Raw genomic sequence first — 72,089 nt, 5'->3', positions numbered from 1 at the left:
AAATCAAGTTGATCCTTCCATCATTTTATGACACCCACTTAATTAACTTGATAATACGTAACAAATTATAAACGATATCATATTAGATGGATGTTTACCTAGTAAGCAATTAGTTAAAATTAACACCATGGATACAAAAATTTGACGAAAAGCTTAATTTAATCCAATAAAAACACTGTAAGAAATCAAATTAAATAAATTTTAAAAATCAAACTGAAAAGAAAACATGAAAGAAAAAAGAAATATATATTTAACCTTGAGAACAAAGGTATAACAAAATCCGCAACAAAAAATAATTAATTCAATAGCATTTCACATAATTTAAAAGATTTAATTAATGATAATTTTGTTAAGAATTGATATAATTGTAGTGATATATTTCAAAAATGAAATAATATAGATATAATCATTTTATTTTATTAACTTTTTTGTATGACTAGGTGCATATTTGGATGCATAACACGAATTCTAAAATAAATCTAATAGTCCGCAAACTCAATTTTATAAAAGAAAGGATGTAGATATTTTTGTAAATTTTATTTTACTCCAAACATCCATTTGAAACTGAAAAACAAACATGCAGTCAATTCATTATCAAAACTCGTTAGTAACCTTTTGTTATTACAAAATACTTCGGTGATCTCTAGTACAAAATTTAGTCTCATGTGGTCGGGAAATATTTTGGGGTAAACAAAAAAAAAATTACATAATCTAAAACCAATCTAGAATTTTTCATCATTTATAGGGGTAGAAGGAAAATACACTATACACCTCATTTTTTCTTCAAATCGATCGAGATATATTTGCTATAATAATGGGATGAAATAAGATACATAACATGAGGAGATGAAAGGACTACGAATAAGTATATATCTTGCAAAGGGGCACTAGACATTGGAATTGAGATACATAATGATGCTTAATGGGGGATATTGGGATTGAATATGGAAAAAAGCAGTCTCTATTCACCGTCTCATCGTAGCAACACCTAAGATAAATATTAACTAATTAAAACTTTGCAGTACTAGGACCCCAGCAATTGAATTCGATGACTTTCCCCATATGCTCTTCTTTGGTTCTCTTGACCTTGTTGGAAACCGCAGCAGAGGATGCAGAGGACAATTTCCTAGCTTGACTATAAGATCTGATGTTGTTCTTTGCATGTTGTTGTAGTGACCTTAAAGCATAGTTCCATCTGCATACACCTAATTGGTCTTTCAAGGCCTCCACTGCCCCTATGCTTGATGCCACAATCCAAGCTTTGGTTGATGCACTCATGGTGTAAGAGAGAGACCAATTGGCTTGCTTTGATTTGGTTTGGTTTGGTTTGGGTTGAGGCTGTGGGATGAGGATCCTTAAATATGTGGTTACTTAGGATGTTAGAGTTGGGTGGTTTTAAAGTGGGGTTGGCGAAACCATGGGTGGTTTTGGGTGAAACCGTGAAAGTGAAAAGGAAAACAAAACTAGGTGCGGTTGAAACTTGAAATATTTGCCCCATGTGTTGGGGACTTGGTAAGTGAATCCTAGATATTCCCGATACCAAAATTTGTACTATGCTAGTATTGATTGAGCCTAGAAGGTTCGTGACCTACACCAGGTACCACACATTGGTTCAATTGGGTATTTACTTTATTGTCATTATATATTATATATACGAGAAATTATTTGATATTTTCGGTCTTTTCATGTGTGATATAATTGAGATTTTATTAATTTTTTTAAAATTAATTATTTTGGTTAAGTAATATATAAAAATTGTTTTTTTATTGAGTTCTTACTTGTCCGATCTCTCAATTGTTATCTTCTAAATACTATAAGTTCTGCTTGCGAATGAGATGTAGGGTACTGAAAAAGGGGTTTTTTTAATGTACACGCTCTCTCTCTCTACAAAAATTTCAACCCCATTTAAACGGTACTTTTTTATAATGTACACCATCTCTCAATTGTTATCTTCTTACTAGTTTGTGGCTTAATTTTTTAAAGTACACCACTTTTACGTGACACTGACACTGAGCAGTCGGGATTTGTCAACCCCATTTAAACGGTAATTTTTTTTTTAATTTAAATTTTATTTTTAATTTTAATTTATGTTTTAATTTATATTATTAAAAATATTTTAAATTTAAACTTCCGTACCTTTTTTATTTTAAATATTATATTATATAAAAAAATATTTTTAATTAATTTTAAAAATAATTTTTATTTGTTTAAGAAAATAATGTTATTAAATATAATTTTTTTCTTATATTATTTAATTTTAATAATATTTAATTTATACTTGATAATAGACTTTATTTGATAATATTTAATTTATATAAGATTTATTTTAGTTAATATTTTTATTTTTTTTAAATTTGATTTTTATAATATTATTTTTGCATTAATAAAAAATTTAAAACTTCTAATATTATTAGTTTACTAAATATAATTTATTTTTTTATATCATTAATTTTTTTTTTAAAATGATAATAATTTTTGTTTAATAATTTATTTATAAAAAAGTATTACATTACATTATAAATTAAATACTTAAACATATTTGTCTAAGGAAAAATTGAAAATAAAAACATGCTACGACAATTGTCAGTAAGGTTACACTTTTTTTTTCATACATTCTCTTGGCAATTATTCATTTAATGCTAGAAATTAAATATTTTTTCTTTAAATAATAGTAATTTAATATTTGAATATTCAAATTTACGAATAAACTTATCTTCAAAATTACTCGTTGTTAATATATTTTATAAATTTCTCATTCTTCAATTGGAATTGCATAAGTATACATACAAGTCATTTGACAGCTATGTTAATAACTATACTTGACACTAACTAACAATTGTACTAAATATATTAACAACAAAAATACAATGAATGAAATATATTAACATTAGTGTTTATCAACGTTTATTGGTTCCTTTTAAAAAAAATCAACGTTTATTGATTTAAATTAAAGAGTTTAATTTTTAAAAAGTAAGATTTAAGTTGAAGTCTTGTAAATAAAAAATACTGAGAGAATTTTATTTCTTTAGTGAGCATTTATTTCACAGATTATTTTTTATTCACCAAAATATGAGGTTGGAAAAAATAATTTTTATATTTATTATGAAGTGATAAAATATTTATTGTCAGCTATACAATACATTTTTAAATACTTAAAAATAACATTTTCATATTATTTTTCCGAGAAAAAAATATTTCTAGAATTAAAGAAATAATCCGTAAAATAAACATTTTCTTAAAGATTGTGTAAAAGAAAATGCATCCCACTTGACCCCTTCTGCGTGCATTTTTGACTTGCGTGGCGTGTGTAGGTTCTTTTCTTTATTAATAATATATGATAATGTGTGTGGTTATTATTATGAGTTCGATTTGCGGCACAAATACTGCAGTGGCTATCTTCACTTCATCCCACGGATTTGGAACATGGGCTGCCGCCGAAAGAAAACAAGGCTAATTGTTTCGGCAAAAACCAGCTTCGCAAATACTAGCCCTTATCGACTAAGTTTAGTTGGATTCTTTTTTAGATTTAATTTTAAATATTAATAATTACATTTTTTAAAAATTTAATAAATATACCATATTTAATATATTATTAAAATATATTTTCATCTTTATAAAATTATCAAAATTTATTTTTTAGTTATTTTTATTCTCACATAATTATAATGTATTATTTCTTGTCTCAAAATAAATTCGATCTTTTCGAGCTTATGTGTAATTATTTTTTATTTAAATTTTGCAATCTAATTTGTGGACTAAAAATAGCAACAAGTTGTAAAAAAAATAACTAAAAAAATATAAATAGCCAAATACCACTACGCCCTAGCATCTCCTCCCTAAACATACTACTATCATCATTAAATACTATATTTGTTAAATAAAATATGCAGTCAAAATTAAGGATAAAAATTAATAGATAAATTATTATATTATATTATAAAATATTCAAAATTTCTATTTTAAAATATGTTTAATCAAATAATCCTTTTGAACCTTAAAAATAGTAAAATATTTAGTAAAATTGACTGATAAAAAAATTAAATACCATTTTTATTAAATATAATACTTATTCAAGTTATTAACTAAAAAATTAAGAGACAAAATAGTCTATATTTATATATTTATTATTTTAGTGTTTTGAATTTTTTATTTTAAATTTTTTTTATAAGATAATTTTTTAAAAATTACTATAAATAAATAAAAAATTAAAGACCCTTTTATAAAAAAATAAAAATGATAAAGACTTAATTTTTTTAAATTGATTTACAAAATGAACATTTTAGATTTAAAATTTAAAAAATATTATAAATCTGTTTCAGAATAATTCTAGAAATTATTAAAAATATATTTTTAAATTTTAAATATTTTATCATACATAATATTTTTTTAAATAAAATTTTACGAAAAAAATTAAAAGTATTACAACTGGTAAGAAAAGATGATATTAACTATTAAAAAACGAATTTTCATTTTCCGTTGCAAACGCTGTAAACAGGCCTAGAATATGCTAAAGCTCAAAGGTAGTCCAGCAACACTGAGAGTACAAAAACAATCCCGAATGGGCTAATACCCATTTAATATAAGCCCACAAATTACTGGACTACCTTATGCTACCATCTGAATAGCATTTTAATCCTGCACCTCCCATTTTGAATCCTGCACCTTCAAAAGAAGCCGAATGGACAAAAATAGCTGAAGTCTTTTTGAAAATGTCCATCTCAATGGATCTTAATCCAATAGTCTATGGGGAGTTCAATACATTTTGATTTTGAAACCCCACCATACCACCACTTCTTTTTACACGGAACAAAATAATGTTTTTCAATTATCAATCATTTTGTGTATATAATGATTAATATACATTTAAATTTTTAATTAAAAATAATAAATTAGAAAATTTTGTTGATAAAATATTTATTCCCCTCAATTAAAAAAATAATTATCTTATTATTATTTAAAAATTATTTACTTTATTATTTGCAGAAAGTTAATATGATTTTAATTAAAATATAACATGTAAAAATATATTTGATGAATCAACACACACTAAACTAGATCAGAAGATTTAATTTGAGAACTATCACAAGAATATAAAAAATATAATTTAATTTGTGTACCTGAAAATGATATATTCTTTAAGATTGTGGTTGGTGAGGAAAGGTTGAATATATTGCGTTTGAATGTATACAGTGTATAATTTCAAAACTACTACAATTTAACAAATGAAATGGAAAGAGTTGCATGCGGCCAAGGCCAGTCGCAATAAACTGACCTGTTTCCCTGACTTAGGCCAAGTTTCTTCAAAATCTTTTTTTTTGTTGATTAATATAAACAATAATTTATTTTAAATGGAAAAATGGGGTTAAGACAAAAATAAGGCTTGTATATTTGGGGAAAGATGAGACGATATTATTAGGTTGTGAAATTGTGATACTCGAGATGGATACACAAAATTTAATTTGCTATCTTTTTGTTTTCTTTTCTGTATATATAGAGATGACAATAAGTCAATAATAAACCTTAAAAAAATGAAAATAATAAAATATAGGTAGGTGGCAACTGAGATAATATACGGCATTGAACTTGACTCCAATTTAAAAATGATAGTATATTATCCATGTGTTTATTTATTGACACGCCATAAGAAATTAGGTACCGATTGGTTTTTGATGATTGATTATTTAACTCGATCTAGATCCTAAAAGAATTATAAGAAGTACAGATCTACCGAAGATCTCAATGTTCAACAAATAAATTGAACAATATTTTATTATAATTAATTAGTATATCGTCTTAAATCATATTTTTTTTAAAACTTAAAGAGAGTATATTATTATTAACAATCTAATGAAATATAAGATAAAATAAACTTATAATAAGAAAGTAATTTTATTTAATAATTTCACTGGATAAATTTTTAATTTGAACAGTACAAGTATTATTTTATGTCAGAATCTATTTGATATGTTTATATGATAAATAAATAATTTTAAAAATTACTGTTTAAGTAAGTATAATATTTAATAATATATAATTTAATTAACTTTCAATATTGAAATTTAACGCGTTATATTTATTGAAAAATAATTTTCACCCAATAAAGAAAAATTAAACGTGTTACATTTATATATTTTTAAAAAAGGAAATATAAAATAGAAAATATATTATTAATAAAACAGTCAAAATTTATATTAACTAAATGTCTAAATACTATTCAAATATTTTTTTCATTAAAATTGTACTAACGAGATTCAAGATAATAAAATTATAAATTTTGTATTGTAAGAAATTAAAGTATATCAATTATTTAAGGAATGCTTTGATATATATTTTTTTAAAAGCTATTCATCATGCATGCATATAACTTTTATTATTTTGCTATTTAATTTAATAGTTTTTCAAAATATATAGGAAAAATTAAGATATCTAACTTGTATATTTAATGAAAATGAAAAAAAAAATATCAATACTTTTTTATATCACCGATACTCCTAGAGCTAGAAAACTTGCATATATACTAAAATTGGGAGATTCCGATGCTCATGACTTTCAAATTGACGTATGACCAGAAGATCTTCAATGTCTGCCATTATTTCACAAATTATAACGTCGGCCCAGCTGTTTATATTTCACTGTTCATTACCAACAAAATTGTTAATTAATTAAAAGAAATGTATTAATATTGTTGAATATCTAGTGCACGTATCTATGTGTATGCGTGGTTGAGACTTTCCACCTAAAACACACTATGACTCAGCAACACATGCCTACGTGTTCGATTTTCTGATTAACAAACTTTTTGTTTGCAAGGATCATGCATGCATGTTGCTTGCTCATCATTTAAGTTTCCATGCTTCTGCATGTTCAAGGTTTCAACTTAACATATGTTATGATACATATATATATCTTGTTTTTAAAGCATAAACTAGAGGTCTAGACTGTAGGTGGGTTACTGGCTACGTAGCATGAGAAAGTTCTGGAGTTCAAGTTACCAAGTGTCATTCGTGTAATATATTGAAAGATTCTGTGATGTAATGCTGTTTCCTGGATATGATTATTAATTGTTCAATACATAATCTGATGAAGAGGAGCAAGACACAGACATATGTATTAAATTAAGTAATGTTTATGCGTATCAATATTGTGTAGTTAAATTAACAGATGCTATATATATTGTCATATATGGTAGAGTATGCTTGGCCAGTAGTTAATCCAGTAAAATGGTAGTATATATATAATCATATATGGTAGAATTTGTATGTGTTGGTGAGTTAAGCTGATAGATAAATGGCGCAAGCTACTGATGGATGACAGCATCAAAGCCAAATGTACGTGCTTATAAAAAAAACCAAAATATACAACACTTGTAATTAAGCCTCTACTAGTATGGCCTAAGTTTCAATTAAAAAATTCGATTAATTAGAAAATCTGAAAAAGGACCTGATATTAAACCTGTTCAATAAAATTTTGTTAAGTAAGTTTCTTAAATTATTTTTTTTGATTCTCATAATATTTTTTTCCCACCGTATTACGTATTATGTCATTTATAAAAAAATTATATACAATTTTATTTCGATGGTAAGAAATTTTAAAAATTTCAAAAAATTCACATTTTTATATTTTTAATTATTAAATAACTAAACATAATAATATTGAAGAAAAATAGTTAAATAAATATTATTTTTTATAAGAAATAGTTTCTTATACAAAATACAAATCTTACTTTAAATTTTTTTTGTTACATAAATTTTGTTCCAATGAAAAAGAGACTGCAAGAAACATTTATTCATTTAGGAAAACCTCCAAGAAACTCCCATGGGAGATTAATGAACCTCAGATTCAAGCAAATTTAGTAAACTCACATAACAATATATGAAAGATGCATGCGACACAAATCTATAACTGATGGCAAAGGGTTATTAAAAATTTACATTCTAATATGATAAATTGAAGACGGCATACATACACTTTCAGGATCCAAATAAGATATTCTGCCAAAAACTTAACTAAATACATCCTAATTAATTAGGTTAAACAATTTAAAAAATGAGATCTTAATCATTTTAATTATTTTAAAAATGACTATAAAAGTATTAAACAAATTATTAACAAATTTAATATTAAAATTAAATTAATTATATATTTTTTAATATGTACAATGGGAAATCTTGTAACACATACAGTAAGAAAAAGTTTAGTTTTAATATATACTATTAATATAATTTATTTTTACATTACTAATCAATTAAAATATATAAATATGATTTTTTAAAATACTTATTATAAATATTAATAATTTTTAATTACATAATAATTTATGATTAGATGATATTTTTTTTTATATTTTTAATATGTTTTTAATTATATTTATCAAGAAAATTATTGATAAATGCATCCATCAAGCCATGACTACTAATATATCGTTTACTTGAATAGAGTTAAATTCAAATTTCTTATGAAAATTTTTAGATTCAAGCACCGTGAATGCAAAAAATATAGTTAGAAAGAAAAAAAAATGATAAATATTTTACACCAAGAATCCTATTAATAAGATAAAAAAGAATCAAGCAAATACTGCTGGGATTATTGTGGTAGCTATAATTATTGACATAGAATATTGATGCATGCATGAGCACTGATTTGCATCGTCGATGTTCAACATTTCCGAGTAATAACGGCTTCATGATTGGATGAAGTAAATGCATGCTGCTGTGGGCACCAATTTTTTCATAGTCAGCAGAAAAAGCGAATTTAATTTGGTCAATAAAATTGTAACTACTTTTTTCAAATCTTTCCCACGAGCCTAACTTCACAAATGGAGTTTAAAAACCGAAAAAGTCCCTTACAATATAATTAAACAATGGAAGCAAAAACAGATGCTAGCAGAGACTACTACAAAAGTATGTCATTCGTTTTGTTTTGTTTTCAATCGTAGGAGACAGTAACATTATGCTGAGAATTCAACGAAATGGACTCAATGGAGATTACTTTTCAAAAATCATATGGATCTTTCTTTGTCGAGGAAGCTAATTAGTGACTTTTGAACTTGGAAAAAGTTTTTTAATTCTGTATAAATACATACTGTATATATATAAATTGTAACACATAAGAATGAATGTGTGTGAAAGAGAAAAATAATGAATTAATCAACTCACACTAAATATAAGTAATAAAATTGTAATGAGATGACAAAAGTATACTACAAGAAATGTGTGCTTTAGAGTCGAAATGTTAGTGTTGATCAAGACATTGATGTTGGATGAATGTAAACGTTCATATTCTATTTCATTTTACTCCTTTAATATTTGACACTAAAATAGAAAGTAGCGGAAGTCTAGTGCTAGTGATGGCCATAACCTGTGTTAAATAATATTTTTTTAAATTTTTTTTCTATAAGGTCAAACTGCCACTAGTTCTTAATTTGAGTGAGTAACAACAAAAGTTAGTGATGAACATGATTTGGAATAACAATTCTATTCATATTATTATGAGTATCAGTAGAAATAAATGGATAGGATAAATATTAAATACCTACTAATTGGAAAATACTAGGTCTGGAGTCCGATTTTACGCTTCAAAATTAAGATAAAATCAAATGTATATATGATAAAATTTAAAATTAATTATAATTTCAATTTTGAATTTTCTAATAAATGGTTATTAATATTTCTAAGTATACATCAGAGTATAACCAATATCCCTTTACAAAGAGTACTCTTCCACAATAGAAATAAACACTTAATTTTATCTTTCAAAAAATATAAGACTTAATATTTTGGCCTTGAAAATATTTGAGGTTCAAATTTAAGAACAAGCGAATATTGTTCTGGAGTCTAGGGATAGCAGAAAACCCATACTCATTTATATAGGGTAACACCCGCTATGAATTCAAAATGAAAAATTAAATGGATATATACTTATTAGCGAGACGAGAATGGATAGTAAAGTATCTATACCAATTGGATATGTACACTTAGGTGATTTTTATAATGATTATATTAAAATTATTTTTAATTTGATTTTAATTAGTTGACAGTGTAATTTTTTTATATTGTCAATATAAATAATTAAACATTTTTTTAATATAATTATAAAAACGTTATCTTACTTTTCTTTATTTTTAAAAGTATAATAAAATAGTAACAAGGATTTTATTGTTTTATTGTTTCTTATATTTACTTACAAAATAAAATAACATGATATATTTATAAATTATTTAAAAAAATGATTTTTTAAACTATATAAATTTCTAATGTTTTTTCTTGTGTAATCAGGAGATATCCAAGACATTTATTATTATTTAATACTCAATTAATCTTGTCGCACTGAATCAACTCATTTTAGGTAAATTAATATTTTTAGATATGACTTCATGTCCAAATCAAAATGAAATTCCAGTCCATAATTAAAGAAAATAAGTACCAAACCAATTGCACCGATAACTTTTGTTATAATTTATAAATCCCTATATTAAGAATGTTTGTGTGGATAGAGAGAGAGAGGCGTCATGCATGACCTAAAATTAGTGAAAACCTAATGTAAAAGGCGCACACCGTTCATGTAGTCACTTGTGGAAATAAAAAGGAAAAGAATAAAAGTTAAAACATTAATTGCAAGCTAGGCAATTTACAGTTATTTATGTGCTTGAAAATAGATAGTTCTGATGAAGACGTTATACTTGGTTCTTTTGAAGTTCAACCTTAAACAGTGGTAAAAATCTTCCATACCAGCTCAGGCCAGTTATTTGCATCACTTTGCGATGAATATAGTATCGGTGCCCATTATCGGTACCTACTGTAACACAGTCTATGGTACCGTCAGTTTTGGACTAACAAATATAATGTCTGGCTACACACTGAATTAAGAAGAAAGAATTTATTATTTTGTAAATAAAAGTATTTTTATCAAATTCAAACACACACTAACAATATACATGCACTATTATTTGGATAACTTAAATCTTTTCATTTGGAGCAACATATATTGTAGTTTTGATATTATGTACACAATTAAATATAAGCGATTTCAGTCACTAATTAAGGTCATATGCTTATATAATTTAGTTTTGAATTAAGATCCATATTGCAATTTTTGTTTAAAATAATTTAAATTATTAATATAAATGTCACGAGATTATACAAATTAATAATATGATACATTATAATAATGAAAAGTTTGTTGATATAAAAATTAATATATACTGTTAATTTATATAATACATCTTATACTCTTGAATGATTTTCAAAATTTACATGGTGAAGAGGCCGTTAACTGTGTCTGTGTGTGACACAGTGGTTTGATAGTTCAAAGTTGACTGTACGTGGAACAGTATTTTAAATCCGCAGTCCATATTAGTCATTAAGTCATTTTGTTAGGCAGAATTAGATTAAGTTCCTAATTTGGCCTTGGTTTTGTTTTAAATTCTTTTCTGGAACTTTTTGCATGCGCTATTTTCCCTCCTTGCCCCTGGCCTCCAAATCTTCTTTTGCATGCAATGCTTACGCGACTCATGACACAAGAAATTTAGAAAAAGAAAAATAAAAGGAAAGCGTATTTAGATGTCTGAATTATGATCAAATTTATCAAATATTTTTAATTATTCGGTGCCATTAGCGTGACTAGTTAGACATATATATGTAACTTTAGCCGGCGCTCAGGTAGCAAATTACGAACTCTTTAATCTGAGTACGTATGTAGATCAATAATTAGTAATAAACAAATTAACCTTTTTTTTAGAATATACAATTTCATTTTGTTTCCGTTAGAAAATATTACATCATAATCACTCTGCGTTGTGCTGAAATTTTGGGTTAATCTTAATTCTCTTACTCTGTGCAAAGGAAAGTAGTTGGTCATATTTGCCTATTATCTAGGAAAGTTTCTTAAGTAATTTCAGAGTCTTTAATTAAGAAGAAGAAAAACAGGAAATAAAAAAACAAAACAAATTACAGTGAAAATATTAATTAAAAGGTTTTAAATTACAGTAACTATAACTAACTTGAAACTGAAGGAAATAAATAATAATATAATTTTGTAAATTTTAAAGTATTAATAAAAATATCATTGAAAAACTAAGTTATATGTAATTTTGGCTATAATAATAATTTAATTAGTAGCATTAGTAAAGTTTAATTTATGGTGAGTGTCTCAAACTATAGCCAGTGTATGCTAGGCAGAAAAATACGGATGTACAAGTGAATTTAATTGATTTAAGTCAAATTCAAACCCAGCACGACAACAATAACTAGCTTGGTTCATTTAATGTAGGGTTTATTAAGAAAGTGAGCTCATTTTCTTACAAAGCTCCATATATTCATTTTTTTTCTTTAGTTCAAAAGATATTTAATAATGTAAAATTATATATGTTCGAGTGTGTGCAAGAGTATGTGTGTGTAGTGGGAGAGTCGATCGGGGCATATATAATAAAAATACTTTTTTCATTTTAAGAATATATATATATATATATATATATATATATATATATATATATATATAATTAACAAATTTTGACCTTATATAATATCATACATAAATATTTAAAATTAAAAATTAATTAATGTGCATGTAACTATCTAAAAATATCGTGTAAATTATCTATTAATTAATAATTCCAATAACACACACATATATAAATCATATTGTATAATATATTTTATATACTCATCACGATAATATTATTTTATTTAACTGTCAAATTGATAAATTTTATTTTTGACAGAAGCTATTAAATTTAACATTCGGTATCATTTGATCTTTTCCCACATGCACACAAAAGAACTCACAAAAATTAGAAGGTCAAACATGCATATAAAAATTTCAGCTCGATTATATATTCAACAAATAATTTTTCTAATTTCAACTTTAACTTATTTGCAATGAATGAATGGATCAGTCTTTAATTTATCCTGTGTCGGGTTGAATGGATGCTAGCTTCATAAACTTTTTCCCACATTAAGACACGTAAAGCAAGCAATAAACATAGGAGTGAAAGGACGGTACCGAATCCCATTGACTTGAACATGTTTCTTAGGTAGATTGCTTTCCACTTAGCTCTCTATACTATTTATATACTCATTCTCCCTCATTTTCCTACAGCTAGCTAGCAATTATACAATCCTTTGTTTTGTTTCCGTGTTTTTCTCTCTCTGATTTTTTGTGACCCAAACTAACTTTAAAAGCATTACGTGTTTGAAATTAATATCTTGTGTGAGCAAGGTTCTTCATCATGGCAAAGTCTTCTAGTGAGAAGAATGGACTGAAGAAGGGTCCATGGACTCCAGAGGAAGATCAGAAACTCATCGATTACATTCAGAAACATGGACATGGGAAATGGAGAACCCTTCCCAAAAATGCAGGTAAGTGCATACTTTGTGCTAGCTAGCTATTTCTGGCTCTAACACTAGCCACTTTATTTATCATAAAAAGGTTTTGTTTTGTTTTTGTTTGTTCACAAGTTTTTTTTTTTTTTTTTTTTTTTATCTTTTCATGCCACTCAAACGCATAAAAACAAATAATCATGTACTTTACCATATCGAAATCCGATCTTACTTTAAAATGTACTTTATCACTCTAGATAGTTAATGAGATTCAGTACAATAATAGTAGCAACTTTAGTGCATCACTTAATTAAAACTAAAGGTTCATTGACATAAGTGGTTCTGTTCTTGAACCCTTAACAAATTGGAGTTTCACTTTGCTTTAAAACGAGTTGATCCGGAGGAAGAAAGATTAATTAGATGTCAAATACATATTTTATGATTACACTATACCACAAAAAATAAAAATTCTTAACTCATTTTCAACGTGTCTTATCATGCCATATTTGAAAGTCAGAAGCTAGGAATCTTAAGTAAGATGTACGATTGTTTACTTGCACGAATCAATGAATAGTTCTTATATTTGATGCACTTAATATTTTTTTTTCCAAAGATGCACTTGACATAAACCTTTGTTTTTCATAAAACATATAACAGGACTAAAAAGATGTGGAAAGAGTTGCCGGCTTCGCTGGGCAAACTACTTGAGGCCCGATATAAAGAGAGGGAGATTCTCATTCGAAGAAGAAGAAGCCATCATTCAGTTACACAGTGTTTTGGGAAACAAGTAAGTGATGAATTCAAGTACTGCATTATTTTGCTTAATTAGTATTCTAACTTCTTTTTTTCTCTAGTTGGTAAATGGGTATTTCTCACACTACTTTAAAAATGCATTAAAAAGAGTACCTTTTTGAATTTGAATATATGATATACAGAATCGCCAACTAATGCATGGACTTTAAATGCATTAAAATTCATACTATAGTTAGAGAATGGTAGCTAGGCAACTATGCAAAAAGTCAATGATATATTATTATATACACAATAACAAACAATAATATTATTTTCTTGTCACATTGTAGCACAGCAATTTAATTATTGCTATCTAATTGGAAAATTTTGTCCTGCATCCACAGGTGGTCTACAATTGCTGCTAACTTGCCAGGAAGAACAGATAATGAGATCAAGAATTATTGGAACACTCACATCAAGAAAAAGCTATTGAAGATGGGGATTGATCCTGTGACTCACACACCTCGCCTTGATGTTCTACAACTTGCCTCCATTCTCAACACATCTTTATACAATTTACCACCCCAATTCAACTACCCTTCTCTTTCTGGAATTGGAAGATCAGTGATAAACCCAAGCCATATGCTAAGTTTGCTCACTACCCTGCTATCATGTCAAAACAGAAATTACAACCCTGATGTATTGAATAATAACCAACTTAGTGACAGTGACACTTTATTGCAAAATCAACCCCAATGTTCCCAAATGCAACTTGATTCTATACAAGCCTTCCAACCAAACCAACCCCATGTCTCACTTCAAGAAAACCATATTGCTAAGTCTAATTCCAATCCATTGAATATGGAATCCCAAGTTATGAAAACTAAATTAGAGAATCACATCATTCCAATTGCTACCCTTTTTAGCCACCAAAACACACTACCAAATTTGTGGCTCTATAATAGTGAAGGTCACATATCTGATCTACCAACAATGGCCCAATCATCATCAGCTATGCAACGTTTCTCTTCTCCCAAGTTCAACTCTATATACAACAATAATCTCTTGGAAAATCAGAATTTGTGTAACAACAACGAGGGGGCGCCAAATTTCAATTTAAGTTCACTGTTATCGTCCACACCCTCATCTTCTAGCCCAATTAGTACTTTGAATTCATCATCTTCCGCGACATTTGTCAACGGAACCACTGAAGATGAAAGGGACACTTATGGCAGCAACATGTTATTGATGTATAACATTTCAAATGGCTTGAATGACTCTGGACTTTTGTGATTGTACAAGTTGTGCTGTAATAATGTGATTTATTTTTTTGCTTTTTCTGGGATCAGTGATAAAGTTTGTTATTAGTACTTCAATATTTGTTTATTTCGGTTCGGACTGTTTTCAGACTTTGTTTTAACAACCATATGAATTTATTTATTACTATATAGCATTGCACTAGGTCGATTGCTATTCATAGTCTTGTTCCGCTATTACATATGTTGAAATAATAAGCATGTCTTAAATTTTCCACAAGTTAGTGTGATGGGGTTCTAATTTTTGAATGTCTCGTATGAAAACTCAATTAAAAATAATAATAAAAATTAGAAGAGAAAAATGAGCTATATATTTCACATATAATTTGGCTTTGAATTCAAATTGTTCAAGAGGTCTATGCATGATTTTAAGTTATCCTAGCTGGTTAAAATTAAATAGGTGACAAATATATTAATAACATCGCTAGAATTAATTGTCAAAATTATAACCATGCACACGAATTATGTTTTACAAAATTTATTTAAACGGCATAATTAGTTAACCCATATCTGGTTCTGCCACTTATTAAAAATTTAGGCAAACTAATTATTAAAAACAATTGAAAAATAATAATTCGATCTCAACGTAATTTCTGATAATTTAACATGAATTTAAGCATGCACGTAGAAAATGGTGCATTTCCTGTTTACATTTCAAATACATAGTTGGAATCTTAGAGTGGACTGAGAATTTGATTATGTTCGGATAATTAGTTTAATTAAAAGTTTAGTATATAAACTATTATTATAAAAAAAATAATGTCATAAATTTAATCATAAACTTTGCTTGAATGAGATGGAAAAAGTTTATTTTCATAAATTTTAACAAGAAATTATTAAAATGTTTTAAAAGAGTTATATAAATGATGAGCCATTTTGTCAGTTCAAATAAAAGTACAAAGCAGCGAAGCATTCTCAAATACTCTCTTTAAATAGAAAGTTACATGGGTAAGTTAGGAAAGGATAAAGTTGTTCTGCAAAATGTTTATTTTTAAAGTGTATAAATAATTATTTATTAATTTGTTATTGATTTAATTTGAAGTATATCGAGATTTTAGTTTACTAAAATCTTATAGTAGACATGACTCTACTTACTTTTAAAGAAAAACTCACTCTAGAGAAACTTATTTCATACGAGCATAATAACAACAAAAAAAAAACGAAATGTTAAATATGAATCATATTTCCCCCTTGCTTTAATGTTGAAATAATATTTGCCAGTTGCATCAAACTGGCCAGTTAAATTGATCATCACCAAGCCGGTTTGAATTACCTCAACAACCTCAATATTGGTCTAACAAAAAAATCGGTATAAAATTGGTTAAACTAGTTTAAAATTAAGCAAACCAATCAAAATTGGTTCGAATTGGTTCCTTTAAAAAATTATTGATTTTTTTTTAATTAAAAAACCTTATTCAAATTATAGATATAATAGTATAATATTATATTAGTCGATATTTATTTTAATTATATTGATTTAATTAGTTTCTAATTGTAATTGTTAACGAATCAATTTAATGACCAATGAAGTTTTAAAAGCTTTGGTGGTGTGAACTATGAAGCTCATTAACAGTTAGAATTAGTTTTTTCTTTCTTACAAAATTATAAATACTTTCAGTCTTTTATAAATAATTTGAAGAAAGAGTGAAAAGCGTCCTCCTTAAGCTTTTATAAAACACAAATTTGTCTACATTATCCTTTCAATTTCTCAACATGAGACTTTTTCTTTTTGGGTGGGGTTGTCTTTTCTGTCTCATTCCATATTTGAGAAGTGAGGGAGAAATTGAGAGCTAGAAAGGATGGAGATAGCTAGGGTTGAACAGAACAGTGAATGGGAAAGGTTTATGTGCAATACACCAAAGTTCCGTCTACGTATCTATTTGTCGTTCAAAGTGTTTGACCACTTGTTACTGCATGCATGCCTACGGCTATTCCAGCATTGTCACCACGGAAATGCATGTGATCAGCATTCTACTGTACATCGCTATCCTATGCTTTCAAAATAAAATATTATAACTTAATAGTGTTTAGATGAATATATATTGATTAAATTAATTTTTAAAAATTGATTTTATAATTAATTTTAAATTTAAAATCAGATTTTTAACGTGAAATTATAAAAAGCAAGCTAAAATAGTGTATATGAATAGTTTCCACGTTTATAAAGCATTGGAGCTTATGAGAGCTGTTGACACCTGGCCCTGCTAGCTGCATGTTTCACGTGCTAATTAAACTATGTTCGTTGGCTTGTGAAACTTGTTTTGTCTCACTTCTTTCTTTCATGCACTGTTTAGGATAGATAATGATTTAAAGTTTTTTGAAAAAAAAAATCATAAAATTAAAGATTTTCATGTTTAATTTTTTTAGTGCAAGACTTTCCGGTTTATTAAAATACAAGAAAACATTCTTTTTAATAATATTAATTTTAAAAAATAAATTTTTATAATAATAAATGATAAAGTTACTAAATCAATCTTGGCAACTGAATCAAGAAAAGTAATCTGAATAAAAAAAAATCTTGGCAATGGTTACTTTTGAGCACTTATAGATGTAAAATGGATAAATTGGACAAATTTTAAATTGATTTATGGAGAATGGATTAAAAAATGATTTATTATCAGTTAAAAGTCCTTTTTAAAAAAATTTAATTAACTCCGGCCATAAGTCATTTAATTTATTTATCGATCATTCGTTGTGAACGGATGTCCGATCCCGTTTAAAGTATATTAGATTGTATTTTTAAATATATTTGTATAAATCAAATATTATATTAATAATTCTTAAAAAAAAAATATGCCCATTCTCATATCTGTCAGGACTTGTCACTTGACCCTTAAGGCCTTAAAGACTTTTGCTAACAGCATCTCTAATAAAAAGAACTCTATCATTTTTAACTCTGTTTTGGTAGGCCCGTTGTCACTATATAGGGTTTAAGAATATTCAATGATTTTCACTTCAACGGTCTACAACTCAATTGAAAATTTTAAAATATTTTTAATAATTATTTTATTTTTTATTTTTGTGTATTACAATTATATAGTTTTAGTACGATAAATTTTAATTGTTTCAATTGAATATTCTAAGTATTATTGTCAGGAATGTGCAATTAATCTATCATATTCCGATTATATAAATTGGACCCTTCAAATAAAATAATTGTGTAATTTTCCAATTGGTTCTTTAAGTACATCATCATAAAAAGAATAATATTGTCTATTAAATGAATATTCAATTGATGTAATTAAAATTTGAAGGACTAAAATAATACAATTATGATACCAGATATACTAAAAGTGCAATAAAATCTATTTTTAATAAGCTTACTTTTATTTAATTGTTCACAAAAAAACTTTATTTCACTTAAAGAATTTTTTTTTTATTTTTAAGTCACCTTGGTGGTAGTTACTTGTATAAGCAACTTTTATATAAAAAATAATTAAATTATAAGAAGCAACATAAACAACCTCATTATGTTAGAGCCAAAGTGACAACCCGAGAACACTCGTCCATAACAAATAACATAAAAAGAAATATAACCAACTGTTATCGAAAAAAGTAATCCAAATTAAAGCTTTGGAATCGAAAGCAATTAAGAGGAATGATTTTCATGAGGCTTATCCTTAGCTGCCATCCACACATGAATATTCTCGTTTAAAAGAATATTTTTTTGTGTAGAAAGTTTCAAATTCATAATCTTTCATTGTGTGAATTTCTTGAGAACCGAAATCACAAGCACGTAAAATCAATGTATATTCTAAAGAAATAACACAGAGACCGAAGTTAATTAGCAATATTCTAGATATTTATAAGGCATGAGTTAAGTTAAGTTGGTCCTATAACAATGTCACATGGTGCATGAATCCATAAAATGTATACTTTTGACTAGAGAATTACTTACTAGAATATTCTAAAATCTCAACATTGAAACTATCATTTGGCTCAATTATAGGTTGGTCCAAAACAACTCATTTATTTTTAATTTTATAGGCATTCATTTATTTTGCTACTATAATTGAAAGTGATCGTCCATGCATGGCTGGTCTCTAATAATAAGATTCTGGATCAGCTGCACCAAGGGATAGTGAAGATGCAAAACAATTCCGAACAACTCAACTTTAAGACTACCAGAGAAAGCACAAATATTTAATACCACCTATAATTAGAGGGTCAAAGTTAACGCATGCACTTATTTTATCCTATCATTATTAGTAAAATTAAAATTAGAAAGGAATATATTCGTTAACAAATATTTAAAATTCTATAGTTAATTATGTTTTTAAATTTGGAAAGACATTTATAATATACAATTTAACAATGTATATATATATATATATTTATAATTATTTGTTAAAAGAATGTACCACATTGTTAGTAGGGGTGTTCAAAACCGAACCAACCCAAACGAAAAATCGCAAACCGCAAAAAAAAAAAATTGAAATCCAAACCAAACCATGAATTTTCGGATTAGTTTGGTTTTTTTATAGAAATCGAGCGGTTTGGTTCGGTTTTGATTTCTAGTTGAAAAATCCAAACCAAACCGAACCAAACTGCATATTTGCACAATATATATTTTTTTAATTTTTATTTTAGTACGTGTGACATTACCCATTAGGTTCTTATTTCTGTGTTGCCTTTCACTTACACTACCATCTACACACTTTGTTATCAATTATTCTCTTTTTTTATATAGGTGTGATTAAGGATTCAATTTGATGTTCATGGGTTGTCTTGGTTTTGTAATTGAATGGTGAGAGATACTGAAATATGATCTTTTTCTTGGATTTGGATAACTGGATTGTTGCCTTTGATCTTAATGATAATATTACTAATCAACTTATTAAAGATTGATTTTGTCATGTAGTATATAACAATATATATGTTGTTGGTTAGGGGAGATTTTCAGGAAAAAAATATTGTAGGGGAGATTTGTAAAAATTTATATTTGATTAGTATTTGAAGGTGTTTGTATGACATGATTTGTTGTTCTAGTCAGAGTTATTCTAGAAAACATGAATAGATTTTAATTTGGATTTGGATGACACATCTCCTTTACATTTTCAATTCAAAGATAACAGTACTAAGTATGATTGAGTATTAAAAGAAACATTAATTCTTTGATTGTTTCACTTGAATTAATTATTGTTGTAGCATATTTTTATGAATTACTTGAATTATTTGATTATTTTATTTTTATATTTTATTTTCTTAAGAAATATTTTATCTACAATATGTTAATTTTTATTATGATTATAAACAAGATTTAATAATTTAAAAAAAATAAAAAAATTGCCCAAACCACACTGCATAGATTGGTTTGGATTTTATTTTAAAAAAAACTCAAACCGAACCAAATTACAGGTTAATTTATTATTTGATTCGGACGTAATTTTGAGAAAAAACCGTCCAAAGCAAAAACCGTCCAAAGCGCACCCCGAACACCCCTACCTGTTAGTATAAATTCATAACGTGTACACTAGTAGTTGGCTTTTTATTAGAAAAATGTTATACTAAGAAATTAAGGCCAATCTAATATTAAATTATTAGTAAATCAATTTTTTTAGTGGCTCAGAAAAAATGCGCATGTATTTGCTCAAAACGAATGTTATGGTTTTACTCTAAATCTTTATAATATCTTTTTTTGTCTAGTGAAGATTAATCTTAAAAGTTTTTACAATTATATAAAAAATTAGTTTAATATTTATGTACTAACAATATAAAATAATTTTATATTATTATCTAATTATAAATTATTATTAAAAATTTTAAAAATAATTCAACAAACTTATCATAATAAGAAGGTATAAGTGAAAGATAGGATAAAATCTTTTGTACTCTTAGTTAATGTCCAACTCTTTTTCTCATACGAAATTCACCTTTAGATGGAGTTATTTTTTATTTGAATTTGAAATATTGATAATAATAATTAAATTGACGTAGCATATTATAAAAGTACAATATCAAAATTTAATTAGAATTGTAGGGCACAATTTTATTACCAATTATATCTAGTTTTGTTTAGGTTATAATTACATTCACATCTGCACCACAGTATACCACTATCTTCATCTTCTTCCAAATCTACGTATTGGGGTCTCTTTTCATCTGAATTATTACACGTTCAATGCTATTTCCTGTTTGTGCATTACAAATTAAATTGAACTATTCACAATTTGTCAATAGTTATTAATTAATTGTATTATTATAGTTAAAAGATTACTGCTGCAATAACTAAAATAAACTATTTTCATGCATCTAATTAAGACCTTAAAATTAAATAATTATTATTACATGACCAGTGTTGTCCTATTAGAGAAAATCATTTAATCTTAATATTTGTTTTCATGTTTGTGCATTACAAATTAAATTGAACTATTCACAATTTGTCAATAGTTATTAATTAATTGTATTATTATAGTTAAAAAATAAATCTAGGAAAAAGTAAAGTAAACATAAATCGGAGACAAAACGATGCCGCTTCTTAGTTCTATCCACACGACGTCGTATATATGAAAGTTTAAAAACTGGCGGGATTGAGAGCCAGTTCAGTCAGCAACAAACAACAATCAAGAGAGAAAAAAATCCAAAACCCTTTCGATTCTGCAGATTTCGCTCTCTTCCTTTTTCTTGAGAAACAAACCCTCCTTCACTTTCCCTCTAACTTCAGAAGCTTCTTCCTCTTATTTCTGACCATGAATTCCCAAACCACTGAGTTCCCCATGCCTGATGAAAGGGAGCTTGAAGCTATAAGATATTGCTTCCAAGTCGAGCTTCATTCATGGGAAACTCAGTGGTTTGGGAATTCATGGTCAGAAATCAGAGGAAGAAGCTTCTGAAGCGAAGGAGAGTTTGTTTCTCAAGAAGAAAGAGAGCGAAATCTTCAGAATTGAAAGGGTTTTGGATTTTGTTCTCTCTTGACAGTTATTTGTTGCTGACGGAACTGACCCTCAACCCCCCCAGTTTTTAAACAAGCTGAGTAAGTTGCAGAGAGCACAAGCAAGTTGCCAAGTTCCTAATGACTTGCTCTAGTGACTGATGATTATACTAATTTTTCCCACTATTGATACAAAGAGAGAAATCGTACAAAATCCAATATTCCATACCTCGCTTTCAGTATCTCTATCACCTATCTCCCCTATAGTTCGCACACAATGGCCTGATGGATATCGAGACTGACAATCCCAAGAATCAACATCCACAATAATCCTCTTATCCAAAAGGTTCTCAACTTGACGGGTTTGGATTCGAATCTTGGGAATTCTGCGATCTTTGGAGACAAACAAGGCATGGGCAATACCACCACTCCCTGCAGGCATAGGCATTGGCTCCAAAGATCCACAATACCTGAAAAGAGATTTAAATATACCAATCATGAAACAACAGAACATATACACTTAGAAAATGAAATATACAGACACAAACTTATTGGTTAACATTTCAGCAAACAAAAAGTACTGATAACTGATAAGTTTAACAAGATCAACATTTTAATAAACAAAAATTTCTGATTAGTTAACAAGGTTTAACGTTTCTAAGAACAAATAGCATATCTATCTTAAAGAAAGAATCTACATGAACCTTTATGCTCAAAGACATGACAAATTTTCCTTTAGATTTTACTTTAATTTTTTACCTTATGTGTTGCACCTAAAGCTACCTAAAGTATGACATATGAACTATGAAAGAATAGGTAGCTAGTGTGCCACATAATCACATCACAAAGATTAATTATAAAGTTAACTATCCCATTTGCATTGACAGTATAAACAGTAAACGTATTTTGACAGTTACAAATATATTACCCAGAAAAAAGATGCTGTACACATCTAATAATGTCCTACAGATATGCAGATGAATAGATGTAAACAACATTCATGAGCCTACACCAATGTGAACAAACAATTTAAAATTTGTTCGCTTTGCAGTTTGCTTGCCAGGTTCCCTATTTATGAGGCAATTTTAGTGGATGACAAAATTTCTTGCTTTCGTGAAATGGAGTTTGAAGAAGTCCTCAATGTAAAAATAATTGCAACCTTAAACTTTGGTAGATTTAATCATTGATAATAGAGTTCAGAGTACAGAGAGAGTGAGGGAGAATTTAGGGAAAGAAAATGTTATTCATTTAATTGTGTTTTACAGAGAAAAAAGTGTATATATAGAACATCAAAGCTTCTCATAGAAGCAACTAACTAACTGCTGACTCAGGAGCTAACTAACAGATTAGTCTAACAGAATTGTAACTGTACAAACAGAACAATAGGTTACTCTATTAATTGACACCATTTCATAGCCTCTATGAATAAGTGGTCAAGAGTTATATCTTTACAGCTCCTATTTTTCTAGATATAAGTTAAATTTCAATACAAGGAAGGTGGGCCTGTGCATTGTTCACACTTCAAGGCCCGAAGAACACTTGTTTTAGGAGGTCTGTTAGATATAAAAACCATTCGCAGAGTCTTTGCCTAAGAGAGTAAACTTTTGGGATATTTGGTCATTGACAATGACTACAAAATTTTAAAAAAAAAAAAATTCCACCAAACAAGCATAACTTGCATGAGTGTAGAGCACCCAATCTCTGACAACAAACCAGCAGACCTATATGTTCCAGTTCCATTTGCCTTGTATTAACTTAGAGGATTTGTTGATGGAACAATACTCGAGATGGTTAAGGATTTTTAAGAGTGTTGCATTCTAAAAGGGCAATGTAATCCATATTCTGCTATGAAAAAACTGTGAAGGCACTTTCCCTTATCATCGGTACTTACCAAAGTTGAGACTGAGGTTATCATTTCTATCTTTAAAGGAATTATTAGTTCAAGATTGAGCCAATACAAAGTTTTGGCTGTTCAAAAGGTATAAAAATAGATCTCATCATCCAATTAAAGTATTTAATAATTTAAATGCCAAAATCCCTCCAAAAGAATGAGAGAACACTTTCCTTTTATCCTATTTCTGTTTTTATATTTGTGGAATTCTTTCTTACACCAGTCCTTCCACATGCATCCACAATTCCTCATGGAGAAAATTTTTATTAAAATAAGGAAAAATAACTACAGAATGTTCACAAAAACATTGCTGCAAAATGTTTGCCTTTATGTGCTTTTTAACATTTTAAGCCAAATAGGTTGATGCTAAAATGATGTAGAAAGCAACATAGGCTCATGTGCTAGTAAAATGAATGCACCTCATTCACATATGGTGCCAATTAGCATTAGAAGAAATGTGGTCAACAGCTACAGCCAAAAATCCAAAATTACATTGCCGCTTCGGTACACTTCATCTTTTATATTTTTGTATTTAAGTTCAGATCTATCTCTACATTTCTCTACCAGTTCTTACTAATTCACACAAAAACTGATATAAAACAATGACAATAGCAGAACATCCCTTACTTAATGGAGATAAAGAGACATTAGTTTCCTCTAATGAAAAAAGGTGAATTCAGATTCCAATCAAATGAATACCAGTTTGTAAGTAAAACAGAAATGCTTTGTTAAGGGAAAAGGAAAACAAGAGACGTCGGATGAAACCCATGCATCTAAAGTCTAAACTGTACAGCAGAGCTCAATTATATGACTAAGATCATAACCACACAAATCATTGTTAACCTAATTAACATAAATGCATGATTTCATTAGCCTATACAATGAACTTAAACACTATTTACATATTTCCAACATGCTCCACGTAATTAAAAAGATACTTACGAATGCCAGTTTCTCTTTATAATGCCAACAATACGACCAGAAGGACGACTGGGCACAGCATTTACTTGTTCAGAAGAACCCTGCTGAGGAATAGTTCTAGGTGCATCATCAGCACTATTTGGAGCTAGATGAACATCTTCATCCTCATCCTCGTCTTCTGCAAGCAAATAATATTACTTGAAGGAGAATTCAAATAGAAAAACAAGTTCACAGGCATGTGCATACACAAAGACTGAAGCTATTTCAGCCTTACGAAGTAGCATGCACAGGTCAAATACAGTATGGAAGAGAAGAAAACAAAGCAGCATGTTTTCACACTTATCCAGCTCATATTAAGGCAACTTTAATATAAATCTCTCAATAACTTAAATATGTGAACATGCAGCACTAATGAAAAGCTCTTGGTATTAACGTAATTGTACTTTCAGTCCTAACGCATCTCATCCCCTCTTTCCCTTGTATTTCTTCTCTCCTATAATAAAGTTTCTTTTTCCGTCCAAAATAATAAAAATAATATAAGTACACAAAGAACATTACTGTCTGACTTAGTCAAAAATCATGAACCAAATGATAATAACCTTGGGAGAACCACACCACAAAACTAGCTATTCTAACTGGAGAGCCCAAGGCCTTATAAACCCCATATTAGAATCCCATACTTCCAATGAGGGACACAAGTACCATAACTTGCAATTGGATCCTAACACAAAATGAATGGGAAGGCTTATTTGTGAATTGAAATGCATCATAAATTGTAGGATTTATGATAAATTACTAGAAATAGCATATAATATATTTTATCAAAATAAAACATTACAAACATCCATATATTAGCATTTTCAATCCAAATAACTCATTATTTAGTTAACGAATTGAAACATAAATTTCAAAATAAATTGAAATTCATGACATATAGTCGAAAGGGAAAAAAAATGAGAACACTATCATTGTTGGACAAAAAAATATCATAAAAAGTAGAAAATAACAAAACATAGTAGGGTTTCTTACATGCAAAGTGGACTAGCAGACCAAAAGTAACCAGAAAACAGGAGTTCTCATGGGAAGAATAGAAAAGGGGCCCAGGCAACAGATTTATGATTGAATTTCTTTTTATATGGAGACAGACAAAAAGTTCAGCACTCTACTCCTGTGAGAAAAAAGGAAATTTTTCTGATTGTGCTTAAATGTTTTTTCCACCAACATAATTGACTTATTGATATTCAAGAGCATTACAAAGATAACCAGTTTACCAGAGAACAATTAACGATACCAAAATTGCTCTCGAATAGTATCTCGGGATCAGTCTGAACCTAGATCTCCTAGACCAACCCAGTTCACCTGGACCGATAACTTGAGAGGCACATAACACCAACAAGGGGGCAAGCGTAGAACATGTGACCCTGGACAGGTCATACGGACCATGTGACCATAACTGCCTAACTTTCCTACCCAAACTTGCATGTATAAAACGAACCCCAAGTATGAAATTTAACCCAACTCTCATAATCTACTCCCTATCTTCTTCATACACTAACTTGGACGTCGAAGTGCATGCAAGTACTCCACCGTCGCTGCGTATCCCCCATCACCACCACGCTCCACCACCACACTCCACCGTATGACATCTAGAATTCTAGATCCGGACCAGATCTTTGTTGCTGAACCGGTTCTTCACCATTTCCACCAAACACCAAGTTCACACGGTTAAACAATAGACCATACTCAAGAAATGTGTTACTTTCTTCATGGCTTTTTAGAAAAGATGGCAAATGTCTCCCAAGTCTGAGAAATTTGAACACAAATTCTCTGAAGAAGAATATCTTCAATTGAAAGCCACAAACCAAGCTCAATTATCTTCTGCCACTATTGCTTCAACAGCTTGTGTCTCACTATCTGCTAATTGTCCATGGATAATCAATTAGAGTGCCTCTAATAACATTTCTAGTAACCTATCTTCATTCTCCTTCTAAATATCCTCATCTCATTAGCAAATGGGTCTAAGGTTACTTCCAAAGGAATTGGTCAAGTTTCCCTCTCTCCTTCATTAAACTTGAAATATGTCCTTTTCACATCCCTAATTGTCCTTTTAATTTAATCTCTTTAAGTCAATTAACTCGGTCTCTAAATTGCCCAGTAACATTTGATGTTGAACATAGTATGGCTCAAATGAATGTAAATCTTAAGGTCTCTACTATATAGGATCAACTCCTTCTATGGCTTGTGTTGCTACTACTACATTCCCAAAGATTCTCCATGATGATCTCAGTCATCCAAATTTGTCAAAATCAAAGCATATGGTCTCAAATCTTGAACTATGCAAATGTTATCTTGTGAGTCTCGTCAATTAGACCAACATGTCCGCTCTTCTTTTCCAAAACCAATTGAAAGTAGACGTAATTCTACTTTTTCCCACTATTCTCATTCAGATATATATGGTCCAAGTCCTATATCTTCCTTTGGCTTCAAATATTTTTTATCGATGAATTTTTTCCATGCACTTGGGTGCATTTTACGAAGAATGATCAAAATTATTAATATAGCCACTATTCTCATTCAGATTATTACAAGTTGCAAGTCTGCCTTGTGGCAGGGTACAAATAATCTAGCAATTAACATACCTTCATGGGCTATAGATAGAGATGAGACTCCTTGCCACTGGTCCTGAGGCAGAAGTTCAGCTGCTTCAATATCCCCATCAAATGCTCGATTCATGTTTGAGCGCCCATAAATAATTATTTCATCACCGATGCTCTCACTCCCAACATATGCTTCAAATGGATTATAACGGTTAACACGAAGTTTCCCTTGATGATATATTCCACGATGCAAACCAGAAGTAATTTCTGACATCGGCTTATGCTGAAAATTAATATAGCATCAATACTCCATCCTGTCATTTTAACCAAATGTGCAGACACACATTACTATATAGAAATGAAATTAACTGGATACCTCGGAGTAGATGACTTTCCTCTTGGATGGTCTAAGATCTTCAACCTCTTCCATGTCCACATCTTCAGATGCAGGCCGCACAAGCAGATCAAGTAAATCAGGTTGGTCCAAAGACTTCACATATGACTCAACTGAAACAAAAGACAAATTGAATAGTAAGATTTTAGGATGACTTCATTCAACAAAACTGTTAGTTTTGATATTCCTCAAAGACACAGCAGAAGTACAATGGATGTCTAGCTATTCAACATACATTTCAATTACCATGAAAGATAACTACCTGTTTCGGCCAAAATGCCCTCTTCACTAGCCTTCCTTTTGTTCTCTTGGTCATTAGTTATAAGCAACACCTTTACTGCACCACCAAGATGATTCTGATACCACTGAGTAGCCACTCGAATAGCTGCATTGCCACTATTTAAAGTTAAAGCCTCAAAACAATTTTATCTTTATTGGCAACTCATGTAAAAAACCATCCAATGAACCAGAAAGCATATAAAAATATAAAAAAAAAAATTATAAATTCAAAGCCCATCTGAAAAGCCAACCTCTATCATTCCTATCATTTTTAGTTTCCCCACTCATTTCCTTAATATATGTATCCCTGCCAATAGAGAGAGAAAATATCAAATCAATATAGGTAGTTGTTGGATATGCAGCAAATTAAGAAACTGATCAACCTTACTGCATCCTTAAGTTTCCCTTCCTCTCCTATGTAATACTGTAACACAATCTCACCCTAACTACAAAGTACAAACTAATAGTAAGTCACGAAAAAGGGGGCCAAAAAGAACTACCTGTGGTATTCATTGGAAAAAACAAAGAACTTCCTCATGGAATGGCTACAGATAGCTCTTATACGGTTGTAAACAGACATGTTCTTGTTCTTAACCTCTTCCAACACAATGGACAACACCACAACATCGTCAATCGCCGGATTCTCCAGCAAATCAATCTGCAGCAACAACACACATTCCAATTCACAAAAAAAACAAGCCTAAGTTGAATTAAGGCGAGAAAAATAGAGGAGGAAGCGGACCTGGTTGAGAACGACATTGGTGTCGACGAAGAGAATGGTGGAAGGCGAAGCACTGAGGCGAGCACTGGAAGAATCGCAAACGGTGCAAAACGGTGCGCCGCAGTATATATCGTCGCGCAGGTAGTGCTCCCGCACTTGGTACTCCCAAACAAAGAAAACAAAAATAATTAATTAATTAATTCATAAATAAAAGAGGCATAAAAAATACAAAGAAAAGAGATTGAGTAAGTTAGGGTTAGAAAGGAAGAAGAAGTGTGTACCTTTATGACTTTGCCACCTTTGGTTTTCTTGACAAAGGACTTGTTGTGGAGCATGTTGACAGCGGAGGAGATTGCTCTGCGCTGAGTAACCCTACTTTGAGAGTGTGTTCGTTTCGAAGCTTTCTCTACTTTGGAATGGTGAAGATGCTGGCGTGGAAAAGAAAAAGTTGATTCTTCCGGGAAAAAAAATTCACTTTAGCGCCTAAGAAAGGAACCGGTGTTGGGAGTGGGACCGCGGTGTTTTCCGGCGGTGATCACAATCGCCGGAGTGTCGGAGCAGGACGCAGGTGCGGGCGTGCAGCGGCGGCACTGTGGAGGTAGCAGAGGGCAAGCAGTTCAAGAGAATTGTAACGAGTGTTAAGTGGTGCGAAAGGTGTAGAAAATTTGACCGAATTACCCTATGATTAATTATGACTTAATCATACAATTAATTTCTTAATTATAACGAATTGTACATTTTTTCCTTATGATCCTGTGATTACTATCATATGTACATTTGATAAAATTGATGTGTATATTTATTTTTAAATTAATGTTTTTTTTTTTGCATACATGTTTATCTATGATCTTTCATAATCTACAATTTACTTTTTTGCATTACTCAAAGTCCAATTTTTTTTTTTTGCATTGCTCAAGTACAATTTTTACTCTGTCATTATTAAAGATAAAAAAATCATATTTTTTGTCTCTCATTTATTTTCTGTTCACGATATTTTAGAATAATATAATATGTGGTGGTCATTCATGATATTTTAGAATATAATACATGATAGTCTGAATAGGAAATCAAATTTATGAATTAAATTACTGAAAAATTAATTATAAAACTAAACATAAATTGGAAGATCAAATTTACAATTTTTTCTAAAAAAGTGTAAACACACAAGAAGCATTAGTATTCATTAACATTCACATAACTTTTTTTTTTATTTTTTTGTGGGCGAGTGAGGCTAACAAAAAAAACATAAATTATTAAAAGTCATGTGGAAAAGAAATAAAAGCTACATTTAGCTAAGAGAGAAATAAAATTTGGAATTACATAGAGATCCTATAATATATTTAAGTAATATTCTTTTAAAGAAAAAAACATTAAGTAATATATTGATGCTAATTTATTGGAGAAAATTTTGTTTTGTGAGTCTTTTTTAATAACGTTGATTTAACAAATTGTCGTGATAAATACAATTAAAAAGTATGTTTTAATATATTTTTATATAATGAGTGAAAAATTGCGAAAATGTACAAATCATTTATTACCGTTATTGTCAAAGAATATGGTTTTACAATCACGAGGAGAACATAAATAAGCAAGAGCAATAGCTACACGTATTTGTAGCCCTTTTTCCGCATAGCACATAAGATGGATTAGGCGTTTCAATACCTGCCAAAGAATAGATATGAAAAATCATATATCCAATAAAGTAATTTTTTTTTAAAAAAAATACAGTTTTAATAGATTATTATTCTCATCTATGACTGAACTAAATCACCCAGATAGAATTTGCAAGAAAACTCACTTGCCCCTGCATCTTCTCCTCTAATCTTTTTAATGTGGTTTCTATACACTGTTTAGTAGACTGCAAGTTAAACCACAATCACAAGGAAACCCACTTTAATATATTGGTGAGAGAAAGGTGTTCTGTTAGTGACCATTAATAACAACTAAATTATCATTAAGAAGAAATTAATAGCAACTATAAATTATCATCGAGAAGAAATGCAAGTATGTTAAAAATAAATTCTGTTACTTTAATTACAAAGAGTAAATGAACATACTTGATATTTGAAATGTCCATCCTTCAGTTTCTGAAAACCACCAGCCTCGATAAAATCCGCAAGCTGTTACATCAGTGGCAGCATATAACATCATCACTGCACATCAATGATTTCTAAAGGGCAACATACAACGTTGGCCAAGTAAAGAACAAGGAAATTAACTTCACCTCATTATCAGCAAGACCATAGAGAGATAAAACAGCTTGATTATGTGATTCCTAATATATGCAAAAAAGGAAGGAAAAATGATGAGAGCAAAAACCAATATATATATAATCACCAAAACAAGAGAGCATATTTGTACCAAAACAAGTGAGCCCTAACACAACTATAAGGTTGAGCGTTGGTGACCGATTGGTCACGGGTTCGAATCCAGAAACAGCCTCTTTGCATATGCAAGACTAAGGCTCTATACAATGACCCTCCTCCATACCTTCACTTAGTGAGACTGGGGTATGTTAGTTTTATTTGTTGTCATTTACATATAAATTAAGAAAAATCCACCCAATATGAGTTAGGTTTAAGAAAGGCGATCCCAAATACAGCAAAAAAATACTCAGGGTAGACAATAGTGTTAGAAAAATTCTTAAGGAGGCAATGCCTACCATGGAATCCCCCCAATCAACATTAACTATATGCAAGATTGTATGGCTATATTAGGCCTGCTTGTTTAAGCTTATTTCTTATAAAAAAAAAAAAAGGGTTTTAAAGGCAACTTTTTTAAAAACACTTTTCTTAAGTTTAAACTTTAAGCAAACTGTCCCATTATAAGCACACATCTACAAGGAGGGCAAAAAACAAGATATTATTTGAGAATCCTAGATCAAGTTGATCAGTTACTGCTATGATAATTAAAAGAATCAATTCGAATACTTCAATTTTATATTCCTTATAAGCATACGGCCAACTGATTGCTGCTAGTAAGTAGTAATAATCACCGGTGCCAAACTCCCAAGTGCAAAAACCGCCATTTCCCCATGACTATTAAGCATGTCAAGTAATTGTGGAATAACCCCTCTTTGGATAATATGAACCTGCATGAACAACAAACCATGAAAGTCAATAAGAGGATTTCATAACTCAGATTTAGCATATAAAAAGCTTGCAACACAAAGCTTAATCCACCTTGCAATCTGAATCTGTTGCTGCAAATATACCAATTAAACGGGCTGCTTGCTTTTTGCTACTCCAACAGCCAGAACTATCATTGAAATTATGAACTTGCAAGGATTACTTGAGGGACAGAAGTACTAAATTACTAATATGAGAGTAGTAGCTGACTTTCAGCAAACAACTATAATGTTCAATAATTCTTCTATGGATTGCTTAGAGTTCAAAACCATGACCAAACTAGAAGGTTACCTAAGTAAACAAATAACAGGTTCTAAAGCCCCAGCTGCAAGCACTTCTTTCGTAATATCTGGCGATGAATGGACCAGCTTTTCAATCACAACACCCTACAAAAAAGCGCTTATTCAGCTAGTGCTAGTACATTATTTAGAACTTGCAAGCAGCAAATTAACTGAATAATACATGGGATTGTGTAAAGTCATATAAGCATCTTACCGCCTCGTAATGCATTTTTGAATCCTCTGATTGAAGCATTAGTACAAGAGTGCGTAATGCACCGCATTCAACAATCTGCAATTTTTTTATTCACGTACACAATTACAACAATACAATCCATCACATAGTTTACTGCAGAAAGTCAGCTACCTGTTTTTTATTGTCATGATTATCATATGCAAGAGTTGCCAACCCCGATGCAACTGCTTTCTGTAACTCTGTGACATTGAATTCAACCAATTCAACAAGAGGAGGGATACCACCTTCCATCCTGAATATACCATATATGTATATATAAGCATAAAGAATAGAATAGTTATACGGCATGAAAAAAAAGGGAGAGAAAAACAAACCTGACAAGAGTCTTAATGTTGGTATTATCAGAGGCAAGATAGCATATTGCATTAGCTACTATCCTTAGAAGACCAACAAGTGGACTACAAATGGGACAGCTCTTGTGCCTTCTTAACAAATCTACGAGACAGGGCAAGGCTCCAGCATCTATAATAAGTTTTTTATGCTGTGGCAGTTGATAGTTGATACTACAGATAAGAAAAAAAAACCAGTTAAGATGCTTCACAATTTCGTCATATATAATAATCATGGTTTTAAATTGCCGTTGTGATCGCGTTACAGTGAGCCAGAAAACCCTTATATTGCGAGAGAATGCGGCAGATGCAGCCGCCATGCAATTGGGGAGTGCCAAAATAGTTTGAAGTAACGAACCGCAATTTAAAATCATGATGATAATAATAATAATAAAGAGTAAAACTTAACAGCAAGTCTTCCGAGAATGCATGCAGATATTTCCAGGACCTCGTGAAAAATCTTTTTTTCAAAAATCTGAACAAGACTTATCCTAGGTTGTTCCGAATCTCTGGGGTCTTGAAAAATCGCAACTTCGCAGAAACTTAAGCGGTTTTGTGGGAATTTCTTCTTATGCTGCATGAACAAGGTACAGGGTACTATGTAGGAGTCATACTTAGAGATTTCCATGGCAGTTTGCGAGAGGAGTAGGAGTAATATCGCCTGGCTTGCTTAACAGGGTTCCACAGAGATCTCCATAGTAAAAGCTGAAAGCAATATCGCCCTTTTTATGCTAATACTAATATTAATTATTATCTTTATCTTTCTCATTAGCCAAATATTTTTTCATTTAGTTTTGAAGAAGAAAGTTTTATCTTTAATTTTAATCTAAATTTATCTCTTTGCTATATAAATTAATCCTCCCAACTTTGATAATTTTAAACGCATTACAATAACAATGTTCAGTAATAAGAAATAATTTTAAATATAATGCGAGAGAGAAGAGTATTACTGTCATTATATATTTTGCCTATTTAAATATTACTTTCAATTAAAAAACATAATATATTATCTTCACAGTTAACACATATTGTCAATATTATACGTATTACTTTCAAGACATATTAGATGTCATACAATGCAAATAAGATTGATGTAGTTGATAAATATAAAATTCATATTTTAAAAAGATATAGATTTAAATTTTGATGTTCAGTTAATTATGTTGTTGATGAGTAATATAAATATCTCATTAAATTTTGAGACGTATGATGAGTTCTTGAAATATAAATTACTTGAATGTAAAAAAGGTTAAATTAATTTTTTTATTATTTAATTTATTATTTATATTTGATTTGGTCCTTTAATTTATTTTTGGTTTGATTTGATTATTTTATTTTTAAAATTAATTTAAATTGATTTTATCGTCTAAATTAAACTCGTGTTGTTAAAAAATATATATTTTGTGGTGATTTAAAATTATTCAATAATAAATTTTAATTTTAAATGATCACAAAGTATGATTTGATTTGTTCACATTATTGACCCAATTTAAATGATAAGATCAAATGAAATTAATTTTAAAAATTAAACAACCAAATTATATTTGAGAAAAAATAGAATACCAAATGAATTTTAAAAAAATGAGGACAAAAATACTAATTAAAAAGAAAAACTTGTTTAGATGTGTTACAGTATATTACTATCTTTATCCACTGCTAGGTATAGGAGTTGAATGCTATTTTCACATCTTTGCTGTTCTGAACCTTCAAAAAAAATAAAAAAATCAGAAATAGTTCCAAGCACTGCTATTGGAGGATGGATCAAGATATCTTGTGTAACTAAAATACACTGATGTCATGCATTTAATTAAGATAACACCTTTAAATAATAGCGATATTGTCACGTGTTGTCCTACTAAATTAAGCCACTTAATTTTCTAATGAAGATTTTTTTTTTCATGTTTGCATATTACAAATTAAAATTGAATTATTCTCTTTCTCAATAGTTATTAATTACTATTATTATATTTAAAAAAATTCAGAAAAAGAAGCAAGTAAACATACATGGAAACCGACGAAAGGATGTCGTTACGTCCTTACTACTCCTATCCACACGACGTCTTAGCGGAAAGTTTAAAAACTGGCGGGATTGAGAGCCAGTTCCGTAACCGACAAGAGAGAGAGAAAAACCCAAAACCCTTCTGATTCTGCTCTCTTCTTTCTCGTTTTCTTGAGACAAACAATTCTTCACTTTCCCTCTAACTTCAGAAGCTTCTTCTTCTGAGTATGGATTCCAAAACCGAGTTTCCAATTCCTAGTGACAAAGAACGTCAAGCTATAAACAATTACCTCCAGATCGAGCGCGAATTCATGGCCACCAAGGGCTTTTATAAAGCAGAAAGGAACCTTCTGCATCGGAAGCACGCGGTTGCAACAATTGCTAAGGTGAGTTAAAATCGAAGATGCCTTTTCTTTCGTTTCACTTAATTAGCCGTAATTATTAAGAATCTTGGTTAAATAAACGCTTGCGTGAATGGATTTTCTGTTTGTTTCTCCCAAATTTTCCGTTCAGTCATTGTCAGTTTCATTTCGCTCTCTGATTTCAACGATGCATGCGTTCTGCGCTTTCTAGTTTTTTTGGCTGCATTTTATGCTTTCGTGCAAGAATCTTTTCCGTCATTGTTAGTTTCGTTTTGCGGTTTGTTTTTTAGGCTGTGTTTTGTAGCGAATTTTCGTCATGATTGGATTACAAATACATAGAAGACACAAGGAGAAATGAATGTTCGTTTTATTTCAACTATGACGTAGCATTGTTTATGGATCTGAATACTTAGAAAACACATGGAAAATTGAATAATGTTTATGAAAAACTCTCAAGGAAACAGAAGCAAAAACTTGACGTGATATTTTTGCATAATTTTTGTAGTCTTGTTTATGGATCTGTGTAACTGTGGGGTGAAATGTATAAACTGATTATTTTGTGCAAGAAAATGTTTGTTTCATAAGAAAATTTTGGTTATTCCAACATTATTTATTTGTTCCTCTCTATTTTTACTAAGCTGTGTTATGTATGCTGTTATGATCCTATTATTCTGCTGATTCCCTGTTAGATAATAGCATCTATTTCAGATACTTTTAGATAATAGCTTTTGTTTCAAATCTGTGATAATAGCTATTTCACTTTGTTAACTAATTCCTAGATAGAATCTGCTTTCATTTTGTTAGCTTAATAGCTATAAGTATCCAAGCATTCTGTATGTAATCTTTGAGTTTAATAAAACATCTTTTGTTACTTTCTATATTATGAAGCTCATTTTCATCTCTCTATAGTTACTTAGAAAACAGAGGGAAAACTGAATGTTCGTTTAATTTTAGCTATGAAACATAAGAAGAATTTTCATAATTTTTTTTTAATCTTGTTTATTGATCTGACATTGTGGATTAAAATGTTATTCTATTTAGTTCTCTCTATTCTGATTTTGTGTGTGCATGTTTTGCTCCACAGCTCTCTCAAGGCCAAGTTGTTGATGCGTATGTTGCCTATCTTGCAATGAACTACTTCGATCGCTATGCTTCTTCCACGAATCCATTTGCAGTAATATATTTCTTTCTTTTGGCTTCCAGAAATTTTGAAATTTTTTTGTTGAAGTTTCTCTGATTTATTTCGTGTAACTGATACAGGTTGGGCTAGGCTCTTCTGTAACTGATACAGTTTGTTTCGTTGCAACCTGTTGCTTCATGCTTTCCGCTAAGATGAGGTCAAACCAATTCGATCTCCAACAGTTTCTGGTAAACAAACCTATGCCAGTCTCACACTTTACACTGAGAAACTAACTCACATTTAATTGTAAGCTCATATTCTTTTAATACGCCACTACATGCACTGATTCGTTGCACAGTTCGAGAAAGATTTGAATTACCAGCCTACTAGGTTAGCGGCAATGGAACTTAGCATTCTCAGTGGCCTTAACTGGCGAATGCTACCTATAACTCCGTTTTACTTCCTAGATCACTATTACCCCACCTTCAGCGAAATCGGTGGTTTCAAACGCCGATCGATCAATGAGATCATAGTCCAGTCTCAAGGAGGTATATATATTCACACAACAAGAGTTTTTGGATTCTATATTTTTTGTCTAACATTGGTACTGAGAGAACATCTTTATTTTCCGTTTGTCTACAGTGCACCAATTCACTGAATTCAAACCTTCTCATATTGCAATATCCGCTTTTCTAGCTGCTACTTTCGTTGGATATCCCTCAGAGTTTAATGCAATTCAAAAATCACTTGACAAACCGGTACATGGAATAAAAACTTAAATTCTTAATTGATTAGATTAGATTTGTAATATATGCCTAATCTTTTTTATGTTTTTCTAGGGGAAGCTGGAGGGCTGTTGGAGGCAGCTGGTCCATCTTTGTCATAGGAGCGCCATCGAGATATGTAGCGCTTCAGGAACTGTAATATCTGCAACTAAAATTAGGACAAAGCTCCCAATCCAATCTGAAGAAGCTGCAGCGGAAGAAGCATCAGAGATACAGACAAGGAAATCTGAAGTACAAAAATATAGCACAACCAAGTTCATCCAGTTCACGGTATTGGATACTGAAGAAGAAGAAAATGTAGCACCATTAATCCGCCGACGAAGACGGGAAAGGGTGGAGGCAACTGAAGAAGGTGCAGAGCCAGAAGCTGAGACTGAGGCAACAAAGCAACAAGGACTTGACCAGGGAAAGGCTGTGACAGTGGGAGATTCATCTGAACAAAAAGATGCAGAAGCTGAGACTAAGGTAAACCCAAAAGAACATGACAAGGGTATAGGGGAGATAGAGGAAATATGTGAAGAACATGTGGAAGCTGAGAGTGAGTTACGACTAAGAAAGGCAAAGGGCAAGGCCAAGGTGGGTGAAGAGGTACTGGAGAAAGGGAAAGCCACAATCATTTCAGAGATAGTTCCAGCAGAAGAAGCTGCACCAAAGACACTAATGAACTTTGATCTGCGGTGGTCGACTTCTGTGCCTGAATATGTAGAAGACAGTGAACAGGTGGAAGACACCGCATGCTTTGGAGTTCGATGTCCTGGAACAATACTGGGATCTGGCGATGATTCACCTCTAAAATCCTGTACTTGTTGTCAATGCACCATCTTGTAGAACTAAAAAATAATCCTACTAGTAACTAAAGAAACATATACAAGACACTCAAATCAACTGCTATCACGTGTATTTTCATGTAGGTTCTAATCCTTGTCATTTGGTAATTGTGGTCTAGAAATTTATCAGACTCACATATTGTGCGATTCAAAAAGCTTTAATATGTTAATAGTTGTTGATATATACGGAATTTTGTTTTTTTTTTTTTGTTTCTTTTTCTTAATATTTGAAATTTTTTGGTTTATCTCCATGGTGTTAGAAGGGTCCATTAAATGCTGCTGTGTCCTGCCTACATGTTATGCCACAAGCCCACAACATTGGATTAAATGCTGACACATGTAATTTTTTTAATTATTTAATATAGCTCATTTTCTGATTGTTAAAATACGCCAAAAAATATTTGAAAAACTTGTTTGAAATATATTAAATGATTTTTTGGTAGCTTTTTTCCACAACTAATCATGATAACAAAATATGTACCCATGGATACTTACTTGAATCCGTTCAACTTTGACGACAAATACTTGGATTGATCGGATAAGAGTTTGGGGATAACCCAAATTTTTTAATTAGGAATGAGGATGTTACTACTCGTCCTATATACATATCCATACTCGTCTTGATGATGAAATTATTAAAATTATTTATTATTTGTTAATTTTATTTTAATTTTTTTACATAATTTAAGATTCTTTTCTTGACGATTTTTGTAGACAAATATGATGCGATAAATTTATTGTCATATAAGTAGTTAAAAATAAATATGTAACAATAAATTTATTTTTTCTAAAATCAAATTTTAATATAATTTTTTTTAAAAGAAAACTTATTTTACAAATCTGAATTAGGACGGTGTGGGGACGAATGTGAATCAAGATTTGAATCATAATGGACCTCCATATGTGGGTTCAAGTCAATTGGGTTAGGGTATGAGTCTTGTAACGACGTTGGTGGTTGAGCTTTAGTCCTGAGAATGGAAAGGGAAGGGGAGGCGATTGATGAAGTATAAGTGTGAGATGAAGTCTTACATCAAGTAGAAATGAAAAAGTTGAACACCATATTTATAAACTTAAACCTTAAGATTTTAGATTAAAGTGTGGTGTCAAGTTCCTTATGTGCTTGTTTATGGTTTATTGGTGTAAATCTCCCAATACCTCAAGTTTCCCGTGAAGTGATCCAATTAACTAATAATTAGGAAAATTACTAACTTTAATTAATATTTAAATTATTTAACAATTGTTTTCACATTATTAGCTATTAATTTTTTTGAAAAAATTATCATCTTATAAGAATTATATTTAATTATTAAAATTTCAACATATTATTCTAAAGTTATATTAGACAATGTAATGAAATTATATATAAGAATTTAATAGGAAATATTTTTTTTATTAGATAGGAAAGTATTTTTTAAGGTTATCATGTTTTGTTTTGAAGGAAGGTCACCGTGTTATTGTTTGTGTACAAGATATGTTTTGAAGGCATGGGGAGGATGAACGAAGCACATCACAGGCTCCTTCAAGGAGGTTGACAGCATCTCTTGAGTCAGAATCGCAGCATCACAGTTCAAGGCTATTTGATCAACCTGAGGCGCTTTCCATCTCCCACAATATCCCGTGTGGCACTCGATCGACAAGCAAGTATGAGGAAAATACTCGAAATAATTTCAAAGTCTAAGCATCTTCTTCTTTGGGGTCATGCATGCATGATGGAATCGACCACGCAAAAGAACAAAGGCAAAAAGTCATCGTTGTTGATGCGTTTCAAACCCGTTATGGGCATCGACGACTCTATTATACCAAAACGCAATGGGAGCGACCCGGTTTTGTCGTATCTCGCGGTCGCTTACAACGACGGTGCCGTTTTGCCGGCCATGTTGTCGTCGTTGTTTGGAGCGGCACATGCCCTCAAGACGGTTATCAGTGCAACCACTTTGGTAGTTTTCTTCTTCTTGCCACAATGAGATTCGAGTTTATGTTGAAAGAAGTATACACATTTAGTTTAAGTTCATGTCTCTCGAACAGAATTACCTTCCAAAGAGAGAACTTGTTGGAAACCACAAAATTTTACTTGTCATAACTCTTGACCTTAATTATAATTATTGCCATATAAATGTCTGTTACAATATAGATAACAAAATAACATCGTAACTATATTATAATTATAAATAATTACAATTGAAGAAGATTATGACGTAAGAATGCTCATTTCACCAACAATGTCATTTGTTTTACCGTCAACATGTTTTTGTGAAACTGACTCATTTCAAATTTAAACACCACCTTAGATATATACAATCACAATATATTTGTTAGGTTGAAAATTATCTCTGATTTGTTAACCATGCATGCAAACATGTTGAATTCTTTTAAATTTAAATTAAATTGTAAATACATATATTCCCTACAGTTTGAAATACGTATTCATGCATTTGATTAATTGATTTTGTTTTTGAAATTATAGAGACTTAAATGCAATATTTTTAACTGCCAATGATTTTCAAAGTTTTTACATCTGGAAAATTTCTATCAATAATCACCGTCGTCTGAATATGAAGTTTTAAAATATAGAGTTGACATAATAAACTTATTAAGTAATAGTATATTTTTTCTTTTTTTTAGTAAGTTTTGTGGATAACTGATTAATTACCTTTTTTTGGTGGTTCTTTTAGATAAGGATGGTTATTAAAAGAAGGAAAGTGAATAAGGACAAATTGTCCTTGTCCAGAACCACTAGCAACTTGGAAGAAACAAGTCGTAAAATCTCGAACCCACACTGTAAAAGCACTTGCCGATCTAGCTAGTTCAAATGTTCCCTCAACTTTTGGAAGCTCATCTGTTTCAGCACGCACTGTTTCAAGCTCTTCCACTCATGAAACATTTCGAAATGGTGTAACAAAACAAAAGCAATGTAGTGTTAAAGATAGAAAGAAAGACATAGCTCTATGTTATAGTCTTTCAATTACTCTAATGATTTTGATTTTGTGAAGTAAAATTCTTGCTATACTACTTCAATGTGGTTATAATAAACAACTCTTGCCTAAGCTTTTTATTCTTTTAGACGTTGCAATATTCTACAGGAAAAACAATCTGGTTTCAGTTAGATAAAATTCTAATAGTTGACAAAAAAAAAAAATCCTTCGCTCTAAATATTTAATATAATTGTATGATTGAAATTTAAAATCAATGGTTAAACTGCAACAAGTCAAAGTAATATTTTTTACCTCACAAGTCAAGAGTAGTTATATGATGAAATTTGTTTTTAAATGTTTCAAATTTGTTTCTATAAAAAAATTTAGTACACTTTTTGTTCTTTTAAAATTAAAATTTATCATTTTTATGTGGGGAGCAAGTTATATGCATAACAAATTATAAAAAATATCATATTTACATGTCTATAATCAACGCATAATCAGAACTTACCGCCATACCAAAATTGATGCATTTGAATTTTATAAAAAAATAGAAATGTTTTGATATATTTAGAAAAAACAAAAATGGCATCTGAGGGTAGTTTTTATAAGGAAGCGAAGGCGAAGTAGTTGATCCAAGATTTTTGAGTTGAGTTCGCTATCCTGGGTTGCAGAATGATAAGCAACGTATTCCTAAAGCCGCAAGTGGTTGGGCTTCTTCCCTCAAAATTGGTCTTCCCTCACAGAAGCAAAGCTTCTTCTTCCCTTTCCCTTCCCACACACTTCTCCACTGCCCCTCTCTCCTCCTACGGACCCTCTCTCCACAAGGGAACACCAATCCCTTCCCAAACCCTACCCCAAGACGACGCCGTCCTCTGCCAAGAAGCATTCACTCGAGTCTTCCACCTCGCCGCCCTCCGCCTCCCCTCCTCCCAATGCTCCGCCCTTGAAGGCCGCCTCCGCGGCCACCTCCTCAACTGGCCCCGCCTCCGCAACATCGCCCGCGTCCCCGGCGACGACCTCGACCCCTCCCTCGCCCCTCTCTTGCCTCAACCAGGTAACGCTAACGGAGATTTCGACTATGATGATGAAGAAGAAAGACGTCTCGTCTCGCTGCAACGCCGGATCCACGGCAAGGCGGACGGCGACGGCGACGTTCTGGGCCCCGTGCTGTACCGCGACCGGCTCGCCAGGACGTTCAACACCAGCGGCTTCGTGAAGTTCCGCCACCTCGCTAAGATTTCGCGGCCGAACAGGAATAAGAGGAGGAGGAAGAGTAGGGAGGCGAGTGAAGAGGTTAAGCCCGTGGGGGAGAACAGGTTTGCCGCGGTTGAGGTTGTTGAGGATGAAGAAGAAGGAAGTGATGGTTTGAGGAATTTGCTTGGCGAAGAGTTTGCGAGGAGCAAGTGGAGGGGTTCCACGAGGTTGCTGCTTCTGGATGAACGCTACGCGGGTCGCGGCATGGAGGAGTTGCCTGAGGCAATTAAGGTGCTGCCTCTGTTTTTTCAGCATTCACTCTTTTCTGTTATGTGAGTTTTCAGTGTTTGCATACCCCTTTCTGTGTCAGTTATTGTGTCCAAGGTTTTAAATTGCGGTCTCAGTTTCATCACAATGTTGTGGGAAATTGCGGATAAAAGTTTCCCTTGATGTTGCAGCCGAAATTGCTGTCCTGGACTGCTTTTTAAAACCTTTCTGTGATTATTTTCAACTTGTCATGTACGTTGTTAAAGGTTTGATGAAAATAAGAGGATGATAGTTATACTGATCAAGCATGCTCAAATTGTAAGAGTGGTAGCTGGTTCAGCAATGTTCCTACTTCCTTGTAAAGGCTCTGGCATTGACTTAGCGAAGGGATATGTTTTCTGGTTCAAAAGTTGACTAGATTGAGCTCTAGGGGTTTACACTTACTGTAGCAGCCTTTAGCATGCTAATTTTGGACATTTGTGTGAGAAAATTGCGAAGCTTCCTATCGGTCATTAATGTGAATGTAGTTGTCTATAGGAAGTCCATGGCACTTAGTTTTATTAACAATGGGAGTTAACAGCGGGAATAATTTGTTTTATTCCTGAAATGATGGTGGTTCTTCAGCTGTAATGTATGGGGAACTTTTCTCCTGCCGTTGGTCAATTTGGATGTCCTTTAGTAGTAAAGGAGGTATTTAATCCACAAATATGCTATGCATAGTGATGCTATGGTGTACTGTTAAGCATCTGAAATCATATTAGTTAAATTGCCATTAGTCATTACCTTTGGTTTGTTCTTTATATGACTTTATGCAGGCCATCTTGGCTTTTGTGAAATTATAGCATTATGTGATATTGCCAGAATTTTTATCAATGTTATCGGTGGCGGATGGCCAAAATTCTGCCATATAAACACACCATTGTGGCCTATGGCACTGCCATAGTGTGCCTTCCTTCTCAAATTGCCTATGGTGGTTGGCAAAAATCTGCCATGCCAAGCTCTGTTTGAGAGCTGAAGTAACACTCTCTCTTGACAGACAACTGTCATATGAATTTGATATTGTTTGTCCTTGGAGAATTCTGTATCAAACTATCATTATTTGAGGGCTCATGCCTCGTGTCCTAGTTTCAAAAGTGGTAGTTTAAAGACAAACTAGTGAACAGTTGCCAAACTATCTTTAATGTAAAACTTTCATTATATGCTGATACTGTTGAGTATTGACCTGATTTGGGTATCTCCTTGTTCTTTGATGTTCTATCTTTTAGTTTAAAATGGGATAAATCACATGGTTCATATTTTCATCCTGTCTCCAGGCTGTTTTGAAGGAGTATGCAGAAAAGAGTACAAATTTGACGCTTGAGCTAGTTAGATGCAAGCTGACACTATTCTATGATTACTGGCAGATGACTGAGGTATATTATAGTGAGGACACAGTTATGCACATAATCTGCGTTTGGGTGTATGCATATGTGTATTTAAGTTTTTCTTTGTACATATTATTATCTCCCTCGCCTTCACTGTGTGTGATTTGGTCTTTCATGATAAAATGAACTTTTCATCTGTATGATTTTCTTAAAATGAACACGTGCTTCAAATCAAAATAATATGGTATTTCTGTTTCATTCTTTGTTTCTATTTTAATTTGTTAACTTGTGAAAATTGGATTTTAATTTTTTTGAGTTATAATCAACATCTGATTTATATGTACAATTATTTTTTAAATCTAAATTTGTATTCATGTATGCAACCTAGAAGCATTTTTGTGATAAGTTTTCCCCCTTTCATGTTCTTCATTCAACTTCAAATTGTGAATAAAATAGAAAAAAATCAGTCCTATATTATTGTTACAGGTCTTGGAGGCCTTGCTGCCTGAGGGTATGATTATTCCTTCTGCTTTTGAGACTGTTGGTCATATAGCACACCTGAATTTGAGAGACGAACATTTACCATACAAGAGGCTAATAGCAAAGGTTTTTATTTCAGAAATATTTTTGGTTACTGTGTTAAATATAAAATGTAAAATTGTATTGCAAATTCTTATCTGTGTTAATTTATGAAAGGCTACTTTCATTCATATTCAGGTTGTGCTGGATAAGAATAAGCCAAGGATACAAACCGTTGTGAACAAGATTGATTCAATTCAAAATGAGTACAGGACCATGCAGCTTGAGGTTTTAGCTGGAAACCACTCTCTTGTGACTACAGTAGTTGAGAATGGTCTTCGCTTTCAGGTTGACTTAGCGACAGTGTATGCTCTTCTTTCCATCCCTGACTAAAATAGCAGGCTTGCTTTATTAATTGCTCAATTAATGTCATTTCATGAAAATTGTTTGATATAGTCTAAGTCTACGCATACCTTAATGGGATCCTCTGATTGTATTTCTGTTTGTGTAACACCGATGAAGCAAATATATACTTACCAGATCTGAAATATACATGTAGACCAGAAACCATGTGATAGGTACCAGCAAGCAAGAAATACTAAATGGAATAAGCTAAGTATGAAAATATTTGTATCCCAGTAACAGTTCTGAATCAAGGGAATTTGGATTCTGGTAAATTCTCTTGCAATGGTAGAAAAATGAAAAAAAAAAAAAAAAACTCAAGACAGTTTCAAGAAGTCTCTCCCAGTCCAAATGTAATTCCAGCCTCCGGTGCATCATACCTTTTGCCTCTCCTTACACACACCTTAGTCATTTTGGGCCTTGAGGCTGCGTCTCCATTAAGAAATGTTAATTTTGACTTTATGTTGAAAAGTTTTGTAAGGTATTTTCATAGGCAAGCATGGTCTTGGTTGTCCTATGAATATTGATGGAGTTACCTTCTTTTAGCTTCTCTCTCTCTTTCTACTCATGCACACATAATTTAGTTTGTTAATGTGTATTGATACATTTATATGTGTGTTCAGATTATTTCTATTTATATTCAGTATTCCGTGTGTTTATTTCTTGAATTCAACACTAGATAGGTGGCCTTGACTCACTGGATCTATAGTGTAACAGTGAATCAGTTAATGGTTGCACTTTCTGAGCATATAATATTTATGATACATGTTCTTGTGAAATTTCATTTGATGAATATGTAGTCTAAAATCATAAGTAAATTAAATATCAATTTTTTTTTCAAATTTCAAAATATACTTCTAGAGGAAATTAGGTGAAAGAATAAATGCAAAAGTATGAATTACCACTTTTGTTTCTCATCTTTCTGTGCAGATATTGGAGTTCTAGGCTTGGAACTGAAAGACAAAGGCTTCTGAGTGGTTTTACACGGAACGATGTCGTCTGTATGTGTCTACCTTTGTAATAGCAGTCTATTTATGTTATAACTTTCTATTTCTTTTTATTATTGTCTTTCTGATAGTGGAATTTAGCTGGTTAGAGCAATCTGATGTCCGATACTGATGAGTGATGACAACATTTTGGTTTGTTTGCTGTGAGCAGGAGCTTGAATATAGAAACTGTTAGAATATATGAAAATATGTTATCATATCTTAAAATATCCTTTAGGATTTGTTTTCCTATTTTCCATTATCTCTTAGTCTTACGGTTGGTTACCATGTTTCCTTGTCTCATAATTTGTTTCCCTGTTTAGTTAGGATTTAGTATAAATAAGGGTTAGTGCTAATGCCTAGTGCTCTAAGTTTTATGCACATAATATCACATTGTAATACATCATATTCAAGATAATATCATTCAAAGTCTCTTTCTCTCAATCTCCTCCCTAAAACTCCATGATTTCAACAGAACCAACAATTACTTAGTGATTTAAACAAAAAAAGAAAAAGAATTGCTCAGTGGTGGCACAAATAGATAATGCTGCTTGGTTCTTGGTACATATTTATATGCAGTATAAAACTGTAAAAGTATGAATGAGATTAATGTTTTGGGCTTGGTTCAAAAAATGCTCATTCATGTCATTTTACTCGTTGGTATATTGATGTAAGCATATCAAACAATGTATTGAATATTGATGTTGTAAGCAGGTCCTATTTTCAAGAGGCCAAAGGATAACCACATAATTTGTAGTCTATCTGCTTCTTGGATTAGATCATAAGAGATTAGTTAATATGTTTGCATGATATTTATAGAATTTATACTTTCCTTTCAAATATAATTACTTATTACCTAATGCAGATACTTATTGCATTTTAAAATATGCTTTGAAGTCTTAAAAAATGAATTGCATATACTAGTAGGGTATCATTGATTTGACTGCACTTAAAATGGAGGCAGAAATGTATTTAAACTATCTTGGTATTATGCATAAGAACTTCAAATGCCTACATTAAGAATCTGGACACAAGTATGTCATCAGTGACGAAATCCTTTTCATAGCTTTACTAAGATTTTTCATGCATGTGCATATAACCTGTTGGATATTATTCTAGATAAACTACTTGGAAATCCCTTGGCTATTATTGGGATATACAAGGCTGACCAGGGACAAGAAAAATTCATGAGGCTTGTCAGGACTAGGTTGTTTTCCCTTTGTTGTTTTCTTGATTTATGTAATGAATGCCAAGTCAGCACTGACTTCTTTTAGAAGTTATGCTGTGAGCTGTCAGAGATTTGAATAATGAACACTTCCTTCTCCCCTGCAATAGTATATAATGTTCTTCTTTGTTTTGTTTGTAATAAAAAAATATTCTTGACTTGCTTACATGTATCAACATTGACAGGTGATGTTTTCTCTGGAGTTGGTCCTTTAGCCATATCTGCCGCAAGGATAGTTAAGCGTGTTTTTGCTAATGACTTAAACCCTTATGCAGTTGAGTATCTGGAAAGAAATTGTGTTCTAAACAAACTTGAGAGGAAGATAAAGGTATGGTTGCTTGTTGAGTATTTAGTATAAGATGTTTTACCATCTTTTACATAGGAAAAGATAAATAAGAAAAAGCTTGTTGGAAACGTGATCCAATTTTGGATTTTTGCCATATCTTGGTAAAATTAAAAGTACTGCAAATTATTGTTTTCCACTGCATTTTTGGACTTCTCTAGATTTTTTAAGCTTAAAACTGCTGTGAATTATCTTGAGCGTAGAGCTAAGAAGCATGGACACAAAACATAACACAAACAGTAAAATTTAAAATGTCCCATTTGTATTTGAATTATTGCATTGTGTCTGTCACAAAGTGTCCAATATACGTGTCTTCAGGCACTACTTTCTTGAAGTGTCCATACTTCATATGGTGTGAGTGACTAATGGTTAAAAGGATGTGATATATATTTTAATGTTTTTTCACGAATTAATAAAGAACAAAGGCAGAAGTTGCATTTGAATCTGCATGTGGCAGCACTAGTTATCTTGATGAAATTTTCTGCCAAGTTCATTGTTTGTTGTTGTAGGTCTTTAACATGGATGGAAGGAGGTTCATTAAAGCTATGTATGACAGTGATATTTCTCAGTCCATCACACAAGTGGTTATGAACTTGCCAAGTGAAGCTGCAGAATTTCTAGGTTGCCTTTCCTGACAAGATCACTCTTTCTTTATCTGCATGATATTTTATATTATGCCACATGTCCAATTTGATCCATCTCATGTATCTATAATCTTACTCGTTTTTATTTATATATTTTTTTTCATATGATAATCTTACTTTATAAACATAGTTGAGGTTAGAGTAAAAACATTAACACTTGTACCTATAATCTTACTCAATTTTTTTTTTTCTTGTCATGAAAATCCTACTATATAATTGCTTGTTTATTGATGTGCTGTTTGTTTATGTATTAGTGGAAAATTAATTTGTCTCAGAATATGATATTAGTCATTAGGGTCGTCAATGTTTATTATGTAGCGAACAAATGCAATGATCAGCAGAGTTGTGAGTTGCTATAGTTGGTCTGGTTTTTTTTTTTTTTCCCGTTACTTTCTGTAGGAGTAAACAATTCTAATATCTTGATTTAATTTCTGGATATGCTTGGCTTCCTCTGCAGATGCATTTCGGGGAATATACAAAAATAGACCCAAGGATGGGGAATATACTTTGCCATTGATCCATGTTTATGGATTCTCCAAAGCACGAGATCCAGAATTTGATTTTCACGAGGTTGGTTGCTGATTTTGTGTGTTTATATTTTTGTAGCGTCTTTGATTAAACTCTTCACTGATCACTTATGTTTTTGACATTTCTATTGGGCTATTGTCATGTAAACTTTGTTGTAAAGAGACAACATCTTAATAAAGCTCTTATGATGTAGAGAATAAGAATTGCGCTGCTAGAAGTTGCGGTCAACGTAGACATGCGACGGGTACGACTTGTTGCTCCTGGAAAATGGATGTTGTGCGCATCGTTTATTCTCCCTAAAAGTGTAGCATTTGCTGATACTGCTGCAGTTGATACCTAAACAATATTTATTCATTGCATGTAGTAAATTTTGTTCCATTGCATTAGCTGTCTAAAATTGATATTGTGTATATATGTAACATGAGTATTTATTTATTTTTTTAACCTCTAGGTCTCTAGCATGACCAATAAGTGGATATTGAAAAAATTAAAATAAAACCCAATATCCGTTTGTTTAGGCTTAAAAAAGTGCTTTTAAATAAGTGATTTTGGTTAAAATCATAAAAAACACTTTAATTAGAAGTTTTAAATTTGCTTGTGTGTGACAATTGAAAAGGTGCTTTTTTATAATAAAATTACATAAAAGACCTTGTAAACAATTCTAAAGTAGCATGTTTCTTTGGAAAAAAGACTCCTCACACAACCTTATTCTGCATAATTTAAACATGACGTTACATGTCTCAACAATAACAAATCCACAATGATGTATTGAATCCAATCAAAGCCAGCCATAATCATAGCATAAAGCCGCACCCCTATTTCATAGCCGCAGACTGTGAGCAATAAATCCCGTGTACACTAAGAATGTCCCAGTATAAATCACCAAAACATTTCAACCCCTTCACTATTGTCATCAAACTGATGCAAGCCACAAACAATAAAACAAAGCCCCTGTTTTTTTTTTCGCATGCAATATCCTTATCAACAAAACATCTCTTGGCCAAAAATAATCATCAAATTAACGAACCCCACATAACTCAAACAGCATCAATATTTTGTCACAATAAAAATCAATTTCAAATTCTGTCTCTCGTTGGAACATATTCAATCTCGCTAGAATTTAGAAAGGAACCAAGCACCAGAGGGAGCTCTTCGTTATGTTAGAGGAAAGGAACCAAGATTTATGTGTTTAAAAGGAGGGGCAAAGCTTGTCATTTTGAATTTTTACCTAGGACAAAAATTTCATTTAACTCCTCTCCTTTATTGTTCATATATGCTTGCAACTGCTTATTTTTTGCTTCGACTTTTTCTTAAAAAAGTTTAATCAAACATAAAATAATTACAATGAATAATTATTTTGTTAAGAAAGTTTAACCAAAGGGATTCATTGAATTCTAAGAGTTGCAAGAGGCCTTTTTCTGAGTTTAATTTAAATTGGTTTTACCCTATAGACGTAGGACCAAATTCTTGTACTATTTACGATTAATTCCTATTTCTTATGCTATCCTTGCATATAACCATTCAAACTTGCGATTTCTTTTAATGGAAATGGAAAAAAAAAATCCTCAAAATTTTGCAAAACATTTCATTAGATTATTTTCAATAAAATAAAATTAATGAAGGAAGGAACTTGTGTTTTAGATTTATCGAATGGACCGATCACTATCCCAAGGGAATTAAACAGAACATATCCTTATTTATGACGTGCCCAGTGGCTTATACCTCAAGCATGAAGACGCGAAACAGAATTATAACAACCAATCTCAGCGAAAACAATACACTAGTATTAAATTTGGATATCAACTCTGAAATATCTTGAACTAAATCCGATTTTGAAGTTTCAGAGCATGAGAAGATCCTTTCATGTCATTCATAGAGGCTCCATTGCATATTTGCATCTCTCTCAACTCTCAATTGAAGTACAGGTTGGTACTTATTCAGTTTTAATATCATGATTTATTAGATGCTGCCCTTGTCTTTTAGCTTAGTGATTATGAGAACTAACAAAGTAACAATACAATTAGTACACGTACTATGTACCATAAGGATATATGTGAGGCATGTACCAGACACATATTGCTTTTGTGTCTGGGCATTTTGTTTTGTAATTGTTTTGTTTTCCTTTAGGCAGGACCAGGATCAACACAACTACCTTCTGGAGGTGACAGTGACATTTTCATGCATAAGAAAAAAAAAACACACCCTTTTCTGTTCTGCAATGAATGCGCCCTCTCTCTCAAGCACATACTCAATTCTTCTTTGATCCTGCAATCCCTGGATGGTCCAGGTAACACTAGCTAGCTAGCCAAGGCTGCACAAATGCTATTCTACGTATGATCCTGTTCTGTGTGATACATGTACTATATACATACATACATACATATCTATATGTGTGTGTATCCATATTCCATATTCCATCCCTATGTTATTATGTTTGTGTACTCTCTGCCTACTATGTGGTTGGTTGTGTGAGGGAGAAAAGTGTCCATTGGGGGATGGTAGGTGAGGGTATAATGGTAAAATGCGTGGATGAAGGCAGAGCAAATCTCAGTTCAGATTGAGATCTAAATAATGATCTCTGTGGGGCGGTGGTCCTTCCCCTTGTGATTGTCTTATTGGTATATGTATGGATATGCAAGGGAAAAGAAAGAGGAATAAGACTTGTTGGGGAGGGATCTCTTGCAATTTTGTACTAAAATGGATTGGTCCTTCACAAGTTGCATAAAGCCAGAACCAACAATTACTCTAACTGCCCCATTCCTTTATGGCAATCTCTCTCTCTCCCTCATTAAACCATCCCTTTTTGTTGCTATAAAACAACAAGGGCCTAATTTCAGATAGTGGATTCCTCTATATTTGTGAAATAAAGTATGGTTATGTGTCTAGGGCATGGTGATAAGGCCTCTTGGTGGGCACTTAGTTTTCTTCTTCATCCTTATTCACTTGTTAAAATAAACTCCAAACAGATATGTTTCACTTGTTAAGTCATAGTTGACAGATTAACTACCACACAAGCACATTGGAGCTAGATACATGACGGATAAATTGTAAAGTGTGAAAATTTTAACTAAAATTAATTATGATTAATAATCAATGAATTTAAAATTTGAATGAACATTAAATTAGTAAAAATATCAGTTCACTGTTCAGTAATTTAATTTTAAATGAACCATAGTGACACGAAATTAATTGTAACTGAACCATAGTCAAGTAATAATTAAATAGTGTTAATGGTATTTTTAGCAGTAAAAAATTTCAAATTTTGGTATCTAATTTCTATCCCTTACTTTTAAAACTAATAATTTTTGTTATTTTTTTTTAAAAAAAATTCAAACTTTAATCGCTTAAGTTAGACAGGAACTGGAGTTTTGGTATTTTAATTAAAAAAATATAGGGACTAAAACTAATATTTTAAAGAAATGGTTAAAAACAAAAACTTAAGAAATTTTTCTGTTATTAAAAACACCGTTAACAATCTTAAATATATGTTAGTGATTTTACTCAATCAGAAAAAAAAGTAATGATTTTAACCACAACAATGCCAGCTACATTAATTAGCAACGGTGTTAATGATAGAGATAAAAAATTTAACTTATATGTATGTGTACGTAGAGACTAAAAGCTTAATTAAGTTCTTTTGTATAAAGAAAATCGTAAAGTAGGATCAACTCTAAGGACCAAAATATTAATTAAAGATATATTAAATTAATATATAATTATAAAAAAATACATTTTATTCAATTTGTAAATTAGGATAAATGAGTATAATTGCATGTCTTACGTGATTAAATTTTCATAATAAATAATTAAATAATAATCCACACAAAGAACTTATATAGAAGCCTTTGCTTATCTCAAATATATTTCGGAGTAAAAATAAAAAATTTAAAATACCATATTTTTTATTGTCAATTCAAATCAGTTTGTTGGTATCAGTTTCATCAAAGTTTTGACCTATTTTGACAACATTTTAACTAATTTAACTGATTTTGACTGAATTTTTGCTTTATTAATTTTTTAAGTTAATAAGTAAAGTAGCCTAACTAATAGGCCTTCTCTAACTTTTTCATTTATACCAGTAACATGCTTAAATATTTAATAATAAACCATCCTTCCAAAATTAAGATACCATGGCACATATGGTAGTTAAAAAAAGAACTATTCATACCTATGTTTATTTATTTATTTTAATTTGATCTAACATGGGGATTGTGGTTATAGAGGTGAGGCATTGGCAAAAGAAAGAATAGTAGATTATGAGAAGGTTAATAATAGTTGCATGAAATGGTCCCCAACTAGAAAAATCAATCCAAGCAAATTAATGCCCCACCATACCACCAAAGAGTGAGAGAGAAATCCCCAAATGCCAATGATTTTCCATGCAAATGAAAGGCACAATCTGCTTTGCAGGTACCCAAAAACCCACCTATGTTTGCTCAATCCCAGCAATGCCCTCTCTCTCTCTCACTTCCAATGCTTACACGTGCCAATTCTCTCTCCTCTCTTCTCAGCCGCCTAATATAGTCTGCACCAAATGTCCTCCTTCCTTCCACGTGGCAAGGGGACCACTACCTTAGGGTGGGCCCTACCACACAAATAATGTCCATTCATCCTTTCTCTGTTGCCACTCTTCATCCATCTTATTGTACATCAAATGAGAAATCTTGGGTTGGTCACGCGGTTTGGGTTTTATGTCCCAAACACTATATATACTTCTCCAATTCTTAATTAAGATTTGCAAAACTGGGTTTCACAGGATTTGCGTGTTGGAGTTACTCTTCAAATATCTTATATGAATACCCCAACAACAATTTTGACGTGCATGTTGAGATTAATTAGAATGCTAGATACTACTAATTAGCTAGCTAGCTATATGTGCATGGTACTTCAATTTGATTGAGTAATATATTCATATATGTGTCTTGATTTTGTTGCAATTAAGTACACAACTCATTTTGTCGGTTTCCTTATTCATAAGGAATAAATTAAAAAAGTAATTTATATTCTATTTTGAGCATATATATATGTTAAAAATAAATGAAAATATAATTGGTTCGTTTTATTTGAAAAATGCTAGAAGGAATTAGAATTTTGCTATTTGGTTTGAGTTCAGTTATTCGTTGCTCAATATGGTCAAACTTGAGTTACAAAAGATAAATTGTTGCAATGAATTAATTGACGAGGAATATTAGATATGGACGGATTTAGTAATTAGGGCGGTGTCGCAGTGATGAAATGATGGTGAACGATTTTATCTATAAAAAAATGACAGTGTGAATGAGACATTTTAATTGTGACTTATTGTTTTAATCAATATTATCACATTTTAAAAAGGCAAAAGAAATTTGATTTTCATCAATAAGTTGTGGGTGGGATTAACATGGGAAAAATCATATTGATAAAAAAACTAAAGTTCAATCAGAAGAAAATAACAAAAAATTCTGATGTCAAGTTAATTATGGATAAATGGATGTTGTAATTCATGGGATAATTAGTTATATAAATTTCATTGCAGTGATACTGTTTCTGCAATTAAACAACTAAATCAACAACTTTGCATAAACATTCATTTAGTCATTGATTAATTTCTTCACAAGATATGCATTACAAGAATTCTACAGGTTTCAAAAGGCAAAAAAAAAAAAAAGAAATACCGGATTGCACAGAACGAATAATCACCGAATCATTCTAAAAATATCAGTAAAACTAAGATATATAAGACTTCCTTTTATTGGTCTCAATCACATGAACAATGTTAGGACTTGCTAAATAAAATAATAATAATAAAAAAGAAGAAACAACCAAATCAATAAATAACCGAAGGGAATAACAAGTGCAGTTGCTTTATATATGATTGTTATCAAACAAAGTAACAAATACATAAGATCATTGAATATTTGGGTAGGATAGATTGAAGTGAAGTCTATTAATTAATCACAGATTGAGAAGTAGTATAGAACATTCGTTAAGTAAGATAATTTCTTCAAGTGATTAATCAACAATAACAGATCACATTAATTAATATAGTATTTGAAACTGCAGAGGGAGGAGAGAAAATGAGTAAAATTTCCACATTAGAAGCCACACCACGGTTCAAATTTTCCTAATTTTCATATATGAGTAGAAAGGCCATCATTGCAAGCCTATTCTATAGGTAGATATTCTCATAATTCATAATCAAATATCTTACTACATATGATTGCCAGAAGATCGTTTTCTAATTGCATTACCGCTTAGACCAAAAGAACTCATGATAGCATTAGCACCGTGATGATGTACCCAAAATCCTTACTTAATTAAGACAGAAGCAGAAGAAAAGAAGAGAACAAGAAAAAAGAGATATTGTTGTCTGGAAGAAGTAGAAACATTGGAGTGGAACTAGCAAAAGACACAAAGGAGGAACAAAAACCAATACACAAGACCCCCAAAAGCAAAACACACACACGTATTAGCCATTGTCCTTTCACCATTCCACACAGGCAGTTTCTGCTTTGTTTTCACTGAACTCTCTCTCTCTCTCTCTATAAATATTCTCATCTCATGATCCTACTAAACCCTCCATAAAGCAAACAAGCATTTATTTATATCGAACACACATATTCTCTCTTCTGTTGCATTTTTTTTTTCTTTTTTTCCTTCAAAAAATGGCCTCTGATCAGCACAACACGTTCCATGAGGAAGGAGGTGGCAAATCAGCATGTTCCAGGAGCAGAAAGGGTCCAAAGAAGCCACCCCAGAGAGGTTTAGGCGTGGCTCAGTTAGAAAGGTTGAGGCTTCAAGAGTCTTGGAAGAAGATGAATGAAGGGTCTTCTTCTGGAGGAGGAGTGCTACAAGTACCACTACCAACCCTCCATGATCACCACCATCATCAACAACAACAACTTTTTCAGTGCCACCCTCCTCCAGTGTTTGCAGCAAGTGGTGGTGTTCCTATGAGGTATGGTGCACCATCACCAAACCTTGGCTTTCAGTACTTTCAGCATCTTCAACAACATGTGATCAATGGCCACAACAACACTATTGGTGGAGATTGTATGCTTCCTTCATTTGGATCTGGGCCTCCACTTTTGGTTGGAACCCCTCTTGAGACCTCAAAAGAGCTCTCTTCAATTCCAAATCTTCATTCTCAGCCTGAGTGTTTTGATTTTTGCCTCAAGGTATACATTACTCCCTACAACATCATGCATGTGTATAAATAAATTTATGTTATTGTGTTGCTCATTAATGTGTTATGATTAAAAATGTTTTATCTACCCACTTTGTGTACGTGTGTGTGTTTTTAATTCCTGTGGAATGTTGATACTGATCCTTCCTGGTGTTTGAGTATTTCTGTTCATTGCTAGCTTGTTGAGCCATTTTGTGTTTGTAAATGTATTATTGTATTTGTCTCAGAAAACACGTTTCAATGAGTACAATGAAAAGGGATCATCAAATGAAAGGGGAGAGAGGGCTTTGGAGATAGGGCCCAATGGCAATGGCCATGATTTTCTCGGATTTATGCCCCAATCTTCTGCCCCAAGCTTTGTTGGGGAAACTTGTGATTTCTATAACAAACTGGTCTATCATGATGCTGCTGCTAGTGCTAGTGCTTATTCTTGTGCTACTACTCCCAATCTTGATGAGGTAGATTCATATCTTTTGATTTATTAATTTCTTGATGTCTGTTTGTTGCTTCATGTTTAATATAATTTCATCAGTGTTCATTTTTTAGAAAAATGTGCTATTTTGGCATTAAGATTTTATACAATGACAACTGGGTTTGTATAAATTGGTTTGTTTTTTATTGTGTTAGTGTGTGGAGGTTGTTGCTGTTCACAGGAGGGGAAACTCAGGGAGTGGCAGGGTTTTCATGGAATATGAGTTTTTCCCAGTAAAAGATGGCAATGACACTACTTCCAAGGAGCTGGAATTGCCCTCAATAGGTTCAGTTGTTGTAGGTGGTGCTGAAGCTTCTTCTATCACTGCTGCAGCCTATGGAGATTCTGCTTCTAATTATGTTGATTTGTCTCTGAGGCTTTCTCGCTAGAAGCAGATGAAGTGGCACCCTTTTTGGTGTTTTGCTCTAGTACAGCTTTTATGTTTATTTTCTTTTTGCTGTTAAACTAATACCAAGCAGAACTATTTTATGTATGTCCTCCTTGGGAAAATTAATCCCCCCTCTCTATGACTCTATCCTACACAAGATTATGTCATTTAATATATCTTTCCATTTTCTTTCTCTTCTATAATTGATTCTTTGATTCATATTCGTAACTAGTGTTTGGTATATACTAATTGACCATATATTATATTAATTAAATAATTCAATGGTCAAGATTGTTAATCAGCAACATGTTGTAAAGATTTTAAATTGAAGTTTTTATAATTACAAATGGGATCTCCATGACTTGTATAATTAAAATAGTTTTTGGTAAAGTATGCAGTTTCTAATAATCCCGTGAAATGTAGTGTGCTTCCAAAAATGCAAAATGGTCTTTCTTCACTTTAATTTAAATAGGGTTTGCAAATGAAGAATTCTCAGTCACATATTGCTATTTCTTATGCATTATTATCTGAGTACCTCAATTGCAGTGTAAACCATGGATAGGAAAAGTATTATAAGAAAATTAATCTTCACAAGCGTGGAATAGGAGTTACATAAAGCTTTAGGTCTCAATATAGGAACTAGTCAATTATTAGTTGCAGCAGTACCTTTGATAGGAGTTTTGGATTATTGCAGTTCATTGTTGGGGTCTAGACATTACTTCTCACTCTTTTGATGCTTCAAGTAATTATTTTTCTCCTTCTATGAATCAATCTTCAGTATGCCTTGAAGAGCAAGTTTAAACTATTTTTTAAGATGAAGTTTCTAAGCATCTACTGACACTCTTACTACTCTTACTAGATGAAATCTTTGCTTAAAATAAGTTTTGTAATTAGAAATAAGCTGATTTAAAGGAATAAGCTAGCAATCATTTTAAATCCAATTTTCAAAAGTTGTAAATTAGAAATTAACATTTATTTGTTGTTCTAGGACTACTCATAATTAATCTTGTAGACCTGTGAAACAAAGTGGAAAGTAAAATGTAAGAAAATAGAGGAACACCCACTCTTCATTTTGCTGGATTTCATCAAGCAATTCAAAATTTTCTAGTACTAACAGTTTCCACAAAAAGGACTAAGTACTTTCAGACAGAGTTAAAAAGATCCAGTGACACCGAATACCGAGACACGCTATTGCTACCTCAGAAACGGTGAAACGGAGATGAATTTGTCTTTACATGAAGAAATCGTGAAATAGGAGTTACAGTTTGTTTATTTTTGTTAATGATATTGACAACCATTACCATTAGTAAATCTATTGGATATGCAAATCGTGAAACAGGAGCTTCATTTTTTCGGTTTGCAATTTTCAATTTTTCAGGGATGAATAAATTTCAATGACTGAATCTAACCTCAAATAGCCTGAAAAGTCAAAGTCCCATTGGTTTATATCACATGAACATCTAAGTTACTTATAATATAGTGCTAAGAGAAGAAATAAAAGTGTGCATAATCCATATCATATGTATGCAACAAGTGCTCTAATAAATAGGAGCAGACAAGAGAGAATAACGTTATAATTAATTAATTGATCAACTTCTTTGTGGGCTAGGTTAAGTTTTTTGAAATCTAAACCCTAGCAAGTACTGTTCCATACGAACACTGTGCAGGTTTCTCTATTTTTTTTTTTACTTTATTATATGTTTCAAGGTGTTTCTGTTCTAAAGTTAATTTACATCTTTTATGTGCTGAAACACATGGCTGGCAACTCTGTCTTGCCTTTTATGGGAGTGCAAGTAAGTAATGCCTACAGAGAGTGTTCCAAAAACCGAGAAAAGGGGTTTCATAAGAAAAGAAGCAAACGCCAAAGCCCTACACTAGCATTTTCATATGTGGCACCTAGAAAGGCAAGGAAAATCAAACAAATCAAAGTATGAAACCATTAAACCAAAATACAAAAAGAATATAAAAAAATGAAAACAAGATGCAAGATGCTATGTGGCTACTTGTTATGAAGCCATGAGGACAAGTGAGTGATGAGAGTATAATTAAAACTATAAATATGTTGAGGCAATAAGGAGGTGACTGTCAGTAGAAGTAGGAATGTGGAAGCTTTTTCAACCTCTTTTTGATAGCAAGGGTGCCTTTGGCTTATTAATCATCTTGTCCTATTTATGCATTATGCCTACCTTTTTCCTTTTCTCTTCCCTCTAGCTTGCTATTGTATTTTTGGCAATGCTGCTCGCTGCTCATCTCTCTCTCCCTCTTTCTCTCAGTTCAAAATACACACACTCATATACTCTCTCCCCTATAAGTTTTCAGTTGTTGTACTGTATATATCTTGAATCTTTAGATAAATGTTAATATCAACATCCACAACACTTTGTGCAAAAAATTTATTACTAATAAAAGTGATGCCTATTGTTAAGAGTTGTGGTCTAATCCGGAGAGAAGGGATTTGTACGTGTAGCATGTTCTTTTTGGTTAAAGTAACATGTTCAATTTAGTTTTGAGAATCGTGAAACATAATTAGTGAGAATATTAATCTACATGTTCATTTTCATTGAGGTGATTATTCGATTATTAATATTTTATATGTGTGTGTAAATAAATAAAAAGTTATTCGACAAATTAAATTTACCACTTCCAGTTTTTGTCTTTGGTTCCTTATGGAGAGAGAAGGGTCTTCGCTTTTTATTGACAACAGCCCAAAACCAACATAAAGCACACTTGAGAGCATAATCATGGGTGCAGATCCTCCCAAGTCTCATCTCCATTTCCCTTTATTTTAATCAAACACGTGGCACAACAAAATTTGGAAGGCTGAGATTCATTAATTCATTTATTTTAATTGCTTCACTCAAAAGTGCAACTAGGAGATAACTGCCCATTTCAAATTTCATATTAACATAATTTAATTTTTTTTCACGAGTATTATTCTAGGGGTTAATTTTGTCGGGATAAAGAATACTATTAAATATCAGTCTGTTTTAAACCAGATTTATTAAACACTTATTTTTATTATTTTAAGATGAAATAATTTCTTTTGTGGACACTTTAAAAATCAACGATAATTATTTTATATATATCTTGAACATATGAATGTTATAGTCAAATGTGAATTTGACTCAATGATGCAAATTGCGTACACATATAAGCCAATGAACTAGAAAAAAAAAAAAAAAAGGTATCATGAGAACAAGACAAGACAAGAACACAATGGGCCACCTACGGGTCGAATCTAAAACCCTATCTGTTAAAAATCTAGCCCAAATATATCACGCTCCACATCAATATTTACTCCCTCCCTTAGTATAAAAAAGAATTGTATGGTAAACTAATTAAAAATTATTGTTAATATGGTTTTTAAGTTAATTATTATAAAATTTAATAAATTATTATAATTTATGATCAAATATAATGTAAAAAAGATACCAATGTAAAAACATTTTACAATTTCTAAGAATAATAATCCATGGAGCCATTGTGCTCTTCCACGTGAGTCCCACCAATGTTCTCTATGATAGCCTCTCCGTCAACGGCCAGGAGGAGGGTATTGGTTACGGTATAAATAAATGGAAGTTTTGCTAATCTTATTACTTTTAATGGAATATTTCTTACATATTATAATTTTTTTCATCCACAAAATTTGAAATCGAAATCATTTAAATAAACATCACACTTCTCTTAATTAATGCAAAAAATTCAATTTTAAATCTTTATATAAGCGGGGACGGAAGAGATAAGATTCGAGTTTTAATTCATAAAAGTTTATTCAATTTAAAAATTTTCATGCATGGCTTAAGTTTTACTAGTAATTCATAACAGTGTAACCCAAGATGAAAAAAATCAAATAAAGTGTATTATTAGCCTAATATTTTTTATCAAAAGAATGACAGAAAATGAAGTGTCTCATAACATTTTTAATTAAATAACAACATAACATAATCTAAAGTAACATTATTCATTATCAAACTTTTTTCTCTTCAAACAGCAGTTATTAAAAAAAACTAAATTTGTGTCCAAAATGACTAGTAAAATCATCTTCGCAGATTCATTGTTTTGATTTCGTTTTGTTATTCTAGGCCTTCATTTTTATGATCCAACCCCCCCTTCTTTGTTGGGCTAGCCTGAAATTCAACGAAGACATTGGGCTCATTCTGATAGCGTTTGGTAGGCTGAAATATAAATTTACTAAGAATCATGCCGAAGAGCTCAACAGTTAACACCGACGGTTGTTACAATAAATAATAAAATGGGGAACACTATTGTTTTTACAGATTAAAAGATGAACAATTCTAACGCTAAAAAAAGCAAAAGATGAATAATTCTAATAGAAATTACAAAATTAGATTTGGATTTAAGCTTTTACTGAGATAAATATTAAAAATTAATTAAAACAAGAAAATATGATTTTACAAATTTTATTTTAAAATTAAAAATAGAAGAATGCAAAAAGATATAAATTTGAATGAAAATGAGAAAAATATTAGTCAATTTCATTTTGTCTCCTCCCAAAAAGTGGGAGGAAGAATCCCTAATCTTCTTTCACTAACTCCTTTTATATGTGTTTTTTTTTTGGGACTAAAAATGTAACTTGTTATTTTTATGATGCATGTGTCATTTGGATTAAAATTTAAATATATAGATAATTCTTGTGGTTTTTTAGTTAACATATATAATAGGAAAAACAATTCTACTTTATGAAGTGAGAGTAAAAGTGGAAAAAAAATGCTTATCTTCTACTTGACTCGCCTTCCTCTTAAGATAACTTTTGAACTAATAAATATGATGAAGACAAATTGGCATATATAATTATTAAATACTCTTTACACTCGATAAGCAAATAAGCAATATGGATTAACTTCTGTTAAAAAAAAAGTAATGTGGATTAACAGTGATAGCTCACCACGTTATTTCTTATCGATTATCAAATGGTCCTCTAAGGTAAATTAGATTATCGTTTAAATTTAAAAGTTGCACTGTTATAAAACATGATATAATTTAATCCATTTAATAAACACTAGCATTTTAATTATCCAATGCACAAAATAAATATTTATTATATATAACTAAAATTTATAATAAATAAATACTTTAAATATGTATATATGTTATAATTCAAATTTCTAAAAAGTAAACATTTATGGATAAAATTTATTTTACATTTATGATAATTGATTTATATTGTGATACAATGTTATTTTTAATCATTGATAAAAAAAAATTAAAAATATTAAAATTTAAGTTAAAACACATTTTTTTAGAATTTTTTTTGTTTTATCTGTTCATTTGTATGTTGAGAATCAATTCGCCTAAAGTTATTAAAAATGATACATAAAAAAATGTTATAACACCTAAAAATATTCCTATTAAAGAAAAATAGCTAACCTCGTCTTCGTTGAATGACAAATAAAAATATTCTAATTTAATATAGTTATATTCTAATTTATATGTAAACTATTGTTGGTTATTATTATTAGTTTTAATACTTCTAAAGATGAAATAAAATGTCATATATAACCATAGTATTAGTTTTAAAACTAAGAATTATAAAGAAATAAAAAAAATATTGCTAAAAAATGTTTAATTAAATAAATTAAAGTATAATACACATTATTTTAATAAATGGTATAATTTTTAAAATTAAAAATATAATTTAAATACTTTTTAGGAGAGAAGAATCCGGTATATTTTGGAGGTCTTTTCATTGTATATAATTTTAATCTATTCATTGTCTCATGCATGTTTTCGTCACACACGCCAATAATTCCCTTGCAGTACAAATGCCAGTAAATTTATTGTTTGCATTTTATTATTCCCTTGATTTCTCATATGGCCGATTTTTGCAGAGAATCATGTAATATTGATAGCTCATGATTGTTCGTATGATTTTATCAGACACGGGGATTTATTACATTCTGGGTGTCAATTGTGAACTCGCATTCCAATTCGAATAATAAGGAATCATCATCATTGTTGAACTTGGTCTCGGGATCAAAACTTTATGAACCCACTCTGAACAACCATATCTATAAACGGAATCTACAATTCTAATTGGCCTCACATAGGTTTAATTTTTTTGTCCTAATTGTTTTTAATATGTCGAATTAGAGATTAATCTTAATGCATGATTATCGTTAATGTAATAGAACTTTGCATATAGAAGAAATTAAACATAAATAAGTTTAACATATATAACTGTTTTTAAATAAATGATTGCGTAAATTGAAAAGGTGCAATTTTATGGAAATCAGTTTTTAAAAAAATCAAAAGTATAGGATATTTTAAATAAAGATAGTGACAAATGCACGTATGTTGTTCTTTTACGTTATCGTATATAGAAAGCAAGGGAGGAGTAAAATTCAAGTTGAAGAATGATTTCATTCAAAATCAGTCGTGTACCACACGGTCTCTCTCACGTTACTATAAAATTCACATGGAGTTTTGTGTGATAATGCTATATCATGTGTGATCTTTTGTTTGGTTTGTTGGTTTGAAGTTAACAGAAGCATCAACACATCATGCGTAACGAAATACCTGAAACATATTGGAGAATGATTACTCAACAACCACATGGAGGAAGGTACAAGACATGCAACCCCAGCGGGTTGTTGTCCGAGAACTTTGGGACTTGTCGGCTAATATGAACTATTTTCACCCTCCATCGAGTTTGAGAAAGAAAAAAACAAACCAACATATAGATAAAAAATACTGGGTTTAGAGACTAATTAAATTCCTAGATTAATTTTTCGTACGAGTAGTTAGGCAGATTAATGACTCAATTAAAAAATAAATACATTTTCATCAATTCAATTAAAAAAATAGTTCAAAATTTAATTAAAAATTGCCAAATAACTTAAAGACCTACAGATTAGTTTAAGGTTCATTTAATATAAAAGAAAAGAAAGTATTAAGGACAAACAGGAAAAAAAGAATTAATATGTTTTTATTTCTTGACATATTGTATAAATAATAATTACTTTTTTTGAAGAAAAATAATAACTAGTTAAAGACTGAATGTCAACGTAATTTAATTAATCAGTTTGCACGATCAAACTCTATGTTATAAACAAATCATATACTACTTATTATATGAATAAAATTGGTATACACGCAATGAATTCCGCCCGGAAGGAAATAATGGTGATTATTAACGATAGCATATTAAGTGGTGTTGTTAAGGTTGATGATGATCAGATGATGACATGCAACGTGAATATTAGCTCCATTCATATCTGAATCTTCTGATGAAACGAAGAAGCAATAGTTAGCAAATGCTAGGTTTTCTGCAGAAAGAAACATGCATGAGAGAAAGACGTGACAAATGATTCTATTCAGGGCTTGCTTTGTTTTGTGGGTGCGAGAAGTAATTTAAATATGCTGTAATTTAAACATCTATTACTGTCTTCATTTTCCATTAATTAATTTTTGTCTCCATAAGAAAAAGTCAGTAGTTTGGGATTTGTTGCCCAACCAATTATGTCGAGTCACAGTGAAGATTGGACAAATTTTAGAATTTTCATTGAAGTCATATATTTAGCTGATGCAGGACTATATCTATCTCTCACACATACTATAATGAAAATTAAGATTATCAAATTCAAGAATTTATATAATTTTGTGAGAATTTTATAAATTTAACTCGTAAACTCATAAGAGTCTACTTCATATAAAAATAATAACAAAATATTTATAAATAGCATATTAATTAAACATTTCAATAATATAATAAAACAAAATAATAAATCATAAAGTTTATAATATTTAAATAATCAAGTCTAGTAATAGTACATCATTATTAGATAATAACTTACAAGGGTTATTATAGTGGTAAATCATTTGAGGGTTTAATATTATTAAAGGTGAGAATTTTGTATTTAAGAATAACACACTAAATGAAGATATCTCGAATGTTAAACAAACATAAAACAATAAAAAATGACTTACATTTTGGTCTAATTTTTTAACTTGTTGACTCGGTGCTAAACTCGAGAGTCTACCGAGTTTACTTAGAGTTTATAGAATTTGTCTAGAGTCTACTAAAAAAAGAGTTTACTCAAGAGAGTCAACTCGCAAAGAACAAGTGGACTCATAAACTCGTAAAAGTTAGCAAGTTAACTCGAAAGTTTGATATTATTAAAGGTGAGAATTTTGTATTTGATAATAATACACTAAATGAAGATATGCTGAATGCTAAACAGACAGAAAACAATAAAAAATGATTTACATTTTGGTCTAATTTTTTTAACTTGCTAACTTGTTGACTCGATGGTAAACTCGAGAGTCTACCGAGTTTATTTAGAGTTTATAGAGTTTATCTAGAGTCTACTCAAAAAAGAGTTTACTTAAGAGTCAATTCGCAGAGGACAAGTGGACTCGTAAACTCGTAAGAGTTAGCGAGTTAAATCGAGAGTTTGATAACCATGATGAAAATGCATGAGACTATACAAATTAAAACAAATTAAATGTGTTCGAAATTAAAACAACTTGCCAAACCTCACTACTATTGAAAAGGTTTTTTACATAGGTTATTTTGAAGATTTTACATCAATTGCAGAAACGGCGTAGCCTCTGTCGACGTAGGTTAAAGAATTAAGAGGCTTGATTTTGATGGAGGATAGAAATAAATACATAAAAATAAAAGAGAAGTTTTTAAATTAAAATAGAATATAGGAAATGTGAGACTCACGAGGAATCCACACAATTTCTTCTTTATTTCTCTCTTTTTCCTCTCAACTAAATACACAATTATGTTAGGAAGGGTTAAAGATTGGAGGGTTTCTATTTTTGGTGCAAAAGGTTGATTCATGGGTTTAGTGGTTTGTGATTTTGCTTATTCTTTGTAATTTTACTTACCATATATGAGTTGTTGATTTTGCATTTTGGATCAAGTTTCAATGAGTTGTTGATTTATATACTGAGAGTTATTGATTTTGCTTATGGCATCTTTTTTTTTTCCTTCAAAATTTCATACCATCTTGTAGTGGTTCATTAGAAAATTTGCAACATTTAACACAACTAGAAATTGAGAATTGTTGATATTGATTACTGTATCATATTTGCTTCTCTCGTTTCTTCTTCAAATTTTCAAACCCATTTTCTAACCGTTTACATCACTAAAAAATTTGTAGTACTTTAAAATTGTTAAAAAATATCTCAAACTAATAACATTTTAATTATCACATGACTAATATCAAATTAGTAATTCACATAAAAAGTGATGTGACCATCACATCATGATACTTGGTGTGAGAGACTAAACATCATACATTTAAGGACTAAACTTACTCAAAAAAGAAAGGTTTTGGGTGGTGGATTCAATTGGTGGCAGTTTGGGGTTGTTGGTTGGGGTGCAATGAGATTGGTGATTGTGGTAATGAGGTTGCGATGTCGACAGCACCAATCGAGTGGCCCCTGGTGGTTTGTGGTGGTTTAGGAGGCGGCATTGGTGTTTGGGTTGTGATCCATGTTTGGTGGAATGGTCGTTATGGAGGTGAGGTAGATAGGTTGAGGTAGTTTATGGTGGAAAGAGAAAGACAAAGGAGATGAGTGAAAGAAAAGTGTGTTTTTCCTTTGGCACCCTAACTTTACTATCAACACACAACTTTTTTTTTAAGAAGCACCCCCCTTAAGAAAGATTATTTTGACCTTTCACTAAAAATTAACATTGTTAATATAGACACTTAGAGTACACAAGAAATGCATTTTAATAATAGAGAAAGTGTGAGTGTAATAAGTCCTAAATTTAGGAGAAACTATTATAATTTGTTTCAAACTTTATAAAAATCATAATTATTACTTATTTTGATGCTGTCAAGTAGAGAGAGAAATATATATAATAAATGAAATTAAATAAAAAGTATAGATGAACATAAATATGTGAGAAATAAAAAATATTTAGTTAAAGTAAAATAGAGAGATGGATGGAAATAAGTAAAAATTATTATTGTGAGTCCTATAAATTTTTAAATTTTTCTACTCTATTCTTTTCTTCCTAATAAACAAAATAACTTTCATCTCCTTCCTTTCAATTTCTTCTCTATCAAACAAAGCAACAACAAGTAAAGCATGTTTGTAGGAATTAAAAATATATTTTATTATTATATTATTTAAATTTGAGGATCTTTACAGGTTTGTTCATTTAATTATTAATTAGTTCATCTTCATAATTTTCATTCGTTAAAATATTCGTATGTAATGGATCAAAGTCCATTTAAGGGAAAAAGAAAATATTTATAAAAAAAAAAAATTGTTAGAGATATTTTTTAAAATAATTATTATAAAAATCAATAAAAGTATTATATACTATAATTTTTAATTGGCCAACAGAGTAAAATTCGTTTATAACGCATGTACTATTTTCTTCCCTTTATATTAAAGTGATATAAGATACTTAAAAATTAGTATATTAAAAAATTTCACCAAAATTAACAATATAGAAAATTTATTTACGATATTAATTTTTTATGATCTTATACAATAAAAAAATGTAAAAATCACGTTTTTTTTTTATTCAAACAGGTTTATATATTCAACAGCTGCTCCGTCCTTTCTGCAAAAACAAACTAGCAGTGAGTAAAAATGCAAAACAAACAAACAGTTAAAGTGACTTTATAAAAATCTTCCACGCCCACCACTCATCACCCTGGCAAGGCAGAGATCATTTACCAAAATGGTGGTCCAAACTAACAACAACTCACTCATACACAGACAATATTCCATGCACGTAATAATCACCAGAGCATAGATAATGTTTGATATGCAAAAGCTATAATGCTAAGGTAACTGATAATAATCCATTCCCGTGATGTCAAAAGATAACATAGTCCATAGAAGAACAAATGGCACAAAATGGACCCCGGGGTACTATCAAAGATACTCAGGTACGTACAAGCTATATATCTTTAAAGCCATCATAAGGGTTGGAAAAAAGGCATGCCAACATGGAATGATAGTGCAGTCTAAATCATAAAAAATAAAATAAAAACAAGTGATTGTCATAACTTCATGGTGCTGTCTCCTCCTCGCTAGCTCTACCCAGCAGCATTCTTCCTCCTCCTGTATTGGATGTGATGGCCTTTTCTTTTTTGTTTTTATATATAGACAATTCAATCCAAAACAGATAAAATTATCATATATATAATTTTTTTTCTAAATATTTAAGGTAATTACATATTCGCAATAATGGATTAAATTATAATGATCATATTTGAACACCTACTAATTTTAAACACTTAATCATTTTTTATTTCTCTCTTCTTATTATTTTACATCATCAATCAAATCAATTATTTTTTTCTCATCTTTTTTATCTTTCTCAAGATGTAAACACCTAAGAGATGTCCAAAAATAATTTTTTTATTAAGTTAGTACAACTCCATGTCATTTTATCTACATATCCCACCATGAATTTTATAATCATATTAACTATTAATATGATCAAAATATTATATATAAATTAAAAATATTCTCACTTTATAACTTAATTTTTTAGTTGAATTACGTCTAAATTTAAATTTTAAGAGTTAATACTAACAAGCTACATGTAACTAATGACTTCAAAACAAGACATTTTCATGCGGCATGAGTGTTGATATTTTATTAGTCCACGGTAAAATAATATAATAGATAAGAATCATTTATATACAAGTGTAAGTGTTGTAAAGGTGTAAGATGTTTTTGGTTCCTTAAATTTCAATTAGTGTTGTTTTTTTCTTCTTCCAAATTTTGCTTCCGCCAAAAATTAATCAAGATAACCTAAAAAAACATTTTTTAAAATTGAGGGGTGTAAAAAAAAAATTCAATTTATGAAAAAAATAATAATAGTAACCTTTAAAATATCAAAACCATATTTAAGCTTAATGTAGAATATAAAGTTGTAAACATATGTTCTATAAAAAAATAGAAATAACAGATAAAAAAAAGATTTTCTATACTAAAAATTACATACAAATACAAAATATTTCATGCAAAAAGATGTTTAATTTGTTGGATGAAATTAAAATTTTGTTAAATATAATGCTTAAATAAGTTGAAATTAATTAGTAATAGAAAAGGGCTATTAAGAAAGCCGACTAGATCGATTAAGTCATTGTCAAGGAAATTGAAAATTATTTTTCTCTCATTATTTTTTTATTCTTTTGGACCCTTTCAGTTATGGGATTAATGTCGTTGCCCCTCAAAACACGCATGGGGGATGGGCTGTAATTTCACTCTCCGTCGAGTCATATACATTTTTGAGAAAAAAAGAAAGATAAAAATGAAAAATAAAATCTGATGAATAACGTAATATAAAAAAGTTTTGAAATATTTTTTTAAGTTTAGATTGTTTTTGTCTCTAAATTTATTTATTTTTTATTATTTTCAATTTTAAAAAAATAATTTTTATAGTTCCTTTTAACTGATTTTTTGTAGTTTAGATTCATAATATGCGACAACTTCTTACTGCATAAAAAACTACCAGGAGTATTTTTTAAAATTAAATGAAAAAAAATAAATAATTTGAATTTAAAGAATAAAACCTAAATTTGAGAAACAAAACAATAATATATTTAAGTCTATAAATACATATAAAAATAAAGTCAGATGAACATAAATAATGACACTGACAGTATTAGTATTTGAATTATAAGTTAATTAAGATGATTTACTTGCAATTACTATTACCATATATTAACATAACTTATTTTGCCACAACAAATAACAATGGCTTATCTAAAAAACAAAAAAAACTCATACATTATTAAATAATAGCCTATGCGGTGCCCTTCTAGTGATAGGCCCAGGGAATCCGAAATTCGTTGGATGGTGACAAGTCTCTGCCCTCTGTTTGTCGTCTAAGCGACTATATATTGTAGATTCTTATAATATCTTGGACTAAAATATTATTTCTTTCCTTCATTTTTTGTATATTTTTTAATTAAAAATAAAATTTCATTACTATTAAAGGTGGTATTTTTTTATTAATTATTGTTTATTAGTTAAGATATTATTATTGTTGAATTTAAAACAAAAAAATCGATTTCTCAATTTTTCAAGCAAGTTTTCACATGAGATTTTTTTTTCTCATCATCAAAATATTAATGTAACGTATCCATTGATCTTTATTGTAGAACTTAATTAATCAATTAATCATCTTCAATGTAATATCTTCTAATCTTGTTTTTATTTTTTTATTTATAAAGCTCAAATTCTATATCTTGCCCAAAAGATCTAGATCAATGTTGGTAAAATTATCTTTATCATAAGATTAAGAGTTCTAGAATTTGAATTAAAAATTGAATAAGTAATATAATTTGTTTACTGCTTTTTAAGCCATTATTTTAATTTCATAGAACAAAATTCAAAATAACTTTTTTAGATTTTCACTTTTTTCAAAAAAATATTTAATTAATATTTTTTATTTAATTAAAAAAACATAATTTTACATATAAAGATCTTGGTTGAATCGGTATAGTAGGCCAAATAGGTATTAGCAAAGAGTATATTTTGTTAAAAAAAATTGTGTTAAAATATACAATGGAGAAATTAATGTTAGAAATACCTTTTTTTTATATAAATGTTTAGCTTAATAAAAGGAATACATTCTTTTAACATTCTTTTAATATATATAGGTCTACCTATTTTTTTATTTTTAAAAATTATTTATATAAATTAGGTAGCTTACAAAAACTAATACATAGATAATAAGCATAGGAAAAAAGAAGATAGAGCAAGGAAGATATGAGTAACAGTAACTACTATTGTCAACGGAGTTTCTGTTTCATTTTTTTATTTAAAAAAACAATTTTCAAGAATTATGAATAAAACAAACTCTACATATGTATATCTCATTCTCCATTTTGTAAGTCTCGATCATTTCCATAGTAGTGAGACCCATATAAATATAAAATTTCAAACTAATAATTAGAGAGCTAGCACAACACTTTTCTATTTGTATTTCTGTGCATTTCAAAATTAAATCAAATTAATCTGATTTTAAAAATAAAAATAATTAAATTAAATTTATTTCATTATATTAAATCAGAAAATAATCTTATAAACGTCTACCGTTGTAAGTTTTCATTTGGTAAGTTAAGACTTATACTTGATCAAATTTTGTTTAGTGTAACATCATTACTTAGCTTCCTTTTCTTTTTATGAACTCTTCTTACTCTCTATATATGCATTTATATTTTTTTTCTTCTCCTCCATCTTTTTTTTCCTCACTTGTTTTTAAGATTGATTTGTTATCTATAGTTATGTCAACTAGATTTATCTTTGATGGATTTGTTGCATTTTAAGGATTTTTGCAGTTTTAAAATTAACCTTGTAAGGTAAATAATGATCGTGCATTATCACACGTCTTATGTTTATTTTTTTCACCTCTTTCTAATCTTCACAAGATTTTGAACACTCATACGAAAAAAAGGTTAATTATATTTTTTATCTTTTAATTTTTTAAATTTACTTTAACTCCTAAACAAAATTTTTAGCGTTTTCGATACGGGTTTTTTTTCCTTTGTTAACGTACAGTTTTATACTTATTGTCAATTAACAACATTTTTTATCTTTTAATTTTTTTTTTTGTAAAATTTACTTTTAATTCCTAAACAAAAACTTTAGCATTTTTGATACCTGTGTTCTTTTCTTTTGTTAACAATTTTATATTCTATTGTTAATTAACAACATTAATTAATCACATAAAGTAACATTGATAATTATGTGATTTGTCATAGCATAAGTTTGATGTAAAAATATTGCTTTTAATTCATCATTAAATAGTTTAGTGTCATTGATTAGTTTAAAAAGATAAAAAATTAAAAACATAATTTATATAAAAAATATATGACTATCATGTTAAACTCATTGATAACAAGGAAAGTTCCTACTTCACAAAGTAATTATCATATCATCAATTAACTATATCATATGATTTTTATAGGGATTAAAAGTGAATTTTGTAGCAAGTTTTAGAACAAAAATATAATATAAAAAAATAAAGGGATATATAGGATTCAATTATGACTGATGTGATAAGTGGTTCTGTGAATGGAGACGGTGAAGGGAAAATGATTGAATTTGATGTAGCATGTTTTTGTCATGGTTTTCAGAAGTCAAGTATAGGCTGATGCTTCAATCACACAGTACATATTCGCCCCCACAAACCCAACAATTTTGTGGTCCTCATATCAATTTTGTGGTCCATGGGGTCCTTAGATCCATATTTTTGCATACGTGCCACCGGTGTTCTTATCACATTGAATGAAAGTTTTTTTTTTTTTTTTACATGACAGAACACTAATCACTAAAAGTGTGAAATCACATATATGGATCTAAGGACCCTATATATATATATATATATATATATATATATATATATATAATTAAAAAATTAAATTCTTTTTTATAGAGAATATAACACTATGTTTGATTTAGAAAAAAAATACTTGGAGTGAAAGAGAATGTAATGAAATAGAATGAAGAAAAAATATTTAAATTAAAATAGTATAGTAAAAGTGTGAAATCACATATATTTTTAAAAATTTTACTTCTTTTCTCACTTATTTTTCACAA

General features: G+C 30.4%; 6 protein-coding genes across 14 annotated transcripts; 3 read left to right on the top strand and 3 right to left on the bottom strand.

Moving 5' to 3' along the window:
• Positions 1–847: 847 nt before the first annotated feature.
• LOC100776723 (uncharacterized) lies at positions 848–1,493 on the bottom strand. The gene has a single exon (XM_003540387.5). It carries the CDS (start codon positions 1,276–1,278, stop codon positions 1,009–1,011), a length of 270 nt encoding a protein of 89 aa, XP_003540435.1. The 5' UTR covers positions 1,279–1,493; the 3' UTR covers positions 848–1,008.
• An 11,623-nt stretch (positions 1,494–13,116) lies between these two features.
• LOC547460 (MYB/HD-like transcription factor) lies at positions 13,117–15,455 on the top strand. The gene is made up of 3 exons (NM_001361044.1): positions 13,117–13,355; positions 13,974–14,103; positions 14,453–15,455. Exons 1-3 carry the CDS (start codon positions 13,226–13,228, stop codon positions 15,339–15,341), a joined length of 1,149 nt encoding a protein of 382 aa, NP_001347973.1. The 5' UTR covers positions 13,117–13,225; the 3' UTR covers positions 15,342–15,455.
• A 6,387-nt stretch (positions 15,456–21,842) lies between these two features.
• LOC100798683 (exosome complex exonuclease RRP44 homolog A) lies at positions 21,843–29,704 on the bottom strand. 7 transcript variants are annotated; one of them, XM_026124693.2, is made up of 9 exons: positions 29,320–29,685; positions 29,060–29,193; positions 28,818–28,975; positions 28,569–28,624; positions 28,301–28,423; positions 28,021–28,151; positions 27,687–27,927; positions 25,069–25,222; positions 21,843–22,705 (listed from the first exon to the last, which is right to left on the bottom strand). In XM_026124693.2, exons 3-9 carry the CDS (start codon positions 28,895–28,897, stop codon positions 22,387–22,389), a joined length of 1,104 nt encoding a protein of 367 aa, XP_025980478.2. In that variant the 5' UTR covers positions 28,898–28,975; positions 29,060–29,193; positions 29,320–29,685; the 3' UTR covers positions 21,843–22,386. The 7 variants fall into 7 exon arrangements, with proteins under 7 accessions (XP_025980478.2, XP_040863560.1, XP_040863559.1 ...); XM_041007626.1 differs by having other exon boundaries at positions 25,069–25,225; positions 29,320–29,683; XM_041007625.1 differs by having other exon boundaries at positions 25,069–25,225; positions 29,060–29,704.
• Positions 29,515–33,349, bottom strand: LOC121172671 (ARM REPEAT PROTEIN INTERACTING WITH ABF2-like). The gene is made up of 10 exons (XM_041007254.1): positions 33,279–33,349; positions 33,015–33,203; positions 32,812–32,932; positions 32,662–32,736; positions 32,458–32,552; positions 32,221–32,278; positions 32,034–32,129; positions 31,263–31,313; positions 31,096–31,158; positions 29,515–29,628 (listed from the first exon to the last, which is right to left on the bottom strand). Exons 1-10 carry the CDS (start codon positions 33,347–33,349, stop codon positions 29,515–29,517), a joined length of 933 nt encoding a protein of 310 aa, XP_040863188.1.
• Positions 33,350–35,255: 1,906 nt separating this feature from the next.
• LOC102662808 (cyclin-D2-2) lies at positions 35,256–38,123 on the top strand. The gene is made up of 6 exons (XM_026124738.2): positions 35,256–35,414; positions 36,475–36,564; positions 36,651–36,758; positions 36,869–37,058; positions 37,153–37,268; positions 37,350–38,123. Exons 1-6 carry the CDS (start codon positions 35,256–35,258, stop codon positions 38,121–38,123), a joined length of 1,437 nt encoding a protein of 478 aa, XP_025980523.1.
• Positions 38,124–41,628: 3,505 nt separating this feature from the next.
• Positions 41,629–48,892, top strand: LOC100797627 (tRNA (guanine(37)-N1)-methyltransferase 1). 3 transcript variants are annotated; one of them, XM_003539526.5, is made up of 9 exons: positions 41,629–42,522; positions 43,812–43,910; positions 44,349–44,468; positions 44,580–44,746; positions 45,714–45,784; positions 47,180–47,322; positions 47,847–47,958; positions 48,439–48,551; positions 48,703–48,892. In XM_003539526.5, the coding sequence occupies exons 1-9, from the start codon at positions 41,710–41,712 to the stop codon at positions 48,847–48,849; spliced, it is 1,785 nt and encodes a 594-aa protein (XP_003539574.1). In that variant the 5' UTR covers positions 41,629–41,709; the 3' UTR covers positions 48,850–48,892. The 3 variants fall into 3 exon arrangements, with proteins under 3 accessions (XP_003539574.1, XP_040863557.1, XP_040863558.1); XM_041007623.1 differs by having other exon boundaries at positions 41,641–42,522; positions 47,270–47,322; XM_041007624.1 differs by lacking the exons at positions 48,439–48,551; positions 48,703–48,892 and having other exon boundaries at positions 41,641–42,522; positions 47,827–47,958.
• Positions 48,893–72,089: the final 23,197 nt, after the last annotated feature.

The sequence above is a fragment of the Glycine max genome, chromosome 12, assembly GCF_000004515.6.
Source record: "Glycine max cultivar Williams 82 chromosome 12, Glycine_max_v4.0, whole genome shotgun sequence".
NCBI lineage: Eukaryota > Viridiplantae > Streptophyta > Magnoliopsida > Fabales > Fabaceae > Glycine > Glycine max.
The sequence above is the reverse complement of the archived record's forward strand: the minus strand, read 5'-3'. Positions and strand labels throughout refer to the sequence as shown.

Excerpts from the sequence above, each read along its gene's own strand:
- LOC100776723 (XM_003540387.5), bottom strand. The coding sequence starts at position 1,278 with ATGAGTGCATCAACCAAAGCTTGGATTGTGGCATCAAGCATAGGGGCA.
- LOC547460 (NM_001361044.1), top strand. The coding sequence starts at position 13,226 with ATGGCAAAGTCTTCTAGTGAGAAGAATGGACTGAAGAAGGGTCCATGG. Across the intron at positions 13,356-13,973 it reads AACCCTTCCCAAAAATGCAG|GACTAAAAAGATGTGGAAAG; the intron begins GTAAGTGCATAC and ends AACATATAACAG. Across the intron at positions 14,104-14,452 it reads CACAGTGTTTTGGGAAACAA|GTGGTCTACAATTGCTGCTA; the intron begins GTAAGTGATGAA and ends CTGCATCCACAG.
- LOC100798683 (XM_041007625.1), bottom strand. The coding sequence starts at position 28,897 with ATGTCTGTTTACAACCGTATAAGAGCTATCTGTAGCCATTCCATGAGG. Across the intron at positions 27,928-28,020 it reads GGAAAGTCATCTACTCCGAG|CATAAGCCGATGTCAGAAAT; the intron begins GTATCCAGTTAA and ends ATTAATTTTCAG. Across the intron at positions 25,226-27,686 it reads TCTATCTATAGCCCATGAAG|AAGACGAGGATGAGGATGAA; the intron begins GTATGTTAATTG and ends ATTTGCTTGCAG.
- LOC121172671 (XM_041007254.1), bottom strand. The coding sequence starts at position 33,349 with ATGGCGGCTGCATCTGCCGCATTCTCTCGCAATATAAGGGTTTTCTGG. Across the intron at positions 32,553-32,661 it reads CAAAAATGCATTACGAGGCG|GGTGTTGTGATTGAAAAGCT; the intron begins GTAAGATGCTTA and ends GCTTTTTTGTAG. Across the intron at positions 29,629-31,095 it reads ATGGACATTTCAAATATCAA|TGCCGCCGCTGCACGCCCGC; the intron begins GTATGTTCATTT and ends CTACCTCCACAG.
- LOC102662808 (XM_026124738.2), top strand. The coding sequence starts at position 35,256 with ATGGATTCCAAAACCGAGTTTCCAATTCCTAGTGACAAAGAACGTCAA. Across the intron at positions 36,565-36,650 it reads CTTCCACGAATCCATTTGCA|GTTGGGCTAGGCTCTTCTGT; the intron begins GTAATATATTTC and ends TAACTGATACAG. Across the intron at positions 36,759-36,868 it reads TCGATCTCCAACAGTTTCTG|TTCGAGAAAGATTTGAATTA; the intron begins GTAAACAAACCT and ends TTCGTTGCACAG.
- LOC100797627 (XM_003539526.5), top strand. The coding sequence starts at position 41,710 with ATGATAAGCAACGTATTCCTAAAGCCGCAAGTGGTTGGGCTTCTTCCC. Across the intron at positions 44,747-45,713 it reads CAGGTTGACTTAGCGACAGT|ATATTGGAGTTCTAGGCTTG; the intron begins GTATGCTCTTCT and ends CTTTCTGTGCAG. Across the intron at positions 45,785-47,179 it reads TACACGGAACGATGTCGTCT|GTGATGTTTTCTCTGGAGTT; the intron begins GTATGTGTCTAC and ends CAACATTGACAG.